Genomic DNA, 72089 nt, shown 5'->3' with positions numbered 1-72089 from the left:
ACGGAACATCAACTAGTAAGACCTGGCTCTTTAATAACGTCTTGCCACCCCCTTTAAACATGTCCTATGTTCATGACCTGACTGCCCACTATAACCATGCAATGCTTAAGGTTATTGATTCAGTAGCACCACTTTAGCTTAAACGAATGCCCTCTAAATGCTCCAAACTATGGTTAAATGATACTTTTAATGCAGAAATAAGAAATGTAAGACTTGCAGAAAGGAAATGGCGATGGCATCCCTCCCTTGAAAATCTCTGTCACCTGAGATCCTTGCGAAGCACATACAATAAACGCATCAGATGCTCGAAGGCCATCTTCTTCAGAACGCAAGTGGATCAAGCAAAAAAACGCCCGAAAAACTGTTCGAACTCATCAAGTCCCAAGCTAATAATCATCCTAACCTTTCCTCGCTGGGTCAAGGGGCACTCCCAAACTGTGAACAATTTGCTGTTTTGTTCACTGATAAGTCTACCAAGGTTGAGATTGAGATGGAATTAAGCTTGGCCCTTGATCTCCTACAGAGTGGTCCTCTGTACACCCGATGCCCTCGACTAGCACTGACCCTTCACAGCCCTTCCGCCCCAAAAACAATGCATCTTGGAGTCTGTTCCAAACCTTGGGTGAAACAATCAAAATGCTGTTGACTTTGAAATCTTCCAATCACTACAATTACCCTTTGCCATCGAACCTGTTCCCGGAAGTGAGATCCTCCTTACTAACACTCTGGACTACGATAGTCAATACTTCACTTCACTTATGCAAGGTGCTTTTCCGGATTGCCTTAAATCAGGTCAAGTTACCCCGATCATAAAAAAACCAAGGGCCCGATGTAGGAGGCTCATTACCGGTCGGTAAACCCGAAATTCTGTAAATTTCAGGCTTACCGACTGGTATTGATCCATTTGCTATGTAGGTGATGATTCGGTAAATACCGAATCAGTATTTACAGATTCTGTATTTACCGAATCATTATTTACCTATTCGGTATTTACAGAATCGGTAAATGGCATGTTGGAAGCACATTTAAAAGTGCTTATGTGCTTTAAGGATTTGGTATTTACCACCAACTATCACTTATTTGACCTACTGGAACATAGGATGGGGCTGTCTGGGCCGGTTCTAAACTGGTTATATTCGTTCCTTCATAACAGAACCCAAAGCATCAAGGTGAACCACTCCTTGTCTCATCCTGCACCGGTCACCTTGGGGGTTCCCCAAGGTTCAGCACTGTCCCCCACCCTCTTGAACCTGTTCATGGAACCTCTGACCAACATTCTAAAATCATCCAGCATTCATTATCATATGTATGTGGATGATACCCAACTATACCTGAAGATTGCCTCTCCCAAAGACATTCAGGGGCATATTAGCAGGGACCTCTTTACATTTATTGCCGTTTTAGCAGCAGTAAACTGCCGGTAAAATGGCGATAATGGGCTTGCTAATATGCGTTATAGAATTCCAATAGAAGCCCTGGTTAGATGTGTAGGACATCTAACCTGGGCTTCTATTGGAATTCTATAACGCATATTAGCAAGCCAATTATCACGATAATTTTAACAAGGTCTTTGCTAATATGCCACTTAGTCCCTCATCTCAGTCCTGCTGGAAACACAAAGCTGGTTGACAAGTAATCACCTAAAGTTAAATGCTCTCAAAACGGAATTCTTATTGATCTTACCCCACAACCAATCTCCTGTCATGGAGCAATGGCTGAGCCACCTGACTGTTCTTAACTGTAAACCTCACCTTCTGGACTCGGCATCTTCTCTGGGTATCATTCTGTACAAAAACCTGAACATGCAAAAGCACATAAGTTCCCCCACCTAAGTAGCGAACTTTCAACTCAGCATACTCAGGAAACTCAAACCCTTTCTCCCTGCTCATGACCTGAAGGTGGCAGTACAAGCTTTAGTGATCTCAAAGTTGGATTATGGTAGCGCAACTCTTTGCGGCCTGCCTAGAGTTAGGACGGCTCCGCTTAGGGCCTCCCTCAATTCTGCTGCTAGACTCTTAACTGGCACAAAAAATACCACCACATATCTCCGGACTTACGATTCCTGAATTGGCTTCCATATGAAGGTCGGATACAGTTAAAAATTGCATGCATGGCTCACAAGGCCATCCACTTCCAGGCCCTGCTGTACCTCACTCAGAAAGTGGAGCTCTCCTGTGGTTCTAGAGCCTCCAACCACAACCACAAAAATTCAAGAAAAACAGACCTACAACCGAACCTTCTCAGGGATGGTGCAGAGGATTTGGAACTCCGTCCACTCGAAGTCAGGGTGAACCGCTCCACTGTCTTCTTTAAAAAAGAACTTAAAAGACTGCTCATGAAGCAATATCTTCTTTAACATGGCTGCTTTATTTGTTTTTGGTCCATACACGCTTACTATGGCCCAACCACTTGGTTCACAAGTCTTCTTGGACATTTCTAGATTTGGACCTTGTTGAGCTGATGATTTTGTTGTGTTTGTTTTTCCCTTAGGATAATGTTTGTTAATTAGACTCTGATTTAGTTGCCTTGTTGATTGTGTATGTTTGATTATAACCATTGTGATGCATAATCTGTAAAGTGCTCCGATACCATTGGTGGTCATGTGCACGCTATATAAAACTTTCAAAATAAATAAAATAAATGTAACTTGTTTTAAAAGGAGCACAATCCTGATACTTATTTTTCAGAGCTGCACCAATACCTTGGTGACAGCAAGGTAACTGATGCCAGGAAGTTTGCTGTAGAGGCAGGCCTCTGGTTCATTACCAGAGTCCGGAAAGGTATCTTGGGAAACTTCCAGAATGTGGTCAGGGTTCTCACCTAAAGAAGGAGGGGAGAGAAAAGGAAGGAGTTCTCTTCTGGCCAACAAAACAACTCAAAGGGAAAAGGGTCTGGTTCACATTCCCAATCTGGCCACAAGAAGAAAGCGCACCCTAAGTCTAGTTGCCCAAGCCCATCAAATGATATTAGTGCCTTATGTATGGAAACTACAAAGGGGGTCCCAAGTGTAAAAAAAAGAACACCACCTTCCACTGGAGGAAAGATTCAATGGGAGGCTGGTATAGTAATGTGGGAGGAGTTTGTCCCAGTTAAGGATTAGAAGTTTGCAGGGGTTACCCTAGTGTCCCCGGGTGACAGTGGGATGATTCCTAAGATCAGTGTGCCCTCAAATACTAAAACTTATAGGTAGTGGAGTACACAGGAGCTAGAATAACTCTAGTAAGGAGTCAGCTGGTTTCCACAGAGCAGATAGTTCTTAATGCATTCCATCACTTTGTGGTAGTTGACTACAGAGATGATCAGTATTCTGTGGTCCTGGATCCATTTCAGTGGGGAGGAGTTTAAGGTCCTCTGAAAGTTTCAGTGAGCCCTGCCATGCCTGTGGACTGTTTGTTGGGTAATTACCTAAGGCACGCTCCATGGAAGGGAGTAAAGCTCAAGCCTCATGTGGAGATGTTAGGGTTACCTGAGTGAATCTATGCCACAACAAGGTGCATGGCTTCCTGGGAAGGGTGTCAAGAATGGTTGAAGCCAGGAGCAATTGCCCACAGAGCTGCTAAGAAGGGGAAAGGCAGGCCTGAACGTACCACCAGTGAGATGGATGGGGCACCTGCGGCAGCTGGCACAGAGTCCATTGAGGGGGCCATTGCTTCCCTTGGTGTCCTGCCTGAGCTGGCTGGATGGCTTCCACCATGGAGGAGTTCTGTAAGGCACAAAGGGAGTGCCCAACCCTGGTGGGTATTAGACAACAGGCTGAAACCCATTGAGCAGATGATGCCTCTGATAGTCACCACATTTACTAGGAGGAGTCTAAGGCTACTGGGCATGGAAATTAAAGACTTGGAGCAAGAAATATTTAACTTCTAACGGTCATGATACTTTACCTCTTCTTATTCAGGCCAAAATGCAATACAACAAACTCTCTTGGGATTCGGCCAGCAATGTCCTCCTTAAATTTAACGCTAAAATGTATGGTGGTCGCAAAAAGGCGGGCAGATCTTTAACAAACTATCTTAAGATTAAGAAACAAATATCTAAATTTGTGTCCATTAAGGATGACTTTGGAACTCTACATTTCTCAGATTCTACTATACTCAATTGCTTTTCAAATTATTACTCCTCTCTCTATACTCCTGAGTCTAACCCATCTTCTGCTCTTGTCGATTCCTTCTTCCAAAATATTCCTAAATCCCCAGAAAGCATTCCTGACCTTAATTCCCTTGATGCTCCCATCTCTGCTACCAAACTCTTGGCGGCAATGGCCCTACTACCTAAAGATAAAACTCCCGGACCAGATGGCTTTTCTGTTTGATTCTTCCTACACTTCAAATAAGTCATGACCCCCCATCTCTTGTCACTTATAAATTCCCTTTTGCTCACTGGCGAGTCACAGGGCTCTTTCACACAAGCAACGTTGTGTCTAATACCCAAAAAAGATAAAGATCCCTCTTTGTGTAAGAATTATAGACCAATCTCCTTAATAAACACTGATTGTAAAATATATGCTAAACTTCTAGCCCTCCGCATTAACAAGGTCAATTTAGTTAACATATATCAATCTGGTTTCATGAAGGGATGCTCCATTACAGATAATTCATGCACTTTTCTCAATATCATACATTTAGCCTCAAAATCTGACTTTCCTATTGCAGCTATTACCTTCGACGCTAAAAAAGCGTTTGATAGGGTCAACTGGGACTTTATCTTTGGGTCTCTGAAATGGCATGGATTCAGTCCCACTATCATTAACTTCATAATCATTTTATACTCTGCACCTACTACATCGGTCTGGGTAAATGGCTGCCAATCTAGATACTTCCCTCTTCTCAGAGGCACCAGATAAGGTTGTCCTCTTTCTCCCCTTCTTTTCATCCTCGCTTTGAACCCTTTCTAGAGACCATTAGACGTTCTAAAGACTTCCAAAATGTCGTCATAAAATTCACTGCTTATGCTGATGATATCCTCCTCTTTATTTCTAACCCAACTGTCTCGTTACCAACCTTTTTTCTTTACTAGAGACATACTCTAGTGTTTCGGGATACAAATTGAATATTGACAAATCAGAAATTTTAACCCTAAACAAATTCTGTATCCCCTCTATGTTTACTGTTTCTGGCTTTGAATGGTCTCCGTCTCACATTAAATGTCTTGGTATTTTATATTGTAATATCCTTATAGACCTCATTAAACTGAATCATATTGAAATCTTTCAAACAATCACAGCCCTTACTGATAGCTGGTCTCCTCTTTTCCTTTCGTAGTGGGGCAGATTGGCCACGATAAAAATGATGCTTCTCCCCATTATTACTTTTTATCTCTCCATGCTTCCTATTTCTCTCTCCAACACTGACCCACCAGGAAAAAGATTGATGAAACCTTAATTAACTGGATAAAGGCATTTTCAAACTTCCGTGAAATAATGGTGGAGAAATTCCCTGGGCTGGGGGCTGAATTGGTGTGCTATCAGAATAGAATCACATTTGCACACATTGAGTATGGGGGAATGTGTTGGAAGGAATATGACAAGGAATTTAGGAGGGCAAAGGCCTCTGTCCAGGCTCTAGCATGGGATCAAATTGATGTCATTCTGTGGTTGAGGCACATGAAAAACACAAGCCAGGATGCACCAAAGGGGCAGTCCTTTTGGCCAAGTACACCCCAAAGGGGGTGAGGGGGTAGCAGAAGACAGCGAGTAGGGATTTCAACAAACAGACATGCACAAGGCCCAAAGGTTCCTGTAAATTCAGGCAAACCTGCACTTTCTGTGGCTTGACACCCACAAACAATCCAAGTGTTTCAAAAAATCAAAGGGCAAGGGAGGTAAAACAACAGGAATGAAGATTTAACACTAACTAAATCACACTCACCCTAAACACAATGGCTTTGATTCCATGGCTAAATAAGTACTGTTGCCCAAGCACAGCCCTGTTGTAGTTAAAGGGTTTCCGGGATGGTTTCAGTATTCCTGTTCATGGCTATTCTGGGTTCCTTACTGCCGCAATCAGCTGTCAGTGAGGGGGAACATGCCTGTGGCAAAAGATAAAGTGTTAAAAGAGCAACGTTTGGGGAGGCTGGTGGGTCCTTTTGACTCTCTCCCTGTTGATGATTTTGTCTGGTCACCTCTGGGTGTAGTACCCAAAAAAGACCCTGGGGAGTTCCGACTGATGTATAATTTATCTGTTACCAGGAGTCAGTCACTTAATGATGCTATTGATGGGGCTTTTTGCACCGTGAGATAGGCATCATTGGATTAGGCAATTGCAATGCTTCAATCTCTTGGCACAGGCACTTTGCTAGCAAAATCTGACATAGAATCTGCCTGCACAGGATTTTCTTCTTTTATGGTTCCAGATAGAAGGGAAGTTCTTCATGGACAAGTGCATGCCAATGGGGTGCTCGGTCTCTTATTCTTATTTTGAGAAATTCAGCTCTTTTCTGGAGTAGGTCTTCAGGCAGGTGACCAGGCATCACTGGGTCTTGCACTACTTAGATGTTCTCTTGTAGTTGGGGGTGCCACAGTCAGAGGAGTGTGGCAAGGCTTTAGAAGTATTCAACACACTCATGAGGGATTTTGGGTTCCCCCTGGCACAAGGAAAGACATTTGGGCCATCCACACAAATTGAGTTCCTGGTCATATAGTTGAATTCTATTGAGGGTGTATCATGCTTGCCATTGAGTAAGGTAAAAGGTTTCATGCTAGCTTTTGCCGACTGTTGCACAAAGAAAAGGTCACTTTGCATCAGCAACAGTAGGCATGCTGTACTTTGCATTAAGAATCATCAATATGGTATGCCCTTTTTCACGTTCCATCGCACAGGCAATGTCAGGGTTGAAAGAAAAGCATCACAACACTCGGCTATCCAGCAAGGTTAACCAGGATATGCGGATTTGGATGGCATACCTGCATGATTTCAATGGCTCAGTAGTATGGCCCAGCCAGGTCCAGTCCAGAACTTGGCCTCATAATGAATCACGGGGAAATATCGACAAGGAGAAACACCTATCGGTGGTAAACTCAGCACCAGAACAACTTGTCACCAACCCTATAGTGAATATCTCGAAGTATCATCTGTCTGATGAGGAACAAAGGGTCCTTAGCAAGGGGCTATCCTATGTCCTCACCACCCTCCCCAACAAGTTCCAATTAAAAACAGAACTCTATAACTTCTTCAGAAAGATAAGGTTAAGATATTTCTTCAAACACTCAACCACACAGCGAAGATCATCAGTGACTGGATTAAGAGAGCCATCCACTTTGTACCCACCATCATATGCCATGAGCAATAAAATCCTCGCTTTTGAAGATTTGGTCATCCAAGAAGTGGAGGATGCGGTCAACAAACCCAAATTTGTTAGATTCAATCTGACAAAAAAAGATTGGCACTGCAGGGCTTAAAGGACAATTCTGAAATAGTTATCAAGCCCGCCAATAAAGTCGGGGCGATTGTGATTCAAGATACGGTGTCTTACAAGAAGGAAATCTACAGACAACTCCGAGATGGTGTGAGTTATAAACATCCATAGTGACCCTTCGAAAGAACTGGCGCAGCTGATACTGAAAACCACACAAAAAGGCCTTGATACAGGTTTCCTATCAGAGCAAGAATTTAAGTTTCTAAACCAGCGTCACCCCCGTTTGGCAACTATCTACACCTTGCCTAAGGTGCATGAAGGGTTTAGAAAACCCTCCGGGACGTCCCATTGTGTCCGGATGTGGATCTATGCTGGAACCCATCTGCCAATACATTGATTTCTTTCTTAAACCACTCACCATCAAGACCAGGACATACCTTTGGGATACCACCCAAGTCATCAACTTGATTGATCAAAGACCTTTCGACCCCAACACTCAATTACTAGTTACTTGCGACATAGTATCATTGTATACTAGTATTCCCCAACTCGACGCTATCGCAATCATGGAAAAGGTACTTGATACGAGAACAGCTCCTGTCCCGGTCCCCACATGTTTTATTTTGGAACTCTTAAGAATTGCAATGATGCAAAATTTCTTTATGTTTCAACAGGAATTCTTTCTGCAAACCAAGGGAGTAGCGATGGGGGCTACATTTGCCCCTAACCTGGCGATACTATACATGGACGACTATGAGAGCAACTTCATCTTCAGTGATACGAATCCATTCGGGGACCACATACATATGTGGGTCCGGTATATAGATGGCGTGCTGTGCATCTGGGAGGGCACGAAAGAACCACTTACTCTATTCCATGTCTGGTTGAACACACAAAGCACGGATCTCCAATTCACCCTAGAATCAAATAAAGAGAAGATCCCGTTTTTGGATATCAACATCTACGCTAACTCTGAGACCAAAATGTTGGAGACAACTTTATTTCGTAAACCATCTGAGCGAAATTCACTATTGGAATACAACAGCCACCATCCGAGGGGATTGCGTTACAACCTCCCTGTGGGTCAATTCTTCCGCATCCGCCGGAACTGCTCCAGTAAAGAGAACTATATGGCAGAATCACAGGACCTCTCGGAGCGATTAACAGCACGAGGTTATCCCACACGCTTAGTCAAACGTGCTCGCAAAAGAGCTTGGTACAGTCCTCGAGAAAATCTCCTACAATGTGAAGAAAAAGAAGATCCTTCCAGTGAACGTGTTATTTGTGTTACCACCTTCTCCACCCGCAGCAATGACATCAAGAAAATCATTAACCACCATTGGCAGCTAGTAGCAGATGATATTGGACAGAAGGTTTTCCCATTACATTCTTTTAAGAGAGCACGTAACATCAGAGATCAAGTGGTACAATCTTTTCTTCCATTACCTTGTGACCCAACGATCCAATCATTGTGGCACCTTCCTCCCGTTGTAGGTCACACGAGATGTGGTACATGCACAGCATGCGCCACTACAATCCAGACCAAAGAGCTCACCCACAAGGGGAAAACCTACACACTCAAATCCCACACAAATTGCAACACCACTAACGTCATCTACTTAATCAAATGTCCATGCAACCTGGCATATGTGGGGCAAACCCAACAAAAGGTCAAAGCCTGCATCCTCCAACATGGGAGTAGACTCAGATGTAGGGTACAGGGGGCACCCTTGGTAGATCATTGCACACTGAAATGCCACACCCATGATACCTTACAGTGGTTAGTACTAGAGAAAATAAACCTGGGACCCAGGGGCGGGGATATGGCGCATATCCTAACCCTTAGAGAATCTAAATGGATGATGACTTTAGATACCATTGACAATGGGTTAAATGAAGCTGAAAGCAGTCACGCACAATTGGCCAGTTTCGGGCGGTGAACAGCCATCTTCACCCTCATGTCTGAGAGGTGCATCTGCTCAATATGTTTTCCTATTTAACTGGCTGATATAATTGCTATTGAAATGTGCTGTTAAATGATTACTGCCTGAAATGTATTACGCTGTATCAATAATTTGCTTTTGACCCTCATGTGTGAGAGGTCCTAGGCAAAGAGATTTTACACACCTATGCATATTTGTATTACGCCCATAGATCTAACACACTGCCTCCTGGACTACAGCCTAGACGTAATCTGTTTGAGAGATACACTTGCTACATCTTCCCTTTTATCAAATTAATGGATGTAATTATTTCTGAACTAGCTCTTCAACCTACCATTTAGTTTACTAATCATTATGCTGCAATGAAATTCTCCGACCGATCCTCGTTTGTGAGAAATTTGTAGCCAGTATTGCAATCTTATAATTATCGAGCTATGTTAACTCTAGTTTGTAAAGTGTTTACTAGTCTTGCCATTAGTAATGTTCCCTAAATAGAGACTCGCGATGCCATAGCGGTTTGTTTATTTATGCGCCTAATCGGAAGCATACCGGAACTTTGTTTACGGTTACCCTGAGCAACGACCCGGTAGTACTACGAGTCCCTTTACTATTTCTATCCTCAGCCCAAACGCCCATCTGGCAAGAGGCAGAGACGAGACGGCGGGACTCGCAACCATACCTCTTCAAAATTGTGGGTAAGGAATGCCCGTGATATGTAGGTCTGTGTAAATAAATTAGCCAGTTAGCAGGACATTAATTAATCTCCATTCCGCCTTCAGAAGCGGAGATTCGGTGCGATCTTTATCGACGCACGGTTGGGACCCACTTATCCGGCCCACCCATTCAACTTAAACATCCATGTTTAAGCTTTTGGTTGAGTTGCATCAACACCGAATTCTGGGTAAGAGCAATTTGTAGGTTTATATACCTCCGTGTAACTGCCTAACAATTTCTTTGATGAGATCCGATGGCCGCATTTGTTATTTACAGAATCGATGGCTAACATTTAACGACACTTACTCAGTTCTCTTTCAAGCAGGTATGTGACAATTTTTGACTAATAAAGTATGTCAGTGGTATGCAGGTATTTAGTAACACTAACCAGAGAGCAGGATCCTATTTAATCCCTATTCCGCCTACAGAAGCGGAGACTCGGTGCGCTCTTTATTGACGCACATGTGAGATTCCCTGTGACGGCCCTCCCATCCCGTTTCGGGCATCTACGGTGGAGCTCTTGATTTTGAGTTCAAACCACACCGACTTCGAGGTAAGACCGGGTTGAAGGTTTAGTGTTTCCTTATGACTTCCACCTAACCTCCCCTGTGACATCTGACAGCTGCAATTGTTGTTTACAGATACTACCCTATAGTTTGATGAACTATACACCCTGAACCGTCATAGTGTTCGTTGCTTTTTGTGACAGGTAAGCCCTTGAGACTTGCCATACTAAAGCTATAATTGATCACGTATAGCGTGGTTTCTCAAGGCTAGATTTAGGACTTATATGTTCCTGAATAGGCCCACGCCTTAATTGTGCAGTAATCTATTCCCTGCACTGGTCAATTTTCAATATAATGCCATGGGTTGAACTATCTAAGGATGATTTTATGACACTGATTGGGTTCCTCTGGTTGAGTCAGGATTGCTTGTGTTTTTGTTTCTTGGTTTTTTAACATAGTTGAGTTAGGCACCATTCATTGGTCCCCAGTAAAGATTTTTTCAAGTATTAATCACATGTAAAAATCAGATTTTCTCTCTGATAAATGTTTTAATAAATTTAAGATTTACATTATTTCAAATAATTTTCTTTTTAGCGCCATGGTAATTTTCTAAATTGTTTGTTTACCGCTCACTACGGTAACTTGACAATCATGGTCCTTTTCTTCATATTGATACCATATTGTTTACATTTTTACAGAAATTGTAGTGCACCCCATATTATCTCTGTCCTGATGAAGACCCCGATGTAAGGCAACAAACATACCTACAACTGTAGCGTGGGGTCGAAACGTCGATGGCTACTTTCCTTTGTTTTTCATGTTGACCTGCCCGCATTAATTTGAATTTCTTGTGTCAACATAGACTTTTCCTAGTACTATGGGATATGTGATGATCCCTTAATTTGGCTCAGAGGTCTGAAGCCTCAAAAAGATTTGTTGGATTTCGAATGATATATGATATTTAATAAATGTCACAAATTTCTACTCTTCACTTCTTCCTTCTTTCACAGCATCACGCTACCTCACTTCCTCCTTTGGGGCACTGTTATTTACTAAGTATATTGTCTAACCCATTGTGATTAATTTACAGTGTGTGGATTTTTTTTACTTTTTCCGTGAATAAAATAAACAATGATATAGTGTTTCACAGGGACCCTTCTTTATACACTCATAATGGATGCGGCAGGGAGTGAGGGTTTTGGAGCCATTCTGGGTTTTCATTGGGCAGCGCAATGTTGGCCCGCGTGGTGGGTTGACACCTGTGTAACAAATAACATTTTATTTCTGGAACTCTTCCCCATTTTTGTGGCCTTGACCATTTGGCCACATCAATTTTACAATCAGTCTGTGGTTTTCTGGTCAGACAATATGGCAGTGGTGGAATGCATCATTCAGCAGTCTGCCAAGTGTAAGATGATGCTTCACTTGCTTAAAGAAATTGTGCTGCTAGCCTAGCACCCAGGACTAGGCGGGTCTATGAAGGGGCTGTTACCGCATACTGCTCATTTCTGGGGGAGGGCTGGAAAAGGGGCATGGACTGAGCCAGGGTCTGTCATATCATGCATAAGAGAATTAAGGGACAGATAGTGTTCTGTGGCATGCGCAAAGCATTAGATGACAGCAATAGCCTTTTTTGCAAAGATGCCGGGGCATAGGGATCCCACGGGCTCATTCTTGGTTCAAAGGGCTCTGAGGGGGTGGCTATGCCTGCAAGGTGCCCAGCCAGACATTAGACATCAGATTAGCATTGAAGTGCTCCCAGCCCTCATGGGGGAATTGGAGAAAGTATGTAGATCCACCGGTGAGGTCTAACTGTTCAGGTCTGCCTTTTCTCTCAACTTCTGTGGTGCTTTCAGAGTGGGGCAATTGGTGGTGCGTAATAAACATGATTGGCAGGGTGGGATGCAATTTGCCCTCCCTGACTCCCCTGTGCAGGTCCCACAGGAGCAGACTGCGGGGCACCTTAGGGATACTCCCAGGGTAAGCTTTCTTGTCCAATCTTCTATTGCTTTTTTATCCAATTCTTCATTGTTTTTAATTCGGCTGAGTCTTATAAATAATTCAGAGGGTATGTTTTATGTATAGGGAAATGCACCTACATTCTAGAGGATAATCATACTGACAGTGATCCTTATGTGTTCTCCCCCTCTTTAGGTCGCATTATTCGAAGCAGGACCAATTGGCCTGCATCACAGACCAACCAAGCTAAGGTTGCATACCAGCTTATTAGCTCACTGTGTAGTACTAGTCACCAAGGTCCTGAAGAATTGCTAATTTAGCATGAAACATGTCGACCTCACCAGAGGGTTGTAGATAGTTCTGCCAAACACTTCCGTAGCGCTCTATCTCCCCTCCCACTATTTTATCCAAGGGAGTCAGCTACGTTATTAAAAATCCTTGTGGACTGACCCACCTTTTTTAATCACCACCACCTTCTCGCGACTACACTTTTTGCCCTCTCACACGCATGCACCATATGGCTGGAACAAAAGATCTCCGCTAAAGAGCCCCTTCGCGGGTGCCCATCAGACATTGCAGCGCCAGTCTGACGAGGAGCAGGACCCATATGATGAAGCATGACACCTAGCTTGCTGGGTGTGTGAGGGTTCTAGTTCCCGAAAGGGGATTCCCCCCCTTTTTCCTCCCCCTCTTGGCTTTCCCTATACACTTTCACACTCTTCCTTCTCAGCCTTTCTGGGGAAATTTGTGCTTTATTTTTCTTAACTAAGGTCAGTATCACTATCAATCCCCAGATTAAAAATGGATCAGAACAGGAGGGGCGTTCATGTTATCTTGCACAAAGCTCTGGGGAGCTTGTGCTGTCTGGTATGCAACTTGGAGGCAGACATGACTTACAGGCCATGGAGTGCAGGGGGGGCATTGTTGATCCACAAGGATGGGACTCTCCTCATGAGGTTTCAGTTTATGAGAATCTTGACAATGGGGCTGGGGGAGGCAGGCCTGAATGCATACAAATTTGGTACCCATTCCTTCAGGATTGGGGCAGATACTGAAGCCACGGCTCGGGGACTAATGGGACAGGATGTTCAAAGAATAGGGTGGTGGTCTTCAGACTGCTACAAGCGATATGTGTGGCTACATATACTCTAAGTATTGTTACTAATGTTTGGTCTTGTTTCACTTCTCTGCAGTTACCATGTCTTGTCCCGCAGGAGGGAAGATAGCCGCCATCAGCTGGTCAACTGAGCCTCACCCATGCCAGGTACCCACCTGGGGGCCAGGCCACGGGAAGTCTGGATCATAGCCCATTCATAAGTGAGCAGGTTGAAACAGCATTTTCTCGCATGAAATTCTGCGGACAGGGCCTGTCAGGCAGGTTTAAGGTGCCATTACACGGTCAAGAGGGATTGCGATTGAGTCAGTTTCATTATGTGATGGGTGCTTTGCTCCTTAGGTCCCCAGTGACAGCCGCTACGGAAAAAATGCATCTGGGAGGTAATGACCTGGTACACATGGGTAGGAAAGGAGTGGTGGAGACAATAATCACAGAAATAGGATGGTTGTCCATACCGTGAACACAGGCAGTATTGGTATGGTCTCACATGATCCCGAGGTTCCAATGGCATGGGGCGAGTCTGTGTGGGCTTTGAGTCACTCCATAAAGCGGATAAATAACAGGATAGATGACCTTTTCCGGTCTTCAAAATTGTAGACAATTGTGCATGGTTATATCCGGGGGGAACGTTTTTTCTGCAGGACGGAGTGCACCTTTCCAAAATGGGCAATGATTTTTTCACTGAAAATCTGCTAACATGGATGTTAGGGGTAACAAACAGGACATGACCTTGGGTCAGCAGCCGATGGGGAGGCCAGATAGTCAGTCAACTATATTGGCCTGGGGCGGTAAGGTCATGATTGCTAGGTCAATTTTGCATCTCTTAGTAAGTGCCACTTCCTGCAGGGCCCTTGGGCCAACCCCCGTGCAGGCAAATGGACTCCAAGGTGGCAAAACATCAGTCCCTGGGAGGGAGTATTGGAGGGTGTAGTGGTGCCCACAGAAAGCAAATGGGCCTCCTGTGCAAGGTCACTCCATTAAAGGGCGACCTGTCAAGTAGTTAGGAACTGTCATGACCTTGCACGTAAGCTCATCCAGGATACACAGAAAACAAAATGTACATATTCCAGTTTTAGGTTAGGTATGGCTATTTATTGGAATAAAGTCAAAGTTAGCCATCAAAGAAGTGTAAGTAAGTGCATTTGAAATGTTATTGAATATATTTTGGGTTTTCTGTTTATTAAAATTGTGTTATAAATGTTTAATTATGATGTATTCAGTTTAATTTAATAAGGCTAAGGTTATCCGACCCCTGATCCAAGTTCTATGTTGGATGAATTGTATTATCAATCCCTCAGGGGACAGAGGGGTTGTGGAATCAACCGTCCCATTTGTGAGGGGAGTTTGGGTTCAACAAATCCACTAATGGGAGGGAACCTAGCAATACCCGGCCATATTGTTCCCATTTCGGAAATGCATAGGTTTCTTTGATACGTATTTTTCATTCTTTATATTTTACCAAATAAATGGCTGTATACCTAGAGCTAGTAGCAATGAAAATCCATTGGGAGGTGAAACTCAGCTATTCACTCTGGGAACCTCAGATTCTTGGTGAACCTACAAGCCCTCTATATATCTGCAGACTAGTGGGTTAAGCAGAAGTGATGGCATATTGCTTTAAAAAATGTGCCATAGTTAGAAGTTAAAGCTGAAAAAGAATGCACAAATGGTAGTTTTTTTTCAACTCATTTTCAATACAGTTGTTTTATTTCATCTGTAACTTTCTAAAGGAAAACCTTAAAGGATGTACACAAATGACACTTCGTGAATTCAGATTTTTTTTTTAAACTTTACAGAAATGTATAACTCTCTAGGATCCATAGTTGGTTTATTAGCCATTGCTACCCCTAACCGAAAGAGGGTAGAAAGCACAACAAATAGGTACAACTGTGGAGAACAATTATGTTTTCCAGCAAAAGTCGGCATGTTCCTGAAAGCTAGGAAAATGGTCATTTTAGCCTTGCAAACTCTTTGTTGATATCATTTTTACCCCCAAAAGTAAATATCGCTGTATTTTGGCTAGTTTCTTGGTCCCCTTCAAGGGAATCTACAAGTCCTGGGTATACTTTTAGAATCCTCAGGATGTTGTAAAAAAAGGACCCAAATTTGGCGTGGATAACTTATGTAGACTAAGTATTATGGGGCCTAAGCAAAACTATGTGGTATAGCCAAAACAAGACTTAGCACAAGGGGCAAAAGGCCTAGCAGCGAAGGGGTTACTTCAACTGAAAGCTATATTGTTCTAAAATGACGTCACTTTAACATCTGCCAGAGAAATGTTTCATCTCTGAGTTGCAAGGTTTTCTTCTAAAATACATTTTCAACTGCACACAAATCTACTACATTTTGGGAAACTTGAGCACTGCATATTTAATGACTCAGATACTGCAGGTGTGGTACATTTTTTCTAAGAGATTTTGTCTGGCTATGTCAGCACATTTCAGACTTCTACTCAAAGGGATTCTGTCATTATACACTCTCTGGTTTCCAGTATATTTGGAACCATACCTTTAGTGTTATTCCTGCTTTTTAAAATGTTAGTGCCATGTTTGCTGTTTCGCAATGGATGTTTCACCTTGAGGCCAAATGGTGATAGAATCATCACACGTCCGGCTGTGTTGTGAATAGTATGGTACAGTACTTTGGAGTGTCTTTACTTCAGAAACTGAATGGCAACTGGTCTTTGTCCTTTCGACCTATATGGTTACATTACGGACATCCTGTGCTACACTGTCTATTATTAACTTTTGAGTGTGCACTGGATGTTTGACTTGCAAGGTAAATAGATAGATCTGCAGGTGCGTCAGTTAAGGGCTCCTCTTCAGTGTTTCCTATGAGGCTACCATTTGTTTATTTATTTATTTATTTTCAGAGTTTTATATAGCGCTGGCTGGACCCGAGGGTATCAGAGCGCTTCACAACATATACAATAATGTTCAGATAGGCGATACAGATAGTTGGTAGAACAAGGGTTTTTTAGCCAGGAAATGAACAAACACTCAAGGAAAGGGGCAAAAGGGGGAGGAGGGTGCAGGTCCAACCATACGTGAATCAGAGCGGATTTATTGTTCAATCCGGGCGGCAGACCCAAAAAAAAAAGAAAAATAAGTTTTCTTGTTCCGAGTCTCTGTCTTCATTCTCCCGGTTAAAGGTACAGTGGAGCGCCGGCATAGGTACTTCTTTCTCTCTTATTGGTTTAGTCTAGAGCAGTCAAGGAAGAGGACTTTGAGTATCTTCTTGAATTTTGGAAACAAGGGGGTCATACCTATGTGGGGGGTATGTTGTTCCAGATTTTGGGATAGTTTCCAGCAAATGATTTGGCTGCTGTATTATGCTTACGAGTTTTCAGCGGGATGAGTAGCAGAGTGTTGGAGCTCCTGAGGTTTTTGGACTGGCCGGCCCTTTTGCTTTGCCTGTGTGCAGGGCTTTGTGCGTGAGGCATGCTGTTCTGAAGCTGGATCGTAACTCAATCGGGAGCCATTTATGTTCTCTGAGAGCGGGAGGAATGTGTTCAAATTTCCTGGCACCAGTGACCATCCTAGCAGCTGCGTTGAAGGTTGTCTTCAGGGGAGCGAGGTTTGATTTTGCTGTTCCAGTCAGGGCTGCAATCCCATAGTCAATTCTGGAGAGCACCAGTGCTTGGGTGGCTTGTCAAAGGTCTTTGAGTGGGAGGAAGGGTTTTATTTTGTAAAGTAATTTCAGGTTGAGAAAGGCTCTTTTAGCGGATCTAAAAATGTGTTTTTTCATGTCAAATTTTGGGTCTAGGGTGATCCCTAGAGATTTTACAGAATCCGCCAGGATGAGGTTACAATTGAGGGCATCAATGGCTTTGAGCCATTCTTCAATTTGGGGGGTTCGGCTTTGTTGAAGATGAGGAGTATTTCAGTTTTCTCTTGTTTGAGTTTCAGTTGATTACTTGAGAGCCAATGTTGAACCTCCTTGAGCATGTCGTTAAGTCTCTGAATGTCGTCAATGGAGGTGGTTTCTAGATAATTGCAAAATTTGTTTTGTGTCCCATTCCTTGATGCTTCTGCTCTTGGAATCTCAAATGCAACCTTATCTGGAGTATACTGCTGGCTGGCACAGGATCAGCAACTGCAGGTAGGTCTGGATATTGTTTGTTGTTTGGAACTTCCAGTCAGGGGCATTTTGGAATCATCGTCAGCGGATCTAGGTTCCTTTTTGAATCCTGATGACTCTGAACATGGAAAACATTTCAGGAGCCTCCTAAATTTTAATGTAGTACTTTGTTTTTATTCAAATTGACATGGTATTAATTTTTAATGATTTTGTGTCATTAATTGGCATTTTAAATGCATCATGGGTTTTCTTCACTTTTATTATTAAATCGCATTTTATGTTCATTTTTATTATTCTGAATGCAGCACACTTCATAAGCATTTTATCATGTCATTCATACACTCTGTTTAAGGATAAGGAACATTGTAAGCAATTCCATTGAACTTATTTGTCCACTTGGAGACAGCTCAGAGTATCAAGACAAACAATTACATTGATGCTGCAGCTTTGAAACAGTGTTATTGGAACCATGCTTCTATTATACAAACTAACTCTGACCCAAATTAGACAGGAAGAACTTTGACTGAGATTGTCCTGGAACTCTGTTCTGTCCTGCTCTATATCATCCGACATCCTGATAACTAGGCATGGATGAAATTTGCGAACTCGCGTTCCGCAAATTCACTGATTTCCCCGCAAAATCTTCCAAAAAATCTGCGAATTCGCAAATTTTCACTCGAATTTTTTTGAGCTTTGCCCTGGAGTACTTTCTACTGGCTAATCCAGTAAGTGCGCCCTCATTAGATAAATGTATAGTGCTTTTACTGCACTGCAGCTGCGTAAAGGGCCAGAAGATGTGTCTCCAATGACTATGTGTGCCTGTACCACAGGCACAGGCACACATGGACACAGGAGACACATCTTCTGGTCCTTTATGCAGCTACAGTGTAGTAAAAGCACTATGAGGCAGATTTACAAGTCGCTTGCGCCTCTTTTGCGCCTCAGTTGCATCACTTTTGTGACCCAGCGGCAGCACAAAAGATGCGCCATGGTGCTGGGTATTAACAACGTGACACATCTGAGAGATGCGTCACGTTGTAAAGCCCTGCGCCATCAGGAGGCATTCCGGCGCAGGGGAGGGCGTTCCTGCGCAGGAATGCCTCCTAAAAGTGGCTGAGTGAAATCTACAAGATTTCATTCAGTCACTTTTAGGCCAATGCTGCGTCAAAACCCTGCGCCGGCTTGAAGCAGGCGCAAGGCTTGACGCAGCATTGGGGAGATAGGGCCCTCCAGAGCATGCTCCGTTCAAACTGCCCTCTTCATTCAGTCCCATCATGTCGCGTGACATGATTGATGTCTTCCAGGAGAATGTGATTACTCAATTGAAATCTCTGCATAGAAAAATACATTCCAATAAACACAGGTTTGACAGCCAGACCAGCCAATATGATCAACTAGTGGCGAAATTGAGCAAGGACAACAGCGTCATCATTCGTCCCAGTGATAAAGGTGGCAATGTTGTTCTGATGACCCGAACTGGCTCTGACAAAGAAGCCTATAAACAGCTCAATGACAGGCAGCTTTATGAACGGGTCAACATGAGCCAATTGAAGATTTTGCAACAGGATTACCATTGTAAGCTTTCCCAATGGAGGAGCAAGAAACTGCTATAAGAGACGGAATACAGGCACCTCAAAGTAGATTTTCCTACAACACCTCTTATCTACTTTTTACCCAAAGTCCACAAGGACAATGTGAACACCCCTGGTAGACCCATAATCTCTGCTAGGGATGGACTTCTGAAAATATTTTTATTTATATAGACTATTTTCTACAAGGGTATGTCAGACAACTAGAATCCTATATTCAAGATACTGGTGATTTCTTGTTTAAACTGCAGAAAATTAAGTGGGAAACTGATTACTGGTTGATAGCACTTGATGTAACAGCGCTCTATACAAGTGTTAGGCCTACTGATGGAATCACTGCTGTCAATACTTTTTAGCTCTGAGGAGTGCCCTCTTCAGGGATCACAATATCATGTTGGAAGAGATGCTAAGGTATTGTCTAGAAAATAATGTATTTATGTACAATAACCTGCTGTACAGACAACTGCAAGGGGTAGCGATGGGGGCCAGTTTCTTTCCAAGCTATGCCTGTTTGCATATGGGCGCTTGGGAGGAACTGGTCCTCAGAGCAAAATATGATGATGTGTTCAGGACACATGTGATTGCCTGATATCAATTAAACAAAACAAACCTTCCATTTAGACACTTATTTAGCCATTTTTTCATCCAACGACCCTTATATATACATATAAAAAATATTTTTCAGAAAGACACACATTCACTGGATGATGTCATCAGTGATGTCATTTGAGATGTCAACAGTGATGTCATGAGTGATGTCACTGACCATGTCATCAGTGATGTAATATGTGAGGTCATCAGCAGTGGATTGCGGGGGCGTGAGTTATAGTTAGCTGAACTAACTATAACGGGGGAATTTCAATGGTTTTGTATGAGTGAAATGTCCAGCTAACTATAGCGTGTGAACCCTATGGTTTTTTCTGTGAATTTCTGAAGTTTTTTGAATGCGAATTCCTAAGTGTAACATGCCTAAAACCTATGTTTTTTTCACTGCATTTCATAGGTTTTGTAAATGCCAATTTTTAAATGTATTAATTATATTCATTTCTTATTCTACTAATTTCCTTAATTTTTATAATAAGAATTTTTGTTATTTTATTTTTTCAATTATTTTACATATTTTTAATGTAAAATAATATAAAACAAAATTCAAAAATGATTTTTTTATTTTATTTTATTTTTTTCAATATATTACAATTAAATTCTATATATTTACTTTTATTTTTTTTGTGGTAAACGTACGGTATGCGTACAGTGCTCACACCATCCTTTGTATCTGTAATCATACTGTACGTGTACCGGCAAATACTTTACGAATACGTCTTGATGTTCCGCGTCACTTCGGCGCTTCCGCGAGACGTCATGTACGTTTGTACGGCGCACCATACGTGTATTCCGCAAAAGTTTCTTAATGTTTAAAAAGATACATCTATGTATTTAATGTAAATATTGAGGCAAGACATTATCTGAGATAATCATGAAAACTAGTTTTTTTACTTTTAATAAGCGTATATTACTTTTAAAAGCAATTACGCAAATCTCGGGAATACATCGTCCATACGTGCATCATAAGCGTACCGTACGCGCACACCATGTGACTTCAAAACAAGAGATTTGATTGGTTCATAATACTTCCTATTCCAACTGGTGAAAGACCCCACCCATTTTAATCATTCATCTTTGACTCTCACGGAAGAACCATCTCTTTTCTGGAGCTCCTGTGTTTAAGAAGAGCACTTTATTATGGCTGCACTTCAACAAGAAGATTCTTCTGAACACTCTTCAGAAGAGGAATTTGTGGCTGAGGAGGCATAGTCAAATAGGAAAGAAGCTTTAATTTGTAAATGTTCACATTTCCAGATGGAGAGAAGAAGGCGAATGCTGCGAAGATCACCTGCAAGGTGTGTGGGACCACACTATCTAGAGGAGATCCGACCTAAAAATATTCATTTGAAACCGCTATCATGGTTCGACACGTGAAGACCATCCATCCTCGCAATTATGCGAGCGCTTCATGTGATAGGCTGCGGGACGACCCTCCACCAGCTGTTCCCAGCACTTCAACAGCACCATCCACAGCACCATCCAGTCTACATCCTGACATCTGTTCCAATTTTGGAGACTTGATAATTCTTTGTAAATTTTGCAAAGAGACATTGTGCTATGGGGAGCAATCAAGTGATTTGATTTGCAGGCGCAAACAGGAACACCGTTGCTCCTTGCCATTTTTTTTTTTAGGTTGTATTTGTTCCCTTTGGAGACTTTTTTGTTTGAACAGTTCCTTTTGTTCCTTTACAAAAATGTAAAAACTGTTAAAAAAAAATTAAAAATTCAAAACTACCAAAAAAGACAAAAAAAAGGTTATTGTAAGAACTAACTTCACTGGCCAAAAAAGATTTACATTAGTATAATAGTCTGTAAAAGTTTTTTGAATGAATCTATAGTGCATAAGTGATTGAAAGCATGCATTAGTAGTGTATGATGAATGTGAAGTGCAGAACTATAAGGAAGTGCTACAGCATAAGTCTATAACGTGTTTACTTATAGTATACTGTAGTACTTCTGAAGCATTTGAATGTAACATAGGTACATAAATATGCTACAAGTCTATGCTTCCCTTTGCACTGCTGGTGAAACTGCCTGGGTGAATTTGTAAGTGTTAGGGGCAGATTTACAACCCCCTTGCGCCTCTTTTACCCCGTCTTTGCGTCACTTTTGTGATGCAGTGGCGGTGCAAACGATGCACCATGGTGCGAGGTATTTACAACGTGACGCATCTGGGAGATGCGTCACATTGTAAAGCCCTGCGCCAGAAGGAGGCGATACTAAAAGTGGCTGAGTGAAATCTACAAAATTTTGCTCAGTTACTTTTGGGCCCATGCTGCGTCAAAATCCTGCGCCTACTTGAAGCAGGTGTAAGGATTGACACTGCATTATGAGCATAGGGCCCCTGGACCATTGCTGGAGCTGTGTTGTGCTTGTGACGCAACTCCAGCAATGTGCCGCCTTTACGGCACAGATGCATCATGCATCAGTGCCGTTTTTGCCCCATGGTGCCACCCATTGTAAATGCCGCGCATCCATGGTGGTGGTGGCATGGCACACAATAACTGGCATATCCCTAGGGATGCGCCAGTTATTGTGAATCTGCCCCCCAGTGTTTTAATGCAGTGAATGCATTACTACACACTGATGAATGAGTCACTACAACAGTGTAACAGCAGTGACAGAGTGCTTGGTGAAGTTTAAGGATACAGACTGAGGAATGGAAGGTGTGAAATACAAGTGAGCAGGTGGATACAAGACTGCATGTATAGAGCATAGAGGTTTGAAGTACTGCATTTTCTAAGGCGTACTTTGATGCATCAGTACTTGGGTAATGAGTGAATGATTACAGTTCTACAAGGACAGTGCCTGATTGTATTTATAACTGCTTCAGTTTTAGCGAAGTGCACATATAAGCACATACTGCTGAATGGCTCACTACAATATTGAAACAGCAGTGACAGAATGTATGCTGGAAGTGTAAGGATACAGACTGAGGAATTGAAGGTATAAAAGACAAGTTTGCTGGTGTATAGAAGACTGCATGCATACTCTATAGGGGTTTACAGCAGTCCATGCCCTAAGGCCTACTTAGATGCATGAGTATTTAGGTACTGACCGGATGATAACAGTTCTGCAAGGAGAGTGCCTGACTGAATTTATAAGTGCTTCAGTTTCAGCAAAATGCATAGATAAACACATACTGCTGAATGGCTCACTACAATACTGAAACACTAGTGACAGATTGTTAGGTGGAAGAGTAAGGATACAGACTGGGGAATTGAAGTTATAAAAGACAAGTTTGCAGGTGCATAGAAGACTGCATGCATAGTCTATAGGGGTTTGAAGCAGGCCATGCCCTAAGGTCTACTTTGCTGCATGAGTTCTTAGATACTGACTGAATGACTACAGTTCTGCAAGGAGAGTGCCTGACTGAATATATAACTGCTTCAGTTATAGCACAGTGCATAGATAAGCACATACTGCTAAATGGCTCACTACAATACTGAAACACCAGTGACAGAGCAGTTGGTGGAAGTGTAATGATACCGACTGGGGAATTGAAGTTATACAAGACAAGTTTGCAGGTGCATAGAAGACTGCATGCATACTACATAGGGATTTGTAGCAGTCCATGCCCTAAGGCCTACTTTGCTGCATGAGTACTTGGGTACTGACTGAATGATTACAGTTCTGCAAGTAGAGTGCCTGACTGAATTTATAACAGCTTCAGTTTTAGTTCAGTGTATAGATAAGCACATACTGCTGAATGGCTCACTACAATACTGAAACAGCAGTGTCAGAGTGTTTGGTGGAAGTTTCAGTATACAGACTGTGTAAATAAAGGTATACAATTCAAGTTTGCAGGTGCATAGAAGACTGCATGCATAGTCTATAGGGGTTTGAAGCAGTCCATGCCCTAAGGCCTACTTTGCTGCATGAGTACTTAGATACTGACTGAATGACTACAGTTCTGCAAGGAGAGTGCCTGACTGAATATATAACTGCTTCACTTATAGCACAGTGCATAGATAAGCACATACTGCTGAATGGCTCACTACAATACTGAATCAGCAGTGATAGAGTGTTCGGTGGAAGTGTAAGGATACAGACTGAGGAAATGAAGGTCTGAAAGACATGTTTGCAGGTGCATAGAAGACTGCATGCATAGTCTATAGGGGTTTGAAGAAGTCCATGCCCTAAGGCCTACTTTGCTGCATGAGTACTTAGGTACTGACTGGATGATAACAGTTCTGCAAGGAGAGTGCCAGACTGAATTTATAACAGCTTCAGTTTTAGCACAGTGCATATATAATCGAATACTGCTGAATGGCTTACTACAAAACTGAAACAGCAGTGACAGAGTGTTTACTGGAAGTGTTAGGATACAGACTGGGGAATTGAAGGTCTAAAAGACAAGTTTGCAGGTGCATAGAAGACTGCATGCATATTGTATAGGGTTTTGAAGCAGTCCATGCCCTAAGACCTACTTTCTCGCATGAGTACTTGGGTACTGACTAAATGATTACAGTTCTGCCAGGAGAGTGCCTGACTGAATTTATAATTGCTTCAGTTTTAGCTCATTGAATAGATAAGCACATACTGCTGAATGGCTCACTACAATACTGAAACAGCAGTGACAGAGTGTTTGCTGGAAGTGAAAGGATACAGACTGGGGAATTGAAGGTATAAACAACAGGTTTGCTGGTGCATAGAAGACTGCATGCATAGTCTAGAGGGGCTTGAAGTAGTCCATGCCCTAAGGCCTACTTTGCTGCATGAGTACTTAGGTACTGACTGGATGATAATAGTTCTGCAAGGAGAGTGCCTGCCTGAATTTATAAGTGCTTCAGTTTTAGCAAAATGCATAGATAAGCACATACTGCTGAATGGCTCACTACAATACTGAAACACTAGTGACATATTGTTAGGTGGAAGTGTAAGGATACAGACTGGGGAATTGAAGGTATAAAAGACTAGTTTGCAGGTGCATAGAAGACTGCATGCATGGTCTATAGGGGTTTGAAGCAGTCCATGCCCTAAGGCCTGCTTTGCTGCATGAATACTTAGATACTGACTGAATGACTACAGTTCCGCAAGGAGAGTGCCTGACTGAATATATAACTGCTTCACTTATAGCACAGTGCATAGATAAGTACATACTGCTGAATGTCTCACTACAATACTGAATCAGCAGTGATACAGTGTTTGGTGGAAGTGTAAGGATACAGACTGAGGAAATGAAGGTATACAAGACATGTTTTCAGGTGCATAGAACATTGCATTGATAGTGTAGAGGGGTTGGAAGCAGTCCATGCCCTAAGGCCTACTTTCTCACATGAGTACTTGGGTACTGACTAAATGATTATAGTTCTGCAAGGAGAGTGCCTGACTGAATTTATAACTGCTGCAGTTTTAGCACAGTGCATAGATAAACACATACTGCTGAATGGCTCACTTCAATACTGAATCAGCAGTGACAGAATGTTTGGTGGAAATGTAAGGATACTGACTGGGGAATTGATGGTATAAAAGACATGTTTGCAGGTGCATAGAAGACTGCATGCATATTCTATAGGGCTTTGAATCAGTCCATGCCCTAAGGCCTTCTATGCTGCATGAGTACTTGGGTACTGACTGGATGATTACAATTCTGCAAGGAGAGTGCCAGACTGAATTTATAACAGCTTCAGTTTTAGCACAGTGCATACATAAGCACATACAGCTGAATGGCTCACTACAATACTGAAACAGCAGTGACAGAGGGTTTGCTGGAAGTGTAAGGATACAGACTGGGGAATTGAAGGTATAAAATACAAATTTGCAGGTGCATAGAAGACTGCATGCATAGTGTATAGGAGGTGGAAGCAGTCCATGCTCTAATGCCTGTTTTGCTGCAAAAATATTGGGGACTGCCTGAATGATTACAGTTCTGCAAGGAGAGTGCCTGATTGAATTCAAAGAACTAATGTGACTGCACACATTCCAGAAATATAAATACTGCATTTTACTGTACAACCATGAGTCATTTTGCAAATACAAAGGCAAAAAGTAATTTTTAATTCAATCAAAACTTGAAAAAGGATAGATTTGTTAGCACTTTGTGTCTGCAAACACAAAACATACAACAATGCTTCACTCAGAAGAATTCCTAAATGCACACATACGCACAGTGTGACTCTAGACAAAAAATATTAGACCTTGCATTTCATCAAAACACATTTACTAGTCTAGAAACGGTAAAGTGACTAAACACAATCTATATATATGACTGCTGCATTTTACTATACAATCCTGATTCATTTTGCAAATACATGAACAATGTACTGCATTATTGGTGCCGACATTACTTCAAAAAAGTGACACAATACAGCCACAAAGAGGCACAAGTGGCTTGTAAATCTGCCCCAGAGTGTATGCAGCAGTGTATATATGCTGACTTGGAAATTTTAGATTTGAAACACAAGTGTCATACTAGACAAGCAACCGTATAAATTACTCTTGAATAGCTAACATGACTGCACGCATTCCAGAAATATAAATACTGCATTTTACTGTACAACCATGAGTCATTTTGCAAATACAAAAGCAATAACTAGTTTCTAATTCTCTCAAAACACATTTACTAATCTAGAAATGGTAAAGGGACTGCACACATTCCATATACATAACTACTACATTTCAGTGCACAACCCTGACTCATTTTGCAAATACATAAGCAATTTGCTGCATTATTTGTGCCAACATTGCATCACAAAAGTGAAGCAGTGGCAGCGCAAAGACGCCCAAGAGGCGTGTAAACCTGCCCCAGAGATTATGCAGTAGTGTATGTATACTGATTGCAAAATTGTTGATTTGAAACACAAGCCTAATTCTAAACAAGCAACACTATTAACTACTCTAGACAGCACACATTCTATATTTTTTATTACTGCACTTTACTGTACAAAGATGACTCACCAAACACATTAACTTACCAAATGGTTTTATCACAATGGTTATCCAAATGCAGACCAACTCAGAATGTGATTCTACACACTTTAGAAGGATAAAAACATTACTTTTACTAAAAACAAAATGCACCACATTCATTCCCTTACACATTATCAACTCACCTTTCAAATTGATTTGTAGATTTAAAAGAATGCCAGTCATCCAGCAGATATGCTTATACAGAATCTATGTACTTCAGTGTTCTTAGCAAAACCAAAAAAAAGCACACTTTCCTTCTCAATTTACACATATATACATGTTAATAACAAATCAAACTGCTTCGCACATTAATTCAAAACCAAATACACATTTCTATTGTCTGAACATTTGAACCCTTCTCAGCTGAAATAACATTGAACCCTACCCCCCATTTGTTTTGTGCTGTTACTATACTAACAGATCATGCAAAACTCAACTGACCACAGAGGTGAAAAGTACAGCATACTGTAAAACACTCCTCCTAAACAAGTTTAGACTCTGCATAGGTATTTATAAGTACCAATAAAGAGAAAAGCTCTTGTTAAAACCAACCAACATCTAAACACATAAGCTTGATAGGTATCTGAACATTTCTTTTTCTTGCTAAGGTACACGTACGGAACGACTTAGAATCCTTTCAGTATATGTGATACAGCCGTGCATGGCACGCGTACTCTAATTTTACAGTAAAAAAAAACCCTAACACTAATTTTAATTATCCCCGGGGACCCCATCCCCCGGGGCTCATACAAAACATTGGGGATTGTGGGGGGATCCCCAATGCCCCCATGGTCCCAGCCGGCTTCCCACGTCCTTCAGGAGCCGGCATTGCTTTTCTGCATAGGGAGCAGCTAACATGCTGCTCCCCATGCAGAAAAGCAATCGACTATGGTTTTTGGAAGAGAGAGCAGGTTACTCAAGCCCTACCATACCAAACTGTGTCCCGGGGTAGGCACCCTGGGACACTGAAGGAGCTGGCCCTGGGGGTGGCGGTCCCCGGGGCTGCGGGGGGCCATGAGCCCCCCTCAATCATAATGTAATAACCCCGGGGGTCGGGGCCTAGTGCGCTCCCCATATTATTTTAAAAAAGCCCCAGGGTAGCGGTACCCAGGGCTGGGGGGCTCCTCTTTCCCCCACTACAATAAACACTTTGCACCCAGGACTTGGCCCCCCGGGGCTAATTGCCATGCAAGTAAGACGCGTTTTTTTTCTTTTTCACGGCGTACGCGTACCGTACACGTATCGCGTAATTTAAAAAATATATATATTTTTTTTAGGACTTGAGGGTCCTTGTGGGACACCCAGAGCAGGCCTAGGGGGTCAAGAATCCTATGGCAAATAACAACGTTTTCCTCTCAATCTACACACTCAATCTACACACATATACAAATAAACAGCAAATCACATTTATTCCCACATTAAATCAAGAGAAATCAAACATTTCGATTGCTTGAACATTTGAACCCTTTCCAACTGACAAAACTTTCAAACTTTCAACCCTACCCCCATTCTGCCTTAGAAAAACTTCAGGGAACACTTAACTGAGCACACAGGTGAAAAGTTCATCAAACAATGTTGCAAATCAAAACAGCAAGTGTGCTTGACTTTTCAATATACCAGCTAATCTTCAGTAACGTTCTTGTCTAACAGTTTTTGTTAACCAATAAATAGCAGGCTTTTAAAAAACAGAACATTGCACCCTTGCTTTCTGTGAAAAATGTTTTCAAACAACCAATCATTTCTTTTTTTTTTCAAAACTGCATCTTATCCACCATTTTAGAAAAATCTTACTTTTCAAACTGCCATTTCATTTACAGACACCATCTGAATGCATCCAGACCTCAAGATGCTTAGAGTGTGGATTGTGGGACACAGCTATATTTTCTGGAGCCAAAGGTACGCAGAACAGAAAGGAATTCACAAAGACCTAGGTTTATGAAACGTAGACATTAAATGTATTGGACAGAGATTGTTAAAGTGGCACCAATTGATGCCATTGGTGAAATCCTTTTTACATCTCCAACATCCTGACCTCATAATTGTGCACTGTGGTGGCAATTACCTAGGCACTTTCACTGGGGTAGGTCTGGAAATGTTTGTGAAGGACACCTTTACAAAACTGATGTCACTTTTCCCCCAAACTGCCTTTGTGTATTTTAACATATGCCAAAGACAGAATAGAACTGGTCCAATCAACATCTTAAAAAATAAACTTGATAAATCTCTCAAAAATATTTTTCTTTTTCTTGCTTAGGTACGCGTACGGTGCGCCTTAGGAATCAGGCATCATATGTCGTATGGTACGTGTACCAAACTCGTACACACCAGAAGTGATACAAAATATTAGGAGGGGGGTTGCATGGTCCCCATCCTGAGGCTGCTTTTAGCCCCGGGGACCCCATCTCCCACGGCTCTGTCTCATTTAAAAAAAAAATTGGGGGGAGCGAGTCTGTGTGGCCTCTTCTGGCCCTGGGGACCCCATCCTCGGGGGAAGCCTACATCCTTTTTTAAATTAAGAAATATATATCTATATATATATATATATATATAATATTTGAGGAGGGGGGTGTGTGGCCATCCTCCCGGGCCACTTCTTGCCCTGGAGACCCCGTCCCCCGGGGCTGGCCCACTTAGTTGGGGACTGTGGGGGCGTCTCCTATCCCCCCAAGGTTCCTGCCTGCTCCCCGCATCATTCGGAGCCAGCATTGATTTTCGTCAGCTAACATGTTGCTCCCCCTGACAAAAAGCAATCTGCTTTCCTGTTTGAAAGAGAGAGCAGATTAACCTGCTCTCTCTTCCAAATAGGAAAGCAGTTTGCTATGGTAAGGTTTTGGCCCCCCCCACAGGTATTTTTTTTTAAAACAAGCCCCAGGGGGTGGCGGTTCTTTTGGCTGCGTGGGGCCCGTGAGCCACCTGCATACGTATTGTTAAAACCCCGGGGGGGGGGTGGTCCCTGGGGTTGGGGGGCCCCCATTATAAATGAAAACATTGCCCCTGGAATTTGGCCCCCGCGGTAAATTAATAATAATGGGGGCTTTGTATTTTTTTCTTTTTCACGCCGTACGCGTACAACGCGATTTTTAAATATATATTAATATATATATGAACACCAAATCCTACTCCATCTGAAGAGGGCACGTACACAAGGCTGTGAGGATACAGCAATATTTATTTTCTTGGGTCTCCCCCGAACCTGCGACCAGAGAGACGCGTTTCGGCTGCGCAGTCGCCAATAGGTAGTTATAGTTACGACCTATTTTCCATAGGAATCCGCAACATTCTATTTGGAATAACTATGGCGCCGGTTGATGAATCATTGTGAAATTTTCAAAACTTATGGCCAGCTCTGGTCTGCTCCTATCCTGAATGCCTCGGGGTGATTCGTTGTATGTGGGCCAAGAAAAAAGGGGGGGCCCAAACAAGTTTTCCCCGTGCAATTTTCTATAGGAACTTTTAATCGCAGCTACAGCCTAAACAGCGGAATGGAATTACACTAAATTGGCCAAAGAGGTAGTCCTTGGCTCACACTCGTGCCTTCTGGTTAAATGGTGTAAATCTGTTCAGTAGTTTTTTAAATATTAAAGGGAAAATATATATATATATATATATATATATATATATATATATATATATATATATATATATATATATATATATATATATATATATATATATATATATATATATATATATGGGTGGAGCCTAAAAACACTCCTCACTGTGAGATCTGATTGGCTGTCAGCACTTCATCCAAGAAGTGTTGGCAGCCATCTTGGGACCAATATACATGATATCACTTCATTAAAAAGCAATGCAGTTATTAGAAGGTTTTAAGACTTTAGTTACATTATGAATCATTTGTTGATGGTACCATACTAATTTTAGGAATTGTGGTGTGTTCTAAGGTGATTTTACCATGTTAAAAAGCCTTCTGCTGGGATATCATAAATCATGTTTGAGAGAAATCTATTTTCTCATGCTTTTTCCACTGAGGTTTGGAAGGTGATCTATAAGCTAAACTGAGAGTATATTTAACTGTAAAATCACATTATCCTTCTCAGTCTTTTGAGAATGAAATCTGACATTCTCAGTAAAACATGTACATTCCAAAAGAACAGAGACTGACAGTTGATTCCTTTGTGTTCTACTGCAGCTTCCCAGAGTGTTCTAAAGAACAACTAGATTGCTAACAGCCTTACTTATGACAAAAGTATAGCACACATGAAGCCATCTTGATTGGAATAAAGGTGTAACTCCTAAAACATTTAATTTAAAAAGGAACAAAATAAGGGGGTTCATTTTGCCACAGAAATTGTGATTAGTGCTGCAGAAAGAAAAATTAGTGCACATTTTGAGGGACTTCTCAAATCCTCTTCTATTTTATTTAAAAGAAATTCTGATATGCAGACTGAAACATGTACTTTCAATACCAGCAGCAGTCCTAACATTCAGAATTCATGGCAAATGTGTGACACATCTGAATGCCTTCTCGATGGAACCAAAGTAAAACACTATTAAATGAGGAAATTAGGAAACTTCATTACAAATAAGTCTCCCAAGATGGCGGCCAGAGACAAAAGAGCCAAAATGTAGCACACATTTCTCCCAGATGTGGCCCAAGTATAGCCCAATTACAGAATGTCTCAGAGTGTTCTAAAGAACAACTAGAGCGCCAACAGTCTTACTTATGACAAAAGTATGGAATACCTGAAGCCCTCTTGATTGGAATAAAGTGGTAACACTTAAAACATTTATTTAGCAAAAGAATAGAATAGAATAGAATAGAAAATATGTGAATTTATACAGTGCGAATTGCTGCCCGGAGGCGTCCAAGCGCTAAGAGAGAACCAGAACCCTCGAGAGAGCTTATAAGGGAGGCTAGGTTAAAGTTAGTTGGGCAGGTTAAATAGGAAGGTTTTCAGCTGGTTGCGGAAAGCAGAAGGATTGGAGTTGGCCTTGAGATGCAGAGGGAGGGAGTTCCAGGACCTAGCTGCACTATGGGAAAACGTCCTGGCTCCAGATATGGACATTTTTATTCTAGGGGCCGTTGCTAGAAAGGTCTGACTGGAGCGGAGGCTTCTGCTGGGGGAGTAGTGGGTGATTAGGTCACGGGTGATCCTAGGACCAGTGTTCCAGAAGGCCTGGTGTGCTATACACATTGCCTTGAACAGAACTCTCTGGCGCACCGGTAGCCAATGAAGGCTTACCTGCCCGGCCCTCACTGATTGTCTGCGGGGGAGATCAAGTAATATGCGTGCTGCGCAATTCTGCACTGTCTGGAGCCTACGCAGACTGTATTCTGGGGCACCGAGGTAGAGCACATTGTTTAAGTCAAGGCATGACTGTATTAACCCCTGTATGGCCACCTGTTTGGCTTCCATGGGGAGGAGGGGGAGGATTTTCTTTAACATCCTCATGATGCCAAAACAGGTGGATGAAAGTTTAGAGGCCTGCACGTTAAAAGACAGGGATCTGTCCAACCAGACTCCGAGACTCTTAGTAAATACATTTTAAATTGTACCTGCATCTCTCATTAAAATATTTGGGCACCCTTTACTCCTATCTTTGGGCTAACCGAGGGCCGATTGAGGGCTCTACTCGGTATCAGACACCTTACCCGGGGGTGACGACTTTGGCCGCCATCTTTGGGTGAGAGGCTGATTAGCGCACTAGTGGTCGGGCGAGTGGCGGCCCGAGCGCTACAAAAGAAATCTACATTCAGAGCATTCTGCTTAGATCTCAGAGCTCCTGAGGCGAAAAGCCGGGAGTTAGGTCCTCTTCTTCTTTCCTGCATTACTCTCGTAGGCCAAGAGGCAGTGAGGCAGTGAGAATTTTAAAACACTGTGATTTTGCGTTTTTGTGAATAAATTTTAAATTGTACCTGCATCTCTCATTAAAATATTTGGGCACCCTTTACTCCTATCTTTGGGCTAACCGAAGGCCGATTGAGGGCTCTACTCGGTATCAGACACCTTCCCCGGGGGTGACGACTTCGGCTGCCATCTTAGGGTGAGAGGCTGGTTAGAGCACTAGTGGTCGGGCGAGTGGCAGCCCGAGCGCTAGAAAAGAAATCTACGTTCAGAGCATTCTGTTTAGAACTCAGAGCTCCTGAGGCGAAAAGCCGGGAGTTAGGTCCTCTTCTTCTTTCCTGCATTACTCTCGTAGGCCAAGAGGCAGTGAGGCAGTGAGAATTTTAAAACACTGTGATTTTGCGTTTTTGTAAATAAATTTTAAATTGTACATGCATCTATCATTAAAATATTTGGGCACCCTTTACTCCTGTCTTTGGGCTAACCGAGGGCCGATTGAGGGCTCTACTCGGTATCAGACACCTTCCCCGGGGGTGACGACTTCGGCCTCCATCTTAGGGTGAGAACTGGTTAGCGCACTAGTGGTCGGGCGAGTGGCGGCCCGAGCGCTACAAAATGAAGGTGTTCTCCCGTCCGCGCAGCGGGCGCGCCAATGGCGCGCCGGAGGCGCGCCAGAGGCAAGCCCGTCTGGGCCCGTCCGGGCCAGACCGGGCCTAGGGCCAGATACTATGCCGATGGACACTCAACATTTGACTGGTTATTCGAGGGAATACCTTATGGAGCTCCGAGATCAGGGTGATTCACTTTGTTGCCAGTTTGAACATTTTGATCCACTATATAGGACATGTACACGATGTGCTACTTCTATCTTGGCCAGAGACAGCGGTAGGCAGGTCTATAGCAACCTCTGCATGGCGCTTTTGAACTGCAGGTCTCTTCCAAAACATGCCATTGAGATCAACCTTATGCTCCAAGAAGGGGGTCTCGATGTGCTGTTTCTAACTGAAACATGGCTCTCTTCTACCTCTGAGTTTGATATTGCTGCTGCCCTCCCGGATGGTTTCCTCATGCAGTGCTTACACAGACAACAGGGGAAAGGAGGGGGTCTTGCTATAGTCTACAAAGACAAATGTAACTGCAGAATTGAAGATTGTGAAATATCAGACTCAGAGAGTGTTTGTTTCACCATCCAAATAACACCTAACAAATCCCTTTCAGGTCTTCTTATCTATCGCCCGCCGGGCTGCATAAGACAGTTCACAGGATCCCTATTAGAAACTACTTTAACGGCCGCGGCTCTGTCTTCAAGTTTTTTGATTCTAGGAGATTTGAATCTTCATTTTGATGATCCGAATGACAAAGTTGCAACTGATCTCTGTTCAGATCTTAAATCACTTAAGCTAAGGCTTGTAAATAAAGAGGCAACTCATTATAAGGGTCATCTTTTAGACCCTATCTTCTCAAATTGTAATAAGCTTATCTCTACTCCCCCCCTTCCTGTACCATGGTCCGATCACTTTCTAGTCCCATTTTCCTGGAAAACAGGTATAGAGGTACAACGGGCAGCTCCGCCTCGTACTCTGGACAGGGCTTGGCCCAAATTATCTTTGGAAGAGCTGTTTCGAGCACTTGAACAAACTGCCCCTAAAATTGAACCAGACCCATTGGCCACAGATATTAGCTTCTGTAACTGGCTGAACAATTCCCTGGATCAGGTATTACCATTGAAAACAGTAACAAAGAAAAGTAGCACTTTTAAATCTCCATGGTATACCTCAGAGCTCAGAGACCTCAGAAAAATCTGCAAAAAATTAGAACGCAGATGGAGGAAAGACTGGGCAATTAACAATAAAGAGGCATATCGCTCTGCTCTGAGATTATATAAAATCTCCCTGAAAAAAGCACAGGTGGCTTTTTTTGAGAATAAAATCAACTCGACCTCCAACTCTGCGAGAGAAACTTTCAAGATAGTTAAACAACTACTTAAGTGCCTTCCCCTGTTAATACCCTAGATTGCTCAGAAGAAAGATGCAATCAACTTGCGGACTTTTTTGACTCCAAGATAGTAAACATCCTTGAGAGTCTTCCACAGAATCTCCCTGCGCCGGATGATAACACAGATTTGGCACCTATTTCTGGCCCCCGGCTTGACTCTCTGAGCAGTATTACTAGGGAAGATTTTTGTAAAGCCCTATCCTCCATGAAAAGTGGCTCCCTGGCCGATCCTGCGCCTATGTATGTTCTTAAGAAGATTGCAGACACGATTGCCCCAGTGGCAACAGTAATAAACAACAAAAGAGGATTGCCAGTACTGATAACAGAAAAGTAATATATGTGACTTCAAATTCAGTACTTGAAACAACATTCAAGACCGGAGGCTAGTCAATAGCTTTTATTATTCTTTATGATTTTATCAAAAACGATCATATTTTATCAAATACATATTCAAAAAAACAGACATATAAAACGTATTCAGCAGGAGATCAAATTTAGGGAATCATTCACCATGTCAAACATATCACAGACATACAACAAGCAGCCACTCATGGGGGGAAGGGGATACAATGGCTAAGAAAGCTACAAGAAATACAAAAAATTCAATATTTACAATATAATACCAGCCACGAAACAAGAAGAAAAGCCAAAGTCTGCGAAGCACTTAAACAGTATTATCACTTGATATTTAGTCAAACACAAAGTACATTCCTATATCCAGGTCAAATATCCAAGATACTTTGTAAAACATTAGAAAAAGGTAATGTACACAAAATAGTGATAAGCAGCAAAAATCATATCATTAGAGCTTATCACTCTTGCAGACAGCGATATGGCTGGGGCCTACGCGTTTCGAATCCCTTTGATTTATGGGGATTCTCTTCAGGGCCTTTGATGTTCTCACAAAGCAGAGATGCAAGGGGCATGGAGGCCTCAACTGCCTAACGGGATGGGATGTAACAGAATCTTCTCTATTGGAAAAGGCTTTTCTCAGAGGAGGGGCCGGGTGACAGAAATTAGTAGTGGAGAACCTAGTGAAGTTCGTCCGAAAGATGCAATGTATGCAGTCGCCGAAGATAAACACTCACATGGGCCGTCGAGAACAATAATTCGAGTTCGGTATAGAAAAACAATTTACGAAGAGTTTCAGTGGGCGCCTTATTAATGTTTGCCGGAGTCTTTCGATGGGCGTGGTATCAGTCGCGGTGGCTGGTGACACGCAGGATTCCGCGCAGGGCGGGTCGCAAGAGTATTTCAATTCAAAACGCCAGCATCTTTACAACGCTCGGCCAGCGGGAATTAATTTTTAATGGTTGAGAATGAATAGTCGGACTCGGAGGCGTCTGTGACAGCACTGAACACTGGCTCATGCGCAGTGGCAACAGAGCATCTTAATGCCTCCTTTACTTGTGGGGTCGTGCCACCCAGCTGGAAAAGGCAAGGGTCAAAACCCTTTTCAAAAAACCAGGGCTTGACCCCTTGGACCTGGCCAATTTCCGCCCCATTTCACTGTTACCCGGCCTGAGTAAGATCGCTGAAAAAATGGTGAATCAGCAGCTCTCCGGATTGCTGGAAAACAATCAGCTGCTGAATAATTCTCAAACTGGCTTTCGTCCGGGGCAAGGGACGGACACAGCCCTTATAGTGGTAGCAGAAGAGGCAAGGTGCATCTTAGATTCAGGAGTATCCGCTGTTATGATCCTCCTGGATCTAAGCGCTGCATTTGATACGGTGGATCATAAAATTCTAACGCACCGTCTCGCCAAACTGGGCGTTGCAGGAACGGCCCTTAAGTGGCTTACATCCTTTCTGAATAATCGCTTTTTCAGAATCTGGGAAGGTGGTATGCTGTCTAAATCTACCCCCCTCCAGTGTGATGTCCCGCAGGGCTCTTCATTGAGCCCTACTTTGTTCAACGTTTATATGGCCTCACTGGAGGAAGTAGTCGCCCCCTTTGGGATTAAAACAGTCACCTATGCGGACGACACCCAACTAGTCGTCTCGCTAACCCAACAAGAAGGATGTTTGGATAATCTCTCCGCCTGCCTTGTTGAGATATTCTCTTGGATGTCCAGTTCGCGGCTGAAACTCAATGGAGCGAAAACAGAGATTATGCTCCTCGGTCATCATCTTACATCTTTCCCCAAAGCCGCCTGGCCCTCCTGCCTAGGTGAGCTGCCCATACCAAAAGACAAAATTAAAAGCTTAGGGGTGTGGCTTGAGCCCGATCTGACTTTTAAGACACATGCACAGAAAGTTGCAGGGACCTGCTTCGGACTGCTCCGGTCAGTGCGGAAAGTTCTCCCTCTTTTGCCTCCCCAGTCCAGGACACTTCTGATTCAGGGGTCAATACTATCGAGACTTGACTACAGTAACGCCCTGTTTCTGGCAGCCCCTGAAGCCACCTTTTACATTCTTCAACGGGTGCAGAATGCAGCAGCCAGGATGCTTGCGGGTACGTCAAGAAGATCTTCGGCCAGACCGGCCCTGAGAGCACTCCATTGGCTGCCAATACGCGAAAGAGTCATCTTTAAAGCGCTATGCGTCACCCATAGGGCTCTGCAGGGCAAAGGACCTCCGATTCTCAGGAGCCTGATATGCCCGTATAAATCATCCCGGGCTCTCCGGTCGGACCGTGGTAATCTTGCAAGGGTCCCCAGAGTTATGAAGGCACGCACAGGGGGTCGCCGTTTTCCTTAAATGCAGCAAAAAATTGGAACTCCCTCCCCAATTGGATTCGCGCAGAACCCTGTTATCTTAAGTTTCGAAAGGCACTTAAAACTATTCTTTTTCCTAAGGACTCCTAATTATTGGTTTCATCCTCAGTTTGCTTTTTGTTCTATTTTCTGTTAGCGCTGGGACACTTTCGGGAAGCCATGCGCTTTATAAATTTAATTAAATTTCATTTCATTATTGTTTTTAGGACTTGGAGGGGGCCCAGACAAAGCGGCCACAGAGAGGCGGGAAGGCTGAGATCTGGGGGGCCTAAGAGCATCAGTTTCACTTTGTCCCCATTCAATTTGAGGGACGATGAGGACATCCAGATCTTCACCTCTTCTAGGCATTCTCTGAGCCCACCTGGTGCAGGCAGGTTGGCTTCCTGCAGCAGTAAGACCACCAGCTGCGTGTCGTCCGCATAAGAGATGATCTTCACCCCAAAAGGACGGACGACCTCAGCCAGTGGCCTCATATACAAGTTAAAAAGTGCAGGGCTAAGGGAGGAGCCCTGGGGAACTCCGCACTTCAGAGGTCTGCTTGTGGACACAGACTCGCCCTCGAACACTCGGAAGGATCTGTCCTCTAGGAAGGACTTAAACCATAACCAGGCTTTGTCCTTGATCCCAGCCCAGAACATGCGCCGCAGCAAGGTGTCGTGGCTGACCGTGTCAAAAGCTGCGTTGAGATCAAGGAGGATCACTGCCACTGATCCTCCTTGATCCAAGATTTTTCTGGCTTCCTCGGTGACCATGAGGAGGGCGGTCTCAGTCCTGTGTTTCGGTCTGAAACCCGTCTGGATGGGGTCTAGTAAGTGGTGGTCTTCTAGGAAGTTTACTAGCTGTTGATTTATATATTTTCCAGGATCTTGCTCACCCATGGGAGCAGGGAAATGGGTCGGTAGTTACCCTGGTCAGTCGGGTCTAGATTAGGCTTTTTTAATAATGATCTGCCCATAGCCTGCTTCCAGACGGTCGGAACAGTGCCAGAAGAGATGGATGCGTTTAAAACCTCCCTGATTGTTGGCAGAGTGGTTTGAGAGGCTGCCATTATTATATCTGGTGGGGCTGGGTCATCAGGGGATCCGGTTTTTACTTTCCGCGCTAAGGATTCCAGGGTAGCGAGATCCAGAGGAGGAAAATGAGTCAAAGTGGGTTGATGTTGACAAGAGGAGGGAGCAGTGGGATCAATGGGCAGGGCTAAGGGGGTGATGTTTTTTGGGGGGAAGGCTGAGAAGATAGTGTTTACTTTCTGGAGAAAGAACTCAGCAATGTTATTGCAGTGGGAGATGGATTTTTCTGCCTGCAGGTTGGGGGAGGGTTTCGTTAATTTTTTAACGATTTGAAAAATTTCCTTAGGTTTTGACTTTGCAAGCAGAATTCTCTCGGAAAAATAAGTAGCCTGGGCCGCTTTTACATGAGTTTTATAACCGCTGATGGATTCTTGGTAGCAGGATTTATTGTCTGCAGAGTAATCTGAACGCCATCGTCTTTCCGATTTCCTGCATAGGCGTTTCTTGTCCCTGAGAGCCTCCTTGTACCATTGTGCAGTTTTATGGGAACGCTTGAGCGTAATTTTCTTTTCAGGAAGTGTGTCATCTAGAGTTTGAGTAATCCAGTTAACGTAGGCCTGGTTGGCTAGGCCAGGATCATCGTTGATAAGGGGTTGATTACTGGCAAGTTTGGTAGACCAGTTATCAACTGCTTGGCGAGACCAGGCTCGCATGAATCTTGTGGTAGGTGCAGACGGTGAGGGCTTAAGCGCTGTCCAACTGATGGGAACCAGGAAGTGGTCCGTCCAAGGCAGAGGAATAGGAGGACTTGTTAGAAGGTCAGAGCAGTTGCTGAAAACAGGGTCCAGCAAATGACCCTTCACGTGGGTGGGAGTAGTAACACGTTGGGTAAATTGCAGTGCTGCTAGATCGTCTGCTAAGCTCGAGGCTGTTTGGTCTGAAGAAGAATCGAAATGAAGATTAAGATCGCCTAGCAAGGTAAAATTGGATGTAGTGCTGACTCATTCGGCCACACTTGAGGGTAGATTAACGTGGAACTGCTTCGGGGGAACGGGGGGCGGTAAATAAGAGTGCCTGAGAAGCAGCTGTTAGGTGAGAGTTCAAAGAACAAAATGAGGGGCTTCATTGTGCCATAGAAAGTATGATTAGTGGTGCAGAAAGAAAAATTAGGGCACATTTTGACTTATCAAACCTCTTCTATTTCATTAAAACATGCAGACTAAAACATGCACTTGAATACCAGCAGCAGACTTCCCTGGTGAGCAGAAGCTTTACTACAGTGATCTAATGAGGAACTAGAGTGCAAATATTCAGAATGTATGGCAAATGTGTGACACATCTGAAAGCCCTATTGATGGAACCAAAGTAAACAAGCATTCAAAATGCAATAGGTCTCGCCCTCTTTAAAGTTAAACCAATTCTGTTTGTAATTAGGTGGCGTTTTGGCTTTGCTTTTATTAGTGTTTTTCAAACTTCCATGTACATAAAATGCATATGTATGCATATATGTATATGTATGCATGCATTTATATTTGTATTTATATAGATATGCAGATTACATATGTTTATATATGTATGTATATATATTACCTACTGGAGATCGCCAGTAGGTAGTTATAGTTAGGATTGTTTTCCATGGGAAATCCACAACATTCTATTGGGAATAACTTTAGCACCGGTTGAGGAATCTGCCTGTACTTTTCCTTAAATTTGCCTCGCTGCACTCCGCTCCTTCCCTGAAAGTTTGGGGGGGATTCGTCAAGCAGGCGCCAAGATAAAAGGGGGTCCCAAAACATGTTTTCCCCATGTTAATTTCCATAGGGCAGTTGGACTCACTTTTAGCCCGAACGGCTGAATGGATTTCCACAAAACTTGGCAAAATTGTAGGGGCTGGTAGCCCGATGTGCCTTTGATATGTCTCAAGATATGTGCTCCAGTGGATTTTGAGTAATTTAGGTTCAACTAAATATATATATCTGGGCGGAGCCTAACCACACATGATTGGCTGTCAGCACTTCATTCAAGAAGTGTTGGCAGCCATCTTGGGACCAATATACATGATAGCACCTCATTAAAAAGCATTGTAGCTAATAGAGGGTTTTGGGACTTTAGTTACATTATAAATCATTTGTTGATGGTAACATACTAATTTTAGGAATTGTGGTGTGTTCTAGGGTGATTTTACCATGTGAAAAAGCCTTCTGCTGTGATATCATGAATCATGTTTGAAAGAAAACTAATATCTCATGATTTTCCCACAGTGGTTTGGAAGGGGATAAATAAGCTAAACTGAAAGCATATTTTCTGTAAATTCACATTATCTTTCTCAGTCATGTGAGAATGAAGTCTGACATTCTCAGTAAAACATGTACATCCAACAAGTACAGAGACTGTCAGTTGATTCCTTTGTGTTCTACTGCAGCCTCCTAGAGTGTTCTAAAGAACAACTAAAGCGCTAACAGTCCTACTTATTACAAAGGTATAGCACACCTGAAGCCATTGTGATGGGAATAAAGTGGTGACTCTTAAAACATTTAATTTAAAAAGGAACAAAATGAGGGGGTATATTATGCCATAGAAAGTATTATTAGTGCTGCAGAAAGAAACATTAGGGCGCATTTTGAGTGACTTCTCAAATCCACTTCAATTTCATTAAAAAATTCTGACATGCAGTCTCCCAAGATGGCCACCAGAGACAAAAGAGCGCAAATATAGCCCAAATATCACCCAGATGTAGCCCAAGTATAGCCCAATGACAGAATGTCCCAGAGTGTTCTAAAGAACAACTAGAGCGCTAACAGTCCTACTTATTACAAAGGTATGGCACACCTGAAGCCATCTTGATTGGAATAGAGTGGTAACTCTTAAAACATTTAACTTAAAAAGGAACAAAATGAGGGGGTATATTTTGCCATAGAAAGTATGATAAGTGCTGCAGAAAGAAAAATTAGGGCGCATTTTGAGTGACTTCTCAAATCCTCTTCAATTTCATTAAACAATTCTGACATACAGTCTCTCAAGATGGCCACCAGAGACAAAAGTGCCTATATGTATCCCAAATATCACCCAGATGTAGCCCAAATATAGCCCAATGACAGAATGTCCCAGAGTGTTCTAAAGAACAACTAGAGCGCTAACAGTCTTACTTATGACAAAAGTATGGCACACCAGAAGCCATCTTGATTGGAATGAAGTGGTAAGTCTGAAAACATTTAATTTAAAAAGGAACAAAATGAGGGGGTTCATTTTGCCATAGAAAGTATGATTAGTGCTTCAGAAAGAAAAATTAGGGATCATTTTGAGTGATTTCTCAAATCCTCTTCTATTTTATTAAAAAAATTCTGACATGCAGACTGAAACATGCACTTTGAATATCAGCAGCAGACTTCCCTGGTGAGCAGTAGCTTTACTACAGTGATCTAATGAGCAACTAGAGTGCTAACATTCAGAATTTATGGCAAATGTGTGACACATCTGAATGCCTTCTTGATGGAACCAAAGTAAACAAGCATTGAAAATGCAATAGATCTCGCCCTCGTTTAAGTTAAAGCCATTCTGTTTGTAATGAGGTGGCTTTTTAGCTTTGCTTTTATTAGTGTTTTTTAAACGTTCATGTAAATAACATGCATCTGTATGCATATATGTATATGTATGCATGCTTTTACATTTGTATTTATATAGATATACAGATTATATATGTTTATATATGTATGTATGTATATATATTTATATATATATATATATATATATATATATATATTCACAGAAAAAACCATAGGTTTTAGGCCATATATAGTTAGGGATTTGCATTTACAAAACCTTATTTTACTCACATAAAACCATTGAAATTCGCATATATAGTTAGATGCGCTAACTATATATCGCGCACCCGCAATCCACTGCTGATGATGTCACATATTACATCATTCATGACATGGTCAGTGACATCACTGATGACTTCACTGATGACATCATCCAGTGACTGTATGTTTCTGTAAAGTTAAAATATGTCTTACATATTGAAGAATGAGTGGATGTATAAGTGTCTGGATGAAGGATTTAGTAGGTGCATGACTGACTGTATGAGAGAGTGATTAAATGTGTCTCACTGAGTGCATGGGTTAGTGACTAAACTATCTTAATTTGTGCATCATTATATCTGTTGTTCTATGAACTGCTGCATGTGTTGATCAGTAGCTATATGAGTAACTGTATGGGTTATTGATTGGTTGCCCAAGTATTTGTATGGAAGAGTGAGTGTGTGTGTGTGGGGGGGTGGCTGGGAGGTGTGTGACTGTGCATACATGTGTGAACAGTTTATTTACTAGATCTATGGGTTCAAAACTGCATGTGGAAACAGCTGTATGGGTGGTTGACTGTGTACGAGTGTATTGGTGAGTGAATGGATATCTCAGTGCTACATGTCAAAGTAAGTACATATGTAAAACACAGTACATGTGAAAGTTCACATATATAAATTACTGTGTATTATAGCCAGTGAATGTGTGAGTGGCTGTATGGATCATTGTGAACTTGTATCAGGGATTGTATAAAAGAGTAAATATGTGTTAGTATATGTTTGAATAAGTAAGGTGTGTATAACTGTATAGTTGAGGATATGGAGGTGTGATTGATTCAGTGCATGACTGACTAGGTGTGTGAGTAACTCCATGGATGAGTGACAGTCTGTGAGTGTCTGTTTACTCTGAGTGTATCTAAGGTTATATTAGAGTCTGAAGAGGTTGATCGTATTATCACATGATTGATGTCATCAGTGATGTTGTTTGTGATGTCATTTGAGTTGTCATCAGTGATGTCATTTGAGTTGTCATCAGTGATGTCATCAGTGATGTCACTGACCATGTCATGAATGATGTAATATGTGACATCATCAGCAGTGGATTGCGGGTGCGCGATATATAGTTAGCGCATCTAACTATATATGCGAATTTCAATGGTTTTATGCGAGTAAAATAAGGTTTGGTAAATGCAAATCCCTAACTATATATGGCCTAAAACCTATGGTTTTTTCTGTGAATTTCATTGGTTTTTTAATAGCAAATATCAAATGCTGTCAAATGTCAAGTACATGATAGGTAAAAACATTTTCGTGTTTATGCACGCTGATGTGCTTTGAACGCTGCCCCCCCTTACCCCCCTCTTTTCTCTTAGCAGTACTCTCTCTTTGCAGATAGTGAAGGGTAGTTAACGCAGGCCTTTGCCCCCGTTGTAATCCGTCGTGCCTGCTTCTCTCTCTATTTGATTGATTGCTATCCAAGCATTTACTGTTTTAGAATTTGTTCTCTTTGGTTCATTCTGTATTTACAAACAAGCACAGAGTCACAATACTCTGTTTAGTCTTTGCACATAGTGAAAAATAGTTTAAAAAAACGAAAGGAATCGAGCAAAATCAGTAGGCCACTAATAGGATCTGTTTTTGACCTCGCTAAAATAGAAACATTAAGAACAACCCCTCATGAGAAATACGAAACTAGTAAGATGAACTTAGCTCCACACCATGATGGCTGCAAGACAGCTCAACTCTGACGCCCACCCCACCCCACCCCACCCAAAATAACGACAAACCCTATGCAAATATTATAAATATATACAACACACCAGCAAAGTAACAGGGTAAAACATTTTATTAAATAACTATTTACATAACTATTTTATACTTTTTGTTGCCCGATCCGGCTAGTTCAATCGATCGAGCATGATTGTTATTGGTATTGTTAGTTTAGATTTGTAAGGTGCTCAATCACCTACAGGCCTCTAAGCGCATTGGAAATAGATGTTGTTACAATAACTTAGCTTCACTCCTCCGAGAGACACCACTACAGGCCTACATTGCGGTCAGGGCTCTTCTGAACAGCAATGTTTTCAGGGATTTCCTAAAACGTAGGAGATTCACCTCCCTGCGTAGTCCCTCAGGCAGCTTGTTCCATAGCTGAGGGGCCAAAACAGCGAAGGCTCTCCCTCCCTTGGTCACTAATTTATAGCGGGGGCAAACCAGTAGCTGAGAGTCCGATGATCTGAGTTAGAAACTCATGCACTCTGATAGCAAGCGTTGCTGTTCATGCTATGCAGACCAAAACTGGTTTTCAGTTTGTACATTCTTCTAGATTTTTCCATCCAAGGCTGGTTGAGTTTGTAGAACGATGGCTTCAGATTTTCAACATACGGTGTGGTGGCGCGGACTGGGAGGGGGCGTTTGGCTCCTGCCCCCTCCCCAAGTAAGATTTTCATACGTGAGTGTACGTTCATGGTTTTGGTCCCTGAGTTGCTTCGATGTCACTGCCATGCTCAAATGGCATAAGTCCTGGATGTTGGGTGCCATACTTCAGAGTTCTGAGCAGCGCTTGTAACACTGTCTGAAGCTTATTTGCACCTACTGCAGCCTCACTATTCTCAAAGTAAGTGAGGGCCGTTTGTGGACCTGACTGCATTGTTAAACAATGTGATGCGGTGCCTCCCTGAACCGCTTGACGGAGGCCCCCGAGGGGCGGTGAGATGGTCCTTAGCTCCTGCCCCCTCCCCAAGTCGTGTTGCCCTGGTCTGGCCTGAGATCGCCCCCGACATAGGCGGCCGGCTCCCGGGGTCCGGCGGAACTTTTTGCCTTTTGATGACTCTTCCATTCTGGACCTTGTCCCACAATCCGTTTGACCTGAAGACACGCTGTAGTGGGGCGCCCCTTTACCGTTTCAGTTGCCATTCCGCCCGCTTTTGCTACACTGTGCCTCTTCCGCCATTCAGCTGTTTACCGCCCACTCTTGCGACTACAGCATCTCGCTCACTATGTAGTTGAGTTGCTCCCGCTCTTGCGATGCAACGATAGGCGGCTGCCACAGGACTCTCAAAATGGCGGCCGGCTCTTCAGATTTGGGCGTGGTCCACTAAAATGGCCCTGGGACACCTTGGAACTCGGACGCTTGCCTGATAGGGCTTGGGTCCCATTCTCGAAAGCGTCCCCTCAGCCTTGAAGATTCTACAAAAGTCTTGGGGGCCCCCGACTCCCGCAGGCTTCTGGTGGGGAGCGGCTGCCATGATTGCTCTTGGAATGGCCATGACTGAGCTACGAGATGGTGGTGCTCTCATGCTGACGCCAGCTTCAGTCTGAAACATCCAGAAACACTGTAGACTACCAATTCGATCAGTTCCGGTAGCGCCCCAACATGACCCGGTAGAGAAGAACTTGCCCTCCCCTCTTTGACTGATGGTTCTTGTTGCCTGTCCCTTCTGTTGTCATTTAACAGAACTTTCTAGACTGCTGAAAGGGGTTGTGTTCCGAACGCTGGTTGGTGGAGACATTTTTACTATATTCTGGACCTACGTTGTCGCGTAATGCGTTATATGACACGCCGCGTTAGCGCACCCGGAAGTGCTCCCGTGCGTGAAGCGCAGCTTCCCGGAAGCGATCCGGGGCGCGGCGCGCAGCGCGTAACGTAAGCATAACAGGTCATGTGACATGTTAATAAAACTTTTCATTGGTTCATTTTACTTTTGTTATTTTAATGATGAAAAGCTTGGTCATATGACCTAAAAATTACGCTTTTTATTGGTTTCGAACATTATTTTTTCTTAAACATATATGTTATAATGTTCCAGGCTAATGTACTTTCCCGGAAAATTTACAACTGTCCTGCAAGTAAAATATATTCCTTTTTCGAGAAAAAGGGCGTTTCTTCGTCCCATGACGGAGCCGTTGAGTAAAAGAGGCTCGGCCTGTTGTCTTAGTCGCCAATACGCCTGATTATCAGATTCTTATCGATCACTTTATGTTGCAGGAGTGGAAAACACAACTGCCCTTGACCATTTATCTTTACTGCGTTCCTGCGTATTATACCTTTTATCCGTCATGTAATTGGACTGCTTTATTTCACTTGCCTTTTACTGATTCGAAAACAGTGACTAAAATTAAAAACTTTACCAATGTAAATACTACTACCATGTTTTGTTTTAAAAACCTTTATTGTGAAAATGTCAGTATACAAATACGGGCCTATAACCACGTGGGCCGACCACGGAGCAAACTGAAATCGTATATGATGAGGAGACATTTACATTGTAGAAGAACGTAACGAGCGGGCCATTAGGTTGCAAGAACTAAGGTGTCTAACAGTTGCGGAATCGGTGGACGTACATTTTGTAATTAAAATACGACAGGGCCACTTTCAATAAAATTATCTAGATATACATTTGCGGGCAAGTACCATGGGTGACGTTAATTCGAACTTTCAATAGTACAGTAATCAATAACACATCAGAACTTAATCAATAGGGATGTCGAAATATTCAATCAATTCTCGTCCCCGCCTGCCATGAGCATCAAAACTGCATTCATATCTCGTGATATCAAAGTTGTTCAACCAGTACACAACAAGGAGTTACGAGTCCCATTTATACCGGCGCCATTTTGGGCGAGGCCGGGCAGGTCCAGGATATAGTGAAAATGTCTCCACCAACCATCGGCCAGACCAGAACCCCTTTCGGCCCTTTATGCTACAAGATGGTGTCTTCCATTCAGAATATATTGTTGGCAGCATTTTGAAAGGAAAGATAAACAGCCGTTCTCCTAGTGAGTCTCACATTATTACATTTAGGAAGAATGTTGAAGAGTAGTATGTTGAAAATCTGAAGCCATTGTTCTACAAACTCTCAAGCAGCCTTGGATTGAAAAAAAATCCTGAAGAATGTACAAACTGAAAACCAATTTTTGTCTGTATAGCATCAACAGCAACGCTTGACTCAGCTTTGTGTGAAGCCGCCATTTTGATTCAATCAATAGCGTCCCCCTGCACACATTCAGGGACCTGGTCGTGTCTTCAGGTCAAACGGATTGTGGGACAAGATGCAGAAAGGAAAAGGAAAAAAGTTCAGCCGGACCCCGGGAGCTGGCCGCCTATGTCATGGGCGATCTTTGGCCACACCAGGGCGATAGTGAAGCTGCAGCAGGTGCAAATAAGCTTCAGACAGTGTTACAAGCACTGCACAGAACTCTCAACTATGACACCACCTCGGTGCCATCCGGATCTTGGCGCCTTGTGCTGGTTCCAGCTTATTCACACATCGGTCCGCTACTGACACCACCTCACAGGCCAACGGGGCACCCACGCCGACTTTCAGCACAGCATTGTAGGATGGCCACACCAGAGCAGCAACTTGCTAAACACCACCTCGGTGCCATCCAGATCTCGGCGCGTTGTGCTGCCTTCGGCCTACTGTAGCCGCAAGTGCGGACGCAACTCAACTGGATAGCGAGTGAAACACCAAGGGGCGCCCCACTGCAGCCGAGGAGCCTCCATCTTGGGGGCGACGCACAGCATCACCAATGCAGTCAGATCCTCAAACAGCCCCCACTGACTGACGCGACCTCACAGGCCAACGGACTTTCGGCACAGCATTGTAGGATGGCCACACCAGTGCGGCAACTTGCTGGACACCACCTCGGTGCCATCCGGATCTCAGCGCGTTCGAGTCACTGTACCGCAACAGTGACCGCAACTCAGCTGGACACGCCGTCTTTTGGCGCAGCATTGTAGGATAGCCATACCAGTGCAGCAACTTGCTGGACACCACCTTGGTGCCATCCGGATATCGGCGTGTTGTGCTGCCTTCGGCCTATTCGGACATCGGTCCGCTACTGACGCCGCCTCACGTGCCAACGGATTTTCTACGCTTTTTATAGCCCTATGCCGCATAACAGGTCATGTGACTTGTTTATAAAACTTTTCATTGGTTCATTTTACTTTTGTTTTCCTAATGATGGAAGGCTTGGTCATATGACCTAAAAATAACACTTTTCATTGGTTTAGAATTTTTTTTTCCCAAACTATGAAAGCCCCACCTTGTTTCTGGATGTTTCAGACTGAAGCTGGTGTCAGCATGAAAGCACCACCATCTCGTGGCTCCGTCGTGGTCATTCCGCGAGCAATCATGGCAGCCGCTCCCCACCGGAAGCCTGCAGGAGTCGAGGGCCCCCAAGACTTTTGTAGAATCTTCACGGCTGAGGGGACGCTTTCGAGAATGGGGTCCAAGACCTAGCAGACAAGCGTCCGAGTTCCAAGGTGTCCCAGGGCCATTTTAGTGGACCAGGCCCAAAAAGGAAAGAGCCTGCCGCCATTTTGAGAGTCCTGTGGCAGCCCCCTATCACTGAACCGCAAGAGTAGGCGCAACTCAGCTGAATGGCGGATTTTGGCACAGTGTACCAAAAGCGGGTGGAATGGCAACTGAAACGGTAAAGGGGCGCCCCACTACAGCACACGAGCCGCCACCTGGGGAGGCCCGTTCACGCCGCCTCCCCCCCCCCCCCCCCGGGGTGCCCCACGCCATTTTTCGGAGCAGCATTGTAGGATGCCAAAACCAGTGCGACAACTTACTGGACATCACCTGGGTGCCATCCACATCTCAGCGCGTTCTGCTGCCTTGGGACTATTCGCACAACAGACCGCTACTGACGAGGCCTCCCCGCGCACCCCCCAGGACGCCCCACGCCGTTTTTCGGAGCTGCATTGTAGGATACCAAAAACCAGTGAGGCACCCAGGTAACATCACCTGGGTGCCGTCCAGAACTCAGCACGTTGTGCTGCCTTGGGACTATTCGCACAAAACACAGCTACTGACCATTGTTGCTTCTTTTTTCAAAAAAATGTTTAAATGTATTTACTGTTTTTGTTGCGTTCTATATATTTATAAGTTATTAAAGTGTTATAATCCTACTACTTTGTTGGAGTATATTTTTAATGTGACACATAATTGTAAAAACTTTGATGTACAAAGAGGCATCCCTGGAATCTTCCGCTTCAGGCTCGGTCCCACACACCCTCACAGTGAGAATCCCCTCCCCAAGCACAATACAGGATGGTTATCAGATAGTAGGAACCCGTATGGTGTGACGGATCTCATCGGGTGGGGGCCTTGATCTACTGTAACTCCTTTGAACAGGGGTGATTCTCTACAGCTGGAGCCATAAACTACATCGGCAGGGCTAAGTGATAGACTGAGACCGGCCTGCACAATCAGACACAGAGGAAGAGGAGTGTCAGAGAGTGCGGTAGTGAATAGGGTGAAAGGGAGGTGTCGGGCGGGCACGGGGTGTGATTCTCAGAGAAGAACAGCGAAGATGGGAGAAGGTTTCTGGCCCATGCATGAGAGAGAGAGCGGGGGTAACCAGTGCGTGGGGGAGATGCTTGCGAGGGTGGGGAGCCGTGCCGAGGATCGACGGCGTGCAGAGAGTGGGTCTGGTCAAGGCATCTAAAATGGCTGCCGTGCACGACAAAATTGTGGCATTGGAAAAAAGGCAAGATAGCGCAGACAATGTTTATCAATAAGGATTAATTTATAACAAAATATTTTATCGCAGTGACAAAATGGCGGTCAACAGTTCCTGATTTCCATCGAATCGAACATTAACAGATGTGACGCAGCAAAAAAAAAAAACGCTCACGCACAGCTGCTGGAAGACATGTATCAACATATATGAGCCTCCTCAGCCACCCTCAGAAAACATAAGGGGTCAGGATACGTCTCCCGTCCCCCCTTATACCCTGTAATTTAATTAAAACGAAACACAAAATGGCGAATTCCCGTTTTGCTACCAGTTTGTGGCCCAGTTCGCGGCCCGGGAAGCGCTTCTACCGTGAAAAATCAAATTTTTTTTATTTTCCCCACGGGACCCTTTAATAACCCCAACATCATTCCTAGGGGGTCAAGAGGGGTCTACCTTGCCCCCTTTCATTAAATTCCCCCTTCGTTTTTCACCTCTTCTTGTCCCTCGATCCTACCGAGAGACAAGATGGCGGCCGCACCGGACTGTTTAGAATGTTGACAGACGCCGGAGAGCCAATCAGCTTCGCTACGCAAAGCTCCGTGACGCGAAAAGTACGCGATCTGGAGCGCTATCTGGGACACTGTCACAGATATATACATTTTTTAAAACATTATTATCTCAAAATCCACTGGAGCACATATATTGAGACCCAGCAAAGGCACATCAGGCTAACAGTCCCTACAATTTTGCCAAGTTTTGTGCAAATCCATTCAGCCGTTCGAGCTAAAAGTGAGGCCAAACGCCCTATGGAAATTAACATGGGAAAAACGCGTTTTGGGACCCCCCTTTTTTCTCGGCCCCCCCTTAACGAAACCCCCCCAAATTTTCAGAATTTTCAAAAGTCCCATAGAGAAAAAATCCTAACTATATATACCTACTGGCGATAGCCAGTAGGTAATATATATATATATATATATATTCACAGAAAAAACCATAGGTTATAGTCGATATATAGTTAGGAAATTGCATTTACAAAACCTTGAAAATTCAATGAAAAAACCATTGGTTTTAGGCCATATATAGTTAGGGATTTGCATTTACAAAACCTTATTTTACTCGCATAAAACCATTGAAATTCCATATATAGTTAGATGCGCTAACTATATATCGCGCGCCCGCAATCCACTGCTGATGATGTCACATATTACATCATTCATGACATGGTCAGTGACATCACTGATGACATCACTGATCACAACATCCAGTGACTGTATGTTTCTGTAAAGTTAAAATATGTCTTACATATTGAAGAATGAGTGGATGTATAAATGTCTGGATGAAGGATTTAGTAGGTGCATGACTGATTGTATGAGGGAGTGATTAAATGTGTCTCACTGAGTGCATGGGTTAGTGATGAAACTGTATTAATTTGTGCATCATTATATCTGTTGTTCTATAAACTGCTGCATGTGTTGATCAGTAGCTATATGAATAACTATATGGGTTATTGATTGGTTGCTCAAGTATTTGTATGGGAGACTGAGTATGTGTGTGAGTGGCTGGGAGGTGTGTGACTCTGTGCATAGATGTGTGAGCAGTTGATTCACTAGATGTATGGTTTCAAAAGTGCATGTGGAAACAGCTGTATGGGCGGTTGACTGTGTGCATGAGTGTATTGGTGAGTGAATGGATATCTCAGTGCTACATGTCAAAGTAAGTACATATGTAAAACACAGTACATGTGAGAGTTAACATATATAAATACCTGTGCATTAGAGCCAGTGAATGTGTGAGTGGCTGTATGGATCATTGTGAACTTTTATTAGGGATTATATAAGAGAGTAAATATGTGTTAGAATATGTTTCAATAAGTAAGGTGTGTATAACTGTATAGTTGAGGAATTGGAGGTGTGATTGATTCTTTGCATGACTGTCTAGGTGTATGAGTAACTCCATGGATGAGTGACAATCTGTGAGTGTCTGTTTTCACTGAGTGTATCTAAGGATATATCAGAGTCTGTAGAGGTTCATCGTATTAACACATGAATGATGTCATTTGAGATGTCATCAGTGATGTCATTTGAGTTGTCATCAGTGATGTCATCAGTGATGTCACTGACCATGTCATGAATGATGTAATATGTGACATCATCAGCAGTGGATTGCGGGTGCGCGATATATAGTTAGCGCATCTAACTATATATGGAATTTCAATGGTTTTATGCGAGTAAAATAAGGTTTTGTAAATGCAAATCCCTAACTATATATGGCCTAAAACCAATGGTTTTTTCATTGAATTTTCAAGGTTTTGTAAATGCAAATTCCTAACTATATATCGACTATAACCTATGGTTTTTTCTGTGAATTTCAATGGTTTTTTAATAGCAAATATCAAAAGCTGTCAAATGTCAAGTACGTGATAGGTAAAAACGTTTTCGTGTTTATGCACACTGATGTGCTTTGAACGCTGCCCCCCCTCCCCTCTTTTCTCTTAGTAGTACTCTCTCTTTGCAGATAGTGAACGGTAGTTAGCGCAGACCTTTACCCCCGTTGTAATCCGTCGTACCTGCTTGTCTCTCCATTTGATTGATTGTTATCCAAGCATTTACTGTTTTAGAATTGATTCTCTTTGGATCATTCTCTATTTACAAACAAGCACAAAGTCGCAATACTCTGTTTAGTCTTTGCAGATAGTGAAAAATCGTGTAAAAAAATAAAAGTAATCGAGCAAAATCAGTAGACCACTAATTCGATCTCTTTTTGACCTCGGTAAAATACAAACATTAGGAACAACCCTTCATGAGAAATACGAAAATAGTGAAATGAACTGAGGTCCACACCATGAGGGCTGCAAGACAGCTCGACTCCGCCACCCACCCCGTCCAAAATAATGACAAACCTTATGCAAATATTATAAATATAGACAACACACCAGCAAAGAAACAGGGTAAAACATTTTATTAAATAACTATTTAGATAACTATTTTATACTTTTTATTGCCCGATCCGGCTAGCTCAATCGATTGAGCATGAAACTCATGCACTGATAACAAGCGTTGAGAGTTTGTAGAACGATGGCTTCAGATTTTCCACATACGGTGTAGTGGCGCGAACTGGGAGGGGGCGTTTGGATCCTGCCCCTTCCCCAAATAAGATTTTCATACGTGAATGTTCCTTCATGCTTTTTGTCCCTGAGTTGCTTCGATGTCACTGCCTTACACAAATGGCATAAGTCCTGGATGTTGAGTGCCATACTTCAGAGTTCTAAGCAGCGCTTGTAACACTGTTTAAACCTTATTTGCACCTGCTGCAGCTTCACTATTCAAAGTAAAGTGGGGTCCGTTTGTGGACCTGACTGCATTGGAAAACAATGTGATACGGTGCCTCCCTAAACCGCTTGACGGAGGACCCCGAGGGGCGGTGAGATGGCGCGGACTGAGAGGGGGCGCTTGGCTCCTGCCCCCTCCCCAAGTCGTGTTGCCCTGGTGTGGCCTGAGATCGCCCCCGGCATAGGCGGCCGGCTCCCGGGGTCCGGCGGAATTTTTTCCCTTTTGATGACTCTTCCATTCTGGACCTTGTCCCACAATCCGTTTGACCTGAAGACACGCTGTAGTGGGGCGCCCCTTTACCGTTTTAGTTGCCATTCCGCCCGCTTTTGGCACTCTGTGCCTCTTCCGCCATTCAGCTGTTTACCGCCCGCTCTTGCAACTACAGCGTCTCGCTCACCATGTAGTTGAGTTGCTCCCGCTCTTAAGATTTAACCGAACTTTTTGGACTGCTGAAAGCGGTTGTATTCCGACCGCTGGTTGGTGGAGACATTTTGACTATATTCTGGACCTGCATTGTCGCGTAATGCGTCATATGACGCGCCGCGTTAGCGCACCCGGAAGTGCTCCGGTGCGCAAGGCGCAGCTTCCCGGAAACGATCCAGAGCGCGCCGCGCAGCACGTAACGTAAGCATAACAGGTCATGTGACTTGTTAATAAAACTTTTCATTGGTTCATTTTACTTTTGTTTTCCTAATGATGTAAGACTAGGTCATGTGACCTAAAAATAACACTTTTCATTGGATTAAAACATTTTTTTTTCCCAAACGATGAAAGCCCCACCTTGTTTCTGGATGTTTCAGACTGAAGCTGGCGTCACCATGAGAGCACCACCATCTCGTAGCTCCGTCGTGGCCATTCCGCAAGCAATCATGGCAGCAGCTCCCCACCGGAAGCCTGCGGGAGTCGACGGCCCCCAAGACTTTTGTACAATCTTCAAGGCTGAGGGGACGCTTTCGAGAATGGAACCCAAGCCCTGGCAGACAAGCGTCCGAGTTCCAAGGTGTCCCAGGGCCATTTTACTGGACCAGGCCCAAATCCGAAGAGCCGGCCGCCATTTTAAGAGTCCTGTGGCAGCCGCCTATCGCTGCACCACAAGAGTGGGAGCAACTCAACTACATGGTGAGCGAGACGCTGTAGCCGTAAGAGCAGGCGGTAAACAGCTGAATGGCGGAAAAGGCACAGTGTAGCAAAAGCGGGCGGAATGGCGACTGAAACGATAAAGGGGCGCCCCACTACAGCTGACGAGCCTCCGCCATGTGCTTCAAAACTGCATACGTATCTCGTGATATCAAGGTTGGGCAACCAGTACACAACAAGCAGTTACGAGTCCCATTTACACCGGCGCCATTTTGGGCGCGGCCGGGCAGGTCCAGGATCTAGTCAAACATAACAAATGAGGCTGACGTCTCTGAAGCAGTTGACGAACAGCAGGACATAGCAAATAAACATGAAGTCTCTAAAGCTGTTAACTCACTGCAGGACAAAACAAGTGAACCTGAAACCTCTGGAATAATTGTCGCTCAAAAGAACAACACACAAAACTCTGTAGAGCCTGAAGAAAGAAAAACAGAAGGGCACTGTAGTTTCAGACACACTTAACACTAATGACTAAACAAAGATATCGTCTGTTTATGAAGCAGTTATCATGTTCACAGAATTGACAAAGAAGTGTGCAGACACCAATGCTATTAAGAAACACAAGGAAATCCCTAACGCATCAGCATTCTCGGAAGAGGTTGACACAGATAACATCTTAAGGAACAAAGAAAGACAAAATAAGGATGAGGAAGTTATCACTTTAGTTTTTTCATCAGCTAGCGACAGCAAGAAACATATTGTAATGGAGATTAGAGAGGCTACGGATGGATTATCAAAATTATCAAAAGAAATGGCTACTCCCCCCTTTAGCAGATTAGCTAAATGTTTGCGTAATTTAGGCATAAAAGTTATATTATTGTTGTTGTTGTTGTTATCGTTATAGTTCTGGTTAAATTCAAAAAATGTTTAAATATATTTACAGTTTTTGTTGCGTTCGTTATATTTAAAAGTTAATAAAGGTATATTATTGTTGTTGTTATCGTTATAGTTTCCGGAGAAGTATAATTCACCAATAGTTTTCTTTGTAGATGTTTTTCCATTAACAATCCCAGTTCCATCACCCGCCCAGGATATCACCACTGTTCCCCATGTCATAAAACCTTAGGATGTTCAATAACTGAAACAGCTAATATGGGTTTACTTACAGGGGACATCTTTTGTTCTGTTTTGTAAAGTAAAACTATTGTGAACGCAAGTATTATACATAGTAAGTGTTTAATATAGCATTTGTCAGTCATTGGTTAAGCAGCTAGGACCTGTTCACTCTTGACACCCCAGGTGCTTTGTATGTTGCACTATAGTGCTGCATCGGGAATACGGACAACCCTATTGATGTTGATTTTTCATTATTGATTATTGTAAAGAAATGGCGACTCCCCCCTTTAGCAGATTAGCTAAATGTTTGCGTAATTTAGGCATAAAAGTTATATTATTGTTGTTGTTGTTGTTATCGTTATAGTTCTGGTTAATTTAAAAAAATGTTAAATATATTTACAGTTTTTGTTGCGTTCGTTATATTTAAAAGTTAATAAAGTTTTATAATCCTACTTTGTTGGAGTGCTATATATTTTTAAAAAATCGGGTGAATGGGGCCTTGAATCGGGTTATTGTCATGTGTGGGCTTTGCAAGTGTACTGCTACAGGATCGGACATTTCAAACTCAAATGCACGTTCTTTTTCTTACCTTTCCGAAGCATGGAGCGCAATAGCAGGCAGAGAAAGGGTGATGCACGTGTTGAACACTACCTGGCCTGGCAAGTTGCTGGCAGTGCCCCCCCCGCCCGCTCCTGAAAGAGGGCACACACACACCGCCGCCCCGAGTACTTCACAAATCTTTAAAAGACCATGCGCTTGTTCATGAGGCTTAAATGGTTTATCACCCCTTCTAGAACCCCTGCATCGACCCTCTGACGTTTCCTGGAAGAATTAGCACGTAACACAATACCAAGCCCTGTCAGCTGAAACCCCCGAGGAATCGTGGGGCATATTATCAAGGGTGTTTATTTCCGCTTTTTTGGCTTTAAAAGCCAAAAAAAAGGAGATAAAATTATCTCCCTATTACCAAGCTGTCGCTAACACCAGTTAGTGACAGCTAAAAGGAGATAGCGACCATCTTGGGCCCCGCTTTGCATGTCAGTGATACATGCAAAGTGGGCGTGCCAAGATGTTAGCGACTGGAAACAGTCCCTAACCATCGCTATCTCCTATTACCAACTTTTGGAGATATTCGCGCTAAGCGCGAATATCTCCAAAAGCTAACACCTGCCCTGAGCAGTTTTTAGACATGTTATCCAATGGAAGGTGGATAACATGGCTAAGAGCATTTGCTGGATAATGCATGAATATCGCTGACTTTTCAGCGATATTCATGCATTGCGGCCGTTTTTTATCGCATTTGCGATAAACCTTGCTAATAGCAAGGTTTATCTGCGATAAAATTCGCCGATGTGCGGCGATAATTTTTGTCTCTAAACAAGTTAGAGACAAAAATTATCGCTAGTTGTTGGTAATATGCCCCCAGATTTTTCCTTGCAGGAATCGGGAGGCGGAAGACTAGCACTGAAATCAGTAGTCTCACGCCTGAATCGGGAGGGTTGGCATGTCTGGATTCTCTACAGCTAGGGCCATAAACTACATCCGCAGGGCTAGGTGATAGCCTGGGTCCGGCCTGGACAATCGGACACAGAGGAAGAGGAGTGTCAGAGGGTGCGGTAGTGAATAGGGTGAAAGGGAGGTGTCGGGCGGGCACAGAGTGTGATTCTCAGGGAAGAGCAGCGCAGATGGGGGGAAGTATATGGCCGATGCATGAGAAAGAGAGCGGGGGTGACCAGTGCGTGGGGGAGATGCTTGCGAGGGTGGGGAGCCGTGCTGAGAATCGACGGCGTGCAGAGAGTGGGTCTGGTCAAGGCATCTAAAATGGCTGCCGTGCACGACAAAATTGTGGCATTGGACAAAAAGGCAAGATGGCGCAGACAATGTTTATCAATAAGGATTCATTTATAACAAAATATTTACTCGCAGTGACAAAATGGTGGTCAACACTTCCTGATTTCCATCGAATCGAACGTTAACAGACGTCACGCAGCAAAAAAAAAAAAAAAGCTCACGCACAGCCGCTGGAAGACATGTATCAACATATATGAGCCTCCTCAGCCACCCTCAGAAAACATAAGGGGTCAGGATACGTCTCCCGCACCCCCTTATACCTAGTAATTTAATTAAAACGAAACACAAAATGGCGAATTCCCGTTTCGCTACCAGTTTGCGGCCCAGTTCGCGGCCCGGGAAGCGCTTCTACTGTGAAAAATATATATTTTTTTATTTTCCCCACGAGACCCTTTAATAACCCCAACATCATTCCTAGGGGGTCAAGAGAGGTATACCTTGCCCCCTTTCATTAAATTCCCCCTTCGTTTTTCACCTCTTCTTCTCTCTCGATCCTACCGAGAGATAAGATGGCGGCCGCTCCGGACTGTTTAGAATGTTGACAGACACCGGAGAGCCAATCAGCTTTCTGCGTGCAAAGTTCCGTTTCGCGAAAAGTAAGCGAACCGGAGCGCAGCCCGGAGCGCTGTTACAGATATATATCTTGTTTTGAACGTTAATTTCTCAAAAACTACTGGAGCACATATATTGAGACCTAGCAAAGGCACATCGGGCTAACAGTCCCTACAATTTTGCCAAGTTTCGTGCAAATCCATTCAGCCGTTCGAGCTAAAAGTGAGTCCAACCGCCCTATGGAAATTAACATGGGAAAAACGCGTTTTGGGACCCCCCTTTTTTCTCGGCCCCCCCTCGACAAAACCCCCCCAAATTTTCAAGGGCTGCTCGGAAACAAAATGTGCCATTTTCCTGAAAATTTCAGCCGATTCCGTCCACAAACGCCAAAGTTATTAGACATAGAATTTTCAAAAGTTCCATAGAGAATTAATCCTAACTATATATACCTACTGGCGATAGCCAGTAGGTAATATATATATATATATATATATATATATATATATATATATATATATATATATATATATATATATATATATATTCACTAAAAAACATAGGTTTTAGGCCTTATATAGTTAGGAATTAACATATAAAAAACCATTGAAATTCCTCCTATATAGTTAGCTGGACATTTTATTGATATAAAACCAATGAAATTCGACATATAGTTAGGTGCAATAGCTAGATATTTCGCGCATCCGCAATCCAATGCTGATGATGTCACATATTACAGCATTCATGACATGGTCAGTGACATCACTGATGACATCACTGATGACATCATCCAGTGTCTGTGTGTTTTTGTAAAGTTTAAATATGTTTTACATATTGAAGAATGAGAGGATGTATAAGAGTATGGATGAAGGATTTGATTGTATAAGTGAGTATTCACTTGAATATATAAGTGAGTAAGTATGTGTTTGTATATCTGTGAAAATGTAAGCTGTTCTGTGTTTAACTGTATAGATGAAGAAATCAAAGTGTGATTGATTCTTTAGAGGACTGAGTAGGTGTGTGAGTAACTCCATGGATGAGTGGCAGTGTGTGAGTGTCTGCATAGGTGTATGAGTGCATATGATAGTGTTGCAATGATGAGTGACAGTATGTACGAATGACCTTATGAGTGAATGAATGAATGTGCATGTAGACGTAGGAATCAGTTAGTGGGTATGTAGTAAATGGTATTGGTGTGTCAATAGTTTAAAAAATGATACTCTGTATTTTACACTTTGTGTATTAGAGTGTAAGGAGGTGCATTGTATTATCACATGAAGTATATTATCAGTGGTGTAATTATTGATGTTAAATGAGCTGTCATCAGTGATGTCATCAGTGATGTCACTGACCATGTCATGAATGATGTAATATGTGACATCATCAGCATTGGATTGCGGATACGCGAAATATATAGTTATTGCACCTAACTACATGTCGAATTGCATTGGTTTTATATCAATAAAATGTCCAGCTAACTATATAGGAGGAATTTCAATGGTTTTTTATATGTTAATTCCTAACTATATAAGGCCTAAAACCGATGTTTTTTTTAGTGAATTTCATTGGTTTTTTAAAGGCTAATTCCTAACTATATATAGTGTATAACCTATGGTTTTTTCAGTGAATTTCATTGTTTTTTTAAATGCTAATATATATATATATATATATATAGGAGGAATTTCAATGGTTTTTTATATGTTAATTCCTAACTATATAAGGCCTAAAACCTATGTTTTTTTTAGTGAATATATATATATATATCACCACAAACTCCAACTGTTGCAGCCTTTCCTTCACGGGATGCACACAGAGAGCACAGACCACCAAGCAAATTTTAAATGCCTTTTAGTTTATTTGCATAGTAAGCAACAAACAAACGCTGGCAGCCATAAATATTTATTTGCTCAAGTTTTTCATTGTTTATGTTCATTTAATCAATTGGTAACGTTTTGTGACAGCACTGTGAAAGGAAATATGGAGTCTGCAAGATGTACAATTACTGTTATGACCATATAAGAGACTAATGCAGACAAAATGCCATGATAATCCACTGTGCACTTATAAGCAGTTTCATCTACATAACATTTGTTACAGGGTGGGTTTGGAAATGTTACAATGAGTAATGACTTTGTTAGTCCCTATGTGGTACATTGCTACCTATTCTCCTTGACTTGCTATCCTCATTTACCAAAGTCCATTCTCTCAAATCGTCCAAGATTTTTATAAGTATCTTCAGATAGCCCCTCCCTTTACATTCCACCTTGTCGGCTGTCATACATCAGTTCATATTGCGACTCCTTTCCTCATTGGTAGAGAAACCCAAGTGTCGCCTCCAGGGCTGCAGCCACGACCTCGAATGGCAGTGATCATAGGCAGTACAAGACCATCCCAAGTCTGCACCATTGCATCGCTTCAGATGCCCATGCTAAAGACTATAGTGCACAATTGAAACATCGGGGCTCTACTCCTCCCCCAACTGCCTTGCAGCAGTAGACCAAAAGACTCACGGCGTCCTTGGGCCCGATGTGTATCTCCTCCTTCATCGGACTAAAGTTGAGGGTCCTTGCCTGTCAGGGGAGCGCTCCTTATAAGCCCAAACAGAAAATTATTGTTATTAGCGCTGCTCGCGTTTAAATGCGGCAGCGCAATTGTTCTAGCGGGCTGTCCTGTAACACTACTCACCGGTACACGGACGGCGGGGCTCTTCTCATGTGGCTCGCCTTCTCCTCTCCGCCGGCACCTACGGGGCTCTTGCAACATGACGGGGCCCCACAGCGATACGGGCGGCATCTCTTCTTTTATCGGGGCTCACGGGAGCCCCCACCAGCCGCCAGCATCACCCGGTCTCCCCCTCGGCACGGGAGACCGGCCGGGCACATCGAAGGCTTCCCCCAGGCAGGGGGAAGCAGAAACAACGCCCTCCCGGCCCCGCCCACAACCAGGCGGCGGCCATTTTGAAGCAGCTCGGGCCGCGGCGGTGATCTCGGGGGTAAAACGAGGGGTGGGCACCCTCGAAATCAAAATAAATACATTACAATAAAAGAGAGAAGCCCCCCAAGCCCCCCCCAAGCCCCGCCCAAAAATAAAATCGCGAAAAATCGCGGGGTGCGCGCACGCGTTCGCGCTTATAGATATATAATTGATTTCTCTTATAATTTTCTCAGGAACCACTGGAGGGATTTACACAATTTTACCAAAAGCGTGATCTGCATACCAGACACTACCATTTTGACAAGTTTGGTGTAATTCCCTTCAGCGGTTCAAGCTGTAGCTGAGTCTAAAGGTCCTATGGAAATTAACATGGGGAAAACACGTTTTGGGACCCCCCTTTTTTCTCAGCCCCAACTTGACGAATCCCCCCCAAACTTTCAGGGAAGGAGCGGAGCGGAGCGAGCCATCTTCCTTGAGAAATTTGAGAAGATTCATCAACCAGGGCCAAAGTTATTCCCAATAGAATGTTGGGGATTTCCTATGGTAAACCATCCTAACTATATATACCTACTGGCGACCGCCAGTAGGTAATATATATATATATATATATATATATATATATATATATATATATATATATATATATATACACATACATATATATATAAATGCATATGCATATATATGCATATATATATATGTGTGTATATGTGTGCGTGTAGAGAGAGGTAGAGAGCTAGAGGTGTAGAGGTAGCGAGGTAGAGGTAGAGAGGTAGCGGTAGAGAGGTAGAGACTAGTAGAGAGAGACGTAGAGAGAGGTAGAGAGTAGAGAGTGAGTGATAGAGAGTAGAGAGTGAGTAGTAGAGAGTAGTAGAGAGCAGTAGAGAGAATAGCAGAGAATGAGTAGTAGAGAGCAGTAGAGTGAATAGTAGAGCGAGTAGTAGAGAGTAGTAGAGAGTGAGTATTAGAGAGTGAGTAGTAGAGAATAAGTAGTAGAGTGTGTAGTAGAGAGAAATAGAGAGTGAGTAGTAGAGAGTAGTTAAGAGTGAGTAGTAGAGAGTAGTAGAGAGTGAGTAGTAGAGAGTGAGTAGTAGAGAGTGAGTAGCAGAGAGAGAGAATAGTGGAGAGTAGTAGAGAGTGAGTAGTAGAGTGAGTAGTACAGACTAGTAGAGAGAGAGAGTAGTAGAGAGTGAGTAGTAGAGAGTAGTAGAGAGTGAGTAGTAGAGTGAGTAATAGAGAGTGAGTAGTAGAGAGGGAGTAGTAGAGAGTGAGTAGTAGAGAGTAGTAGAGAGTGAGAAGTAGAGAGTGATTAGTAGAGAGTAGTAGAGAGTGAGTAGTAAAGAGTGAGTAGTAGAGAGAGAGTAGTTGAGAGTGAGTAGTAGAGAGTGAGTAGTAGAGAGTGAGTAGTAAAGAGTGAGTAGTAGAGAGAGAGTAGTGTGGAGTGAGTAGTAGAGAGAGAGTCGTAGAGAGTAGTAGAGTAGTAGAGAATGATTAGTAGAGAGTGAGTATTTGAGAGTAGTGGAGCAGGAGAGAGTAAGTATTAGAGAGTAGTGGAGAATATTCCAAAGTTTGGCACAGCACCACTTGCACAATAAGTCCAAGCAAGTCATATCACTTAGAGTCCTTATTTAAGCGCTGAATCTTGGTGTATATTCAAATGCTTTTATTTTCCTTAAGTGTATGTACCACAGCCAGCCGAAATGTTTCGTTCAGTACAACAGAACTTCTTCAGGGCGTTCTTATTTCCTTCAAGTTATGTCGGTATCCTGTTGTCATATAACTAGATATTTCTTCCAAATGTTAGTACATTCTTATTTGAAGTGACTAGGTATCAATTTTAACCACACAATTCGGGCAGACTTGAGTAATTTATAGCATCCTCAAAGTCAGTCTTTCAGAAATTCCAAAGTATAGGACATGATAATCCAAATCCAAATGTTTCTCAAGAAAATTCATTTTCAATCGTTCGGAATATCAGTGTTTGGGCATATATGACCCAGGGACCCCCAGTATGCAAGGGGAATTAGTCCCCCCTCTGCAAACGCGCCAGTGGCCTGCGTTGCAGTGAGGTGTAAAAAGGGGCATAGCCTCATTACACCTCTGTGCAATGCAGCCCCCTGGCGAATACTGGAGGTTCCAGGTGGGGTAATTGGCCCCCAGGGACCCCTAGTATGCAAGGGGAATTAGTTCCCCCTCTTCAAACATGCACGGGGGCTGCGTTGCAGAGAGGTGTAAAAAAGGGTGTGGCCTCATTACACCTCTCTGAAATGCAGCCCCCTGGCACATACTGGAGGCTCCTGGTGGGATAGTTGGCCCCCAGGAACCCCCAGTATGCAAGGGGAATTAGTTCCCCTTCTGCAAACGCGGCAGGGGGCTGCGTTGCAGAGAGGTGTAACAAGGGGCATAGCCTCATTACACCTCTGCAATGCTGCCCCCTGGCGCATACTGGAGGTTCCTGGTCGGCTAATTGGCCCCCAGGGGCCCCCAGTATGCAAGGGGAATTAGTTCCCCCTCTTCAAACATGCACAGGGGCTGCGTTGCAGAGAGGTGTAAAAAGGGGTGTGGCTTCATTATACTTCTCTGCAATGCAGTCCCCTGGCGCATACTGGAGATTCCTGGTGGGCTTTCAGGTCTTACATAGTTAGGAATTAGCATTAAAAAAACCTTTGAAATTCATTGAAAAAAACATAAGTTTCATGCCTTATATAGTTAGGAATTAGCATTTAAAAAACCTATGAAATTCACTGAAAAAACCATAGGTTTCACACCAGTTATAGTTAGGAATTAGCATTTAAAAACCTATTAAATTCACTGAAAAAACTATAGGTTTGACACTGACATAAAACCATTGAAATTCCCACGTTAAAGTTAGTTGGACTCACTTTAACTTGCGCGCCTGCAATGCACTGCTGATGACGTCACATATTACATTACTCATGACATGGTCAGTGACATCACTCATGACATCACTGATGACACCATTCTTGTGACAGAGTGACAGACCTCCTTTCAGTGTAATGTAACCCTTGAAACACATATTCAAAAATAGAAACAAAAATTTACAAAAAAATAGAGATACCCATACCAGTTACAACAACCGATTCAGTAATGCCACCATCTATATACACATCCACTCATTCACCAACAGTTCTATATAGTCACTCATACATATATTCACTCATCATATGTAGTGAAACACCTATACATCCTGTTACACACCGACAGTCATCCAAAAGTTATTCACACACAATCACACATGCAAATAAACTATTAAACATCCATTTATTTGCATATACAGCTATACACACACTACCACCTTACTTCTAAGGAAACTTACACATACTTACTCTCTTAAACAATTACTGATAGAAACACATACTTATTTAAACAAGAACTCTTTCAATCTCTCACTCTCACATATACTCACTTATATACATCAATACTCACATATACTAGATTAAAACATGTAGTTACTGATAAAGACAATAGTGAGACAGTCATTCACTCCCTAACACACACATATACACACTCATCCACCCATACAGTCCTGCACATATGCTGTCTTCAAAACACATACAAACAGTGAGTCAGTCATTGATGCATCTATGTGCCAAGTAACACCCCCACCAAACCATACAGACACTCATACTGATACTAAAAAAAATCTAATAACCCCTATATACACACATGTAGCTACTCACCAACCCATGCAGCCACTTATACACAAAGTGAAACACTGATACAAACATTTAAATATTTAAACAATACTTGCTAATATATGTATTCACTAAGATACACTTAATAAGCCAGTTAACCAATCATTTTTCTTTTTAAAAACATCCATTAAGACACTTATTTAAACATTTATTCTTCCATCGACCTTTACAAATACATATACAAAACATATTTATTTTTCAGAACGACACACATTCACTGGATGGTGTAATCAGTGATGTCATGAGTGATGTCACTGACCATGTCATGAGTAATGTAATATGTGACGTCATCAGCAGTGCATTGCAGGCGCGCAAGTTATAGTGAGTCCAACTAACTATAACGTGTGAATTTCAATGGTTTTATGTCAGTAAAATTTCCTGCTAACTATAACTGGTGTCAAACCTATGTTTTTTTCAGTGAATATATATATATATATATATATATATTACCTACTGGCGGTCGCCAGTAGGTATATATAGTTAGCATTTTTTCTCTATGGAACTTTTGAAAATTCTATGTCTAATAACTTTGGCGTTTTTGGACGGAATCGGCTGAAATGTTCAGGAAAATGGCACATTTTGTTTCTGAGCAGCCCCTGAAAATTTGGGGGGTTCCATCAAGGGGGGGCGAGAAAAAAGGGGGGGTCCCAAAACGCGTTTTTCCCATTCATTTTTCCACAGGGCCTTTGGCCTCACTTTTAGCTCGAACGGCTGAATGGATTTACACGAAACTTGGTAAAATTATAGGGACTGTTAGCCCGATGTGCCTTTGCTGGGTCTGAATATATGTGCTCCAGTGGATTTTGAGAAATTAACGTTTAAAAAAACAGATATATCTGTGACAGCGTCCCAGATAGCGCACCAGATCGCGTACTTTTCGCGTAACGGAGCTTTTGCGTAGCGAAGCTGATGGGCTCTCCGGTGTCTGTCAACATTCTAAACAGTCCGGTGCGGCCGCCATCTTGTCTCTCGGTAGGATCGAGAGACAAGAGGAGGAGAAAAACGAAGGGGGAATTTAATGAAAGGGGGCAAGGTAGATCCTTCTTGACCCCCTAGGAATGATGTTGGAGTTATTAAAGGGTCCCGTGGGGCAAATAATAAAAATTTGATTTTTCGCGGTAAAAGCGCTTCTCGGTTCACGAGCCGGGTCGCAAACTGTTAGCGAAACATGAATTCGCCATTTTGTGTTTCGATTTAATTAAATTACTAGGCATATGGGGGTACGGGAGACGTATCCTGACCCCTTATGTTTTCTGAGGGTGGCTGAGGAGGCTCATATATGTTGATACATGTCTTCCAGTGGCTGTGCGTGAGCGTTTTTTTTTTTTTGCTGCGTGACGTCTGTTAACGTTCGATTCGATGGAAATCAGGAACTGTTGACCGCCATTTTGTCACTGCGATTAAATATTTTGTTAAAAATAATTGTTATAAATTAATCCTTATTGATAATTATTGTCTGCGCCATCTTGCCTTTTTTGCAATGCCACACTTTTGTTGAGCACGGCAGCCATTTTAGATGCCTGGACCAGACCCACTCTCTGCACGCCGCCGATCCTCAGCATGGCTCCCTACCCTTGCAAGCATCTCCCCCACACACTGGTCATCCCCGCTCTCTCTCTCATGCATGGGCCAGAAACCTCCTCCCATCTGCGCTGTTCTTCTCTGAGAATCACACCCTGTGCCCGCCCGACACCTCCCTTTCACCCTATTCACTACCGCACCCTCTGACACTGCTCTTCCTCTGTGTCCGATTGTCCAGGCCAGTCCCAGGCTATCACCTAGCCCTGCAGGTGTAGTTTATGGCCCCAGCTGTAGAGAATCACCCCTCTTCAAAGGAGTTACAGTAGATCAAGCCCCCCCCCGATGAGATCCGTCACACCACACGCATTCCTACTATCTGATAACCATCCTGTATTGTGCTTGGGGAGGGGATTCTCACTGTGAGGGTGTGTGGGTCCGAGCCTGAAGCGGAAGATTCCAGGGATGCCTCTTTGTACATCAACGTTTTTACAATTATGTGTCACATTTAAAATATATAGCACTCCAACAAAGTAGTATGATTATAACATTTTAATAACTTATAAATATATACAACGCAACAAAAACAGTAAATACATTTAAAAAATTTTTTTAAAAAGAAGCAACAATGGTCAGTAGCTGTGTTTTGCGTAGCGAAGCTGATTGGCTCTCCGGTGTCTGTCAACATTCTAAACAGTCCGGTGCGGCCGCCATCTTGTCTCTCGGTAGGATCGAGAGACAGGAGGAGGAGAAAAACGAAGGGGGAATTTAATGAAAGGGAGCAAGGTAGATCCTTCTTGACCCCCTAGGAATGATGTTGGGGTTATTAAAGGGTCCCGTGGGGCAAATAATAAAAATTTGATTTTTCGCGGTAAAAGCGCTTCTCGGTTCACGAACCGGGTCGCAAACTGTTAGCGAAACGTGAATTTGCCATTTTGTGTTTCGATTTAATTAAATTACTAGGTATATGGGGGTACGGGAGACGTATCCTGACCCCTTATTTTTTCTGAGGGTGGCTGAGGAGGCTCATATATGTTGATACATGTCTTCCCGCGGCTGTGCGTGAGCGTTTTTTTTTTTTGCTGCATGACGTCTGTTAACGTTCGATTCGATGGAAATCAGGTACTGTTGACCGCCATTTTGTCACTGCGAGTAAATATTTTGTTAAAAATAATTGTTATAAATTAATCCTTATTGATAAACATTGTCTGCGCCATCTTGCCTTTTTTGCAATGCCACACTTTTGTTGAGCACGGCAGCCATTTTAGATGCCTTGACCAGACCCACTCTCTGCACGCCGCCGATCCTCAGCATGGCTCCCCACCCTCGCAAGCATCTCGCCCACACACTGGTCACCCCCGCTCTCTCTCTCATGCATGGGCCAGAAACCTCCTCCCATCTGCGCTGTTCTTCTCTGAGAATCACACTCTGTGCCCGCCCGACACCTCCCTTTCACCCTATTCACTACCGCACCCTCTGACACTGCTCTTCCTCTGTGTCCGATTGTCCAGGCCGGTCCCAGGCTATCACCTAGCCCTGCAGGTGTAGTTTATGGCCCCAGCTGTAGAGAATCACCCCTCTTCAAAGGAGTTACAGTAGATCAAGGCCCCCCCCCCCCGATGAGATCCGTCACACCACACGCGTTCCTACTATCTGATAACCATCCTGTATTGTGCTTGTGGAGGGGATTCTCACTGTGAGGGTGTGTTGGTCCGAGCCTGAAGCGGAAGATTCCAGGGATGCCTCTTTGTACATCAACGTTTTTACAATTATGTGTCACATTTAAAATATATAGCACTCCAACAAAGTAGTATGATTATAACATTTTAATAACTTATAAATATATACAACGCAACAAAAACAGTAAATACATTTAAACATTTTTTTTAAAAAGAAGCAACAATGGTCAGTAGCTGTGTTTTGCGTAGCGAAGCTGATTGGCTCTCCGGTGTCTGTCAACATTCTAAACAGTCCGGTGCGGCCGCCATCTTGTCTCTCGGTAGGATCGAGAGACAGGAGGAGGAGAAAAACGAAGGGGGAATTTAATGAAAGGGAGCAAGGTAGATCCTTCTTGACCCCCTAGGAATGATGTTGGGGTTATTAAAGGGTCCCGTGGGGCAAATAATAAAAATTTGATTTTTCGCGGTAAAAGCGCTTCTCGGTTCACGAACCGGGTCGCAAACTGTTAGCGAAACGTGAATTTGCCATTTTGTGTTTCGATTTAATTAAATTACTAGGTATATGGGGGTACGGGAGACGTATCCTGACCCCTTATTTTTTCTGAGGGTGGCTGAGGAGGCTCATATATGTTGATACATGTCTTCCCGCGGCTGTGCGTGAGCGTTTTTTTTTTTTGCTGCATGACGTCTGTTAACGTTCGATTCGATGGAAATCAGGAACTGTTGACCGCCATTTTGTCACTGCGAGTAAATATTTTGTTAAAAATAATTGTTATAAATTAATCCTTATTGATAAACATTGTCTGCGCCATCTTGCCTTTTTTGCAATGCCACACTTTTGTTGAGCACGGCAGCCATTTTAGATGCCTTGACCAGACCCACTCTCTGCACGCCGCCGATCCTCAGCATGGCTCCCCACCCTCGCAAGCATCTCGCCCACACACTGGTCACCCCCGCTCTCTCTCTCATGCATGGGCCAGAAACCTCCTCCCATCTGCGCTGTTCTTCTCTGAGAATCACACTCTGTGCCCGCCCGACACCTCCCTTTCACCCTATTCACTACCGCACCCTCTGACACTGCTCTTCCTCTGTGTCCGATTGTCCAGGCCGGTCCCAGGCTATCACCTAGCCCTGCAGGTGTAGTTTATGGCCCCAGCTGTAGAGAATCACCCCTCTTCAAAGGAGTTACAGTAGATCAAGGCCCCCCCCCCGATGAGATCCGTCACACCACACGCGTTCCTACTATCTGATAACCATCCTGTATTGTGCTTGTGGAGGGGATTCTCACTGTGAGGGTGTGTGGGTCCGAGCCTGAAGCGGAAGATTCCAGGGATGCCTCTTTGTACATCAACGTTTTTACAATTATGTGTCACATTTAAAATATATAGCACTCCAACAAAGTAGTATGATTATAACATTTTAATAACTTATAAATATATACAACGCAACAAAAACAGTAAATACATTTAAACATTTTTTTTAAAAAGAAGCAACAATGGTCAGTAGCTGTGTTTTGCGTAGCGAAGCTGATTGGCTCTCCGGTGTCTGTCAACATTCTAAACAGTCCGGTGCGGCCGCCATCTTGTCTCTCGGTAGGATCGAGAGACAGGAGGAGGAGAAAAACGAAGGGGGAATTTAATGAAAGGGAGCAAGGTAGATCCTTCTTGACCCCCTAGGAATGATGTTGGGGTTATTAAAGGGTCCCGTGGGGCAAATAATAAAAATTTGATTTTTTGCGGTAAAAGCGCTTCTCGGTTCACGAACCGGGTCGCAAACTGTTAGCGAAACGTGAATTTGCCATTTTGTGTTTCGATTTAATTAAATTACTAGGTATATGGGGGTACGGGAGACGTATCCTGACCCCTTATTTTTTCTGAGGGTGGCTGAGGAGGCTCATATATGTTGATACATGTCTTCCCGCGGCTGTGCGTGAGCGTTTTTTTTTTTTGCTGCATGACGTCTGTTAACGTTCGATTCGATGGAAATCAGGAACTGTTGACCGCCATTTTGTCACTGCGAGTAAATATTTTGTTAAAAATAATTGTTATAAATTAATCCTTATTGATAAACATTGTCTGCGCCATCTTGCCTTTTTTGCAATGCCACACTTTTGTTGAGCACGGCAGCCATTTTAGATGCCTTGACCAGACCCACTCTCTGCACGCCGCCGATCCTCAGCATGGCTCCCCACCCTCGCAAGCATCTCGCCCACACACTGGTCACCCCCGCTCTCTCTCTCATGCATGGGCCAGAAACCTCCTCCCATCTGCGCTGTTCTTCTCTGAGAATCACACTCTGTGCCCGCCCGACACCTCCCTTTCACCCTATTCACTACCGCACCCTCTGACACTGCTCTTCCTCTGTGTCCGATTGTCCAGGCCGGTCCCAGGCTATCACCTAGCCCTGCAGGTGTAGTTTATGGCCCCAGCTGTAGAGAATCACCCCTCTTCAAAGGAGTTACAGTAGATCAAGGCCCCCCCCCCCGATGAGATCCGTCACACCACACGCGTTCCTACTATCTGATAACCATCCTGTATTGTGCTTGTGGAGGGGATTCTCACTGTGAGGGTGTGTGGGTCCGAGCCTGAAGCGGAAGATTCCAGGGATGCCTCTTTGTACATCAACGTTTTTACAATTATGTGTCACATTTAAAATATATAGCACTCCAACAAAGTAGTAGGATTATAACATTTTAATAACTTATAAATATATACAACGCAACAAAAACAGTAAATACATTTAAACATTTTTTTAAAAAAGAAGCAACAATGGTCAGTAGCTGTGTTTTGTGCGAATAGTCCCAAGGCAGCACAACGTGCTGAGTTCTGGACGGCACCCAGGTGATGTTACCTGGGTGCCGCACTGGTTTTTGGTATCCTACAATGCAGCTCCGAAAAACGGCGTGGGGCGTCCCGGGTGGTGCAGGGGGAGGCCTCGTCAGTAGCGGTCTGTTGTGCGAATAGTCCCAAGGCAGCAGAACGCGCTGAGATGTGGCTGGCAACCAGGTGATGTCCAGTAAGTTGCCGCACTGGTTTTGGCATCCTACAATGCTGCTCCGAAAAACGGTGTGGGGCGCCCCGGGGGGGGGGGGGGGGGGGGAGGCGGCGTGAACGGGCCTTCCCAGGTGGAGGCTCGTCTGCTGTACTGGGGCACCCCTTTACCGTTTCAGTTGCCATTCCACCCGCTTTTGCTTCACTGTGCCTCATCCTCCATTCAGCTGTTTATCGCCCGCTCTTGCGGCTACAGCGTCTCGCTCACCATGTAGTTGAGTTGCGCCCACTCTTGCGGTGCAGCGATAGGCGGCTGCCACAGGACTCTTTAAATGGCGGACGGCTCTTCGGATTTGGGCCTGGTCCACTAAAATGGCCCTGGGACACCTTGGAACTCGGATGTCCCCTGAGCCTTGAAGATTTTACAAAAGTCTTGGGGGCCCCCGACTCCTGCAGGCTTCCGTGGGGAGCGGCTGCCATGATTGCTCGCGGAATGACCACGACGGAGCCACGAGATGGTGGTGCTCTCATGCTGACGCCAGCTTCAGTCTGAAACATCCAGAAACAAGGTGGGGCTTTCATCATTTGGGAAAAAAAAATGTTTTAATCCAATGTCATATGATCAAGCCTTCTATCATTAGGAAACCAAAAGTAAAATGAACCAATGAAAAGTTTTATAAACAAGTCACATGACCTGTTATGCTTACGTTACGCGCTGCTATAAAAAGCGTAGAAAATCCGTTGGCATGTGAGGCGGCATCAGTAGCGGACCGATGTGCGAATAGGCCGAAGGCAGCACAACGCGCCAAGATCCAGATGGCACTGAGGTGGTGTTCAGCAAGTTGCACCACTGGTGTGGCCAACCGACAATGCTGCCCCGAAAGTCGGTGTGGGGCGCCCCGTTGGCCTGTGAGGTCGCGTCAGTCAGTGGGGGCTGTTTGAGGATCTAACTGCATTGGAAAGCAATGTGATGCTGTGCGTCGCCCCCAAGATGGAGGCTCCTGGGCTGCAGTGGGGCGCCCCTTGGTGTTTCACTCGCTATCCAGCTGAGTTGCGTCCGCACTTGCGGCTACAGTAGGCCAAAGGTAGCACAACTCACCGAGATCTGGATGGCACCGAGGTGGTGTCTAGCAAGTTGCCGCACTGGTGTGGCGATCCTACAATGCTGTGCCGAAAGTCGGCGTGGGGTGCCCCGTTGGCTTATGAGGTGGTGTCAGTAGCGGACCGATGTGTGAATAGGTCGGAACCAGCACAAGGCGCCAAGATTCGGATGGCAAGTCCTGGATGTTGAGTGCCTTAGTTGAGAGTTCTGAGCAGTGCTTGTAACACTGTCTGAAGCTTATTTGCACCTACAGAGTGAGTAGTAAAGAGTGAGTAGTAGAGAGTAGTAGAGAGCGAGTAGTAGAGAGAGAGTAGTAAAGAGTGAGTAGTAGAGAGTGAGTAGTAGAGAGTGAGTAGCAGAGAGAGAGTAGTAGAGAGTGAGTAGCAGAGAGAGAGTAGTAAAGAGTAGTAGAGGGTGAGTAATAAAGTGAGTAGTAGAGTGAGTGGTAGATAGTAGTATAGAGAGAGTAGAAGAGAGTGAGTAGTAGAGAGTGAGTAGTAGAGTGAGTAGTAGAGTGAATAGTAGAGTGAGTAGTAGAGTGAGTAGTAGGGTGAGTAGTAGAGAGTGAGTAGTAGAGAGTAGTAAAGAGAGAGCAGTAGAGAGTGAGTAGTAGAGTGAGTAGTAGTCAAGTGAATAGTAGAGTGAGTA

At 43.4% G+C, this 72089-nt stretch overlaps 1 pseudogene; it reads left to right on the top strand.

Annotated features, from left to right (window-relative positions):
• The first annotated feature begins 18946 nt into the window (after positions 1–18946).
• On the top strand, positions 18947–37557 carry LOC147724922 (uncharacterized; annotated as a pseudogene).
• The last annotated feature ends 34532 nt before the right edge of the window (positions 37558–72089 follow it).

This window comes from Lissotriton vulgaris, chromosome 4_1, assembly GCF_964263255.1.
Source record: "Lissotriton vulgaris chromosome 4_1, aLisVul1.2, whole genome shotgun sequence".
Taxonomy (NCBI): Eukaryota; Metazoa; Chordata; class Amphibia; order Caudata; family Salamandridae; genus Lissotriton; species Lissotriton vulgaris.
This window is presented reverse-complemented; position numbering and strand designations above follow the sequence as displayed.